Source organism: Sycon ciliatum, chromosome 4 (genome assembly GCF_964019385.1).
Source record: "Sycon ciliatum chromosome 4, ocSycCili1.1, whole genome shotgun sequence".
Classification (NCBI taxonomy): domain Eukaryota; kingdom Metazoa; phylum Porifera; class Calcarea; order Leucosolenida; family Sycettidae; genus Sycon; species Sycon ciliatum.
In genome coordinates, this window is record NC_088646.1 from 24194284 (window position 1) to 24264633 (window position 70350).

The 70350-nt window shown below is 46.2% G+C and overlaps 5 protein-coding genes and 1 long non-coding RNA gene across 6 annotated transcripts; 4 read left to right on the forward strand and 2 right to left on the reverse strand.

Moving 5' to 3' along the window:
- Positions 1 to 948: 948 nt before the first annotated feature.
- Positions 949 to 15855, forward strand: LOC135815177 (eukaryotic translation initiation factor 3 subunit C-like). Its single transcript, XM_065328435.1, has 24 exons — positions 949 to 1144; positions 1233 to 1295; positions 2989 to 3065; positions 3229 to 3341; positions 4009 to 4050; positions 5380 to 5500; positions 5646 to 5865; positions 6259 to 6370; positions 6539 to 6625; positions 7103 to 7172; positions 7428 to 7618; positions 8344 to 8459; positions 8722 to 8848; positions 9079 to 9306; positions 9461 to 9586; positions 10167 to 10232; positions 11832 to 11919; positions 12181 to 12264; positions 12519 to 12616; positions 12948 to 12997; positions 14064 to 14129; positions 14413 to 14666; positions 15157 to 15192; positions 15419 to 15855. Exons 1-24 carry the CDS (start codon positions 1053 to 1055, stop codon positions 15670 to 15672), a joined length of 2781 nt encoding a protein of 926 aa, XP_065184507.1. The 5' UTR covers positions 949 to 1052; the 3' UTR covers positions 15673 to 15855.
- A 786-nt stretch (positions 15856 to 16641) lies between these two features.
- LOC135815178 (uncharacterized) lies at positions 16642 to 24111 on the forward strand. Its single transcript, XM_065328436.1, has 5 exons — positions 16642 to 16854; positions 18919 to 19076; positions 19618 to 19777; positions 23016 to 23297; positions 23758 to 24111. Exons 1-5 carry the CDS (start codon positions 16747 to 16749, stop codon positions 23989 to 23991), a joined length of 942 nt encoding a protein of 313 aa, XP_065184508.1. The 5' UTR covers positions 16642 to 16746; the 3' UTR covers positions 23992 to 24111.
- Positions 24112 to 26686: 2575 nt separating this feature from the next.
- LOC135815181 (dr1-associated corepressor-like) lies at positions 26687 to 30922 on the reverse strand. Its single transcript, XM_065328441.1, has 6 exons — positions 30614 to 30922; positions 30456 to 30528; positions 29810 to 29903; positions 28418 to 28592; positions 27863 to 27906; positions 26687 to 27653 (listed from the first exon to the last, which is right to left on the reverse strand). Exons 1-6 carry the CDS (start codon positions 30653 to 30655, stop codon positions 27332 to 27334), a joined length of 750 nt encoding a protein of 249 aa, XP_065184513.1. The 5' UTR covers positions 30656 to 30922; the 3' UTR covers positions 26687 to 27331.
- Positions 30923 to 31040: 118 nt separating this feature from the next.
- Positions 31041 to 34948, forward strand: LOC135815182 (iron-sulfur cluster assembly 2 homolog, mitochondrial-like). Its single transcript, XM_065328442.1, has 3 exons — positions 31041 to 31408; positions 33479 to 33594; positions 34405 to 34948. Exons 1-3 carry the CDS (start codon positions 31289 to 31291, stop codon positions 34577 to 34579), a joined length of 411 nt encoding a protein of 136 aa, XP_065184514.1. The 5' UTR covers positions 31041 to 31288; the 3' UTR covers positions 34580 to 34948.
- An 85-nt stretch (positions 34949 to 35033) lies between these two features.
- LOC135815180 (uncharacterized) lies at positions 35034 to 44212 on the reverse strand. Its single transcript, XM_065328440.1, has 6 exons — positions 43909 to 44212; positions 41852 to 41915; positions 40828 to 41022; positions 40219 to 40410; positions 39270 to 39461; positions 35034 to 37750 (listed from the first exon to the last, which is right to left on the reverse strand). The coding sequence occupies exons 1-6, from the start codon at positions 43915 to 43917 to the stop codon at positions 36117 to 36119; spliced, it is 2286 nt and encodes a 761-aa protein (XP_065184512.1). The 5' UTR covers positions 43918 to 44212; the 3' UTR covers positions 35034 to 36116.
- Positions 44213 to 67336: 23124 nt separating this feature from the next.
- On the forward strand, positions 67337 to 69054 carry LOC135813667 (uncharacterized). Its single transcript, XR_010553078.1, has 3 exons — positions 67337 to 67697; positions 67790 to 67955; positions 68492 to 69054. It is a non-coding gene; the product is annotated as an uncharacterized LOC135813667 (long non-coding RNA).
- The last annotated feature ends 1296 nt before the right edge of the window (positions 69055 to 70350 follow it).

Genomic DNA, 70350 nt, shown 5'->3' on the forward strand with positions numbered 1-70350 from the left:
GGGTGACTGCGCCCTACTAGATGGGGATTTGTATGCAAAATGTCACTAAAAGCGCCATTTCGTTCTTATAAAAGCACGGATGAGCGCCATTGGCCCATATGTTGTAGTCTTTTGGACGCTGAGTCGACTGGTTTTGGTCCGAAAAGGCTGCGATGCAGCGTTCCTCCTTTATTCCCAATCGAACATGGTTGAACAAGCGGTCACGTGCTCCTGCGTACACCAGTCACCTGGTCACCGTGCCTGCAGGGTACAACTACTTACTACTAGCCTGTTTGACCTTTTTTGGGTGCAGTCCTGTCACTCGAGTTGAACTCGAGTTGAACCTTGGTGTGAAAGTTGTCGCCTGCTGGCGCGGTGACCTGGTGATTTGGGCAACCAGGAGCACGTGACCGCTTCTTCAACCATGTTCGATTGGGAATAAAGGAGGAACGCTGCGTCGCAGCCTTTTCGGACCAAAACCAGTCGACTCAGCGTCCAAAAGACTACAACACATGGGCCAATCGCGGTCATCCGTGCTTTTATAAGAACGAAATGGCGCTTTTAGTGACATTTTGCATACAAATCCCCATCTAGTAGGGCGCAGTCACCCAGTTTCGGTGGAAGTGCGCGAGTTCGATTGGGATTCAAGTAGGAAGGGAGCGTCGCAGCTTCCTCGGACCAAGACCATTCGACTCAGCACCCCGAAGACTACAACTGGTGAAAATTTGATTTTAGGGTATACTTCCCCTTTAAAAAAAGCCAAAATAATCACCTCGTACTTGTACTCTCAAGACAAGAGTCAAGTGCACAATGCACATCATAGCATGATCGATCACATGATCAGTCGCTAAATCAGATCAAATAAATCAGGGTTTCCTCATCATCATTACAACGTGACGTCAGGAACAAAAATGGCGAGCAAAATGAGGCCTTCGCAGATCATTTTCATGTTGCTTTCGCTGAGCGTTTGTGCTTGCTGATTGTTTTGCTGAGGTGAAGGAGCCGACGTAAAGGATTTTCCTTCGTGCGGGACAGACTGGTGTTGCTCTTTTAGAGCTGAGTAGGCCGTCATCATGTCTCGATTCTTTGCTGGAGACAGCGACTCAGATACTGAGACTGATGTCTCGGAGCCAGAGACGCAGCCCACCGCGGCCTCTGCTGCGAGGTATGTTTGAAAGAGCTCAGTGGAGAATTTTTTCGTAGAAAAATTGGTTTGGGAGCGTGACCGTCTTCTCGTGTGGCCATGCGTGCAGGTACGTTCTCTCTGATGATGAAGATGAAGTCAAACGAGTGGTTCGTAGTGAGAAGGACAAGAGGTGAGGAGTGCTCATCACGTACCCATTTTTGTTTTCGTTTTCTGTTCACATTACTTATGTTACGAATCTCACGATAATTCTGAATTCTAGTTGGAGAGGAAGCGTTCAAATGCTATTCTACACTTACAACGTTGTGCGTTTCAACTAAAAGTACCGTAATACTAGTAACGCATTCATAAGTTTAGGGAATAGAACACATGGTGTAATTTATGATGTTGACACTCAATAATTGAATTCACGCTATTAGATGTGTGGCAATTAACACGTACAGTGCGGATACGTTCAGGTGATGCGTTCAGGAGTGCATGAATCTTTGTACTGGGGATTTCACATGATGTGACTACGATGAAAGATCACCTCTGACATTATAAGCACATAATGGCTTGAAACCAAACACAATTCGTCATTGTTGACACTCAGGTATACTGCCAAATACACTTGGGATTTACCATTGAAGTACAACAAAAATAAGGGTGATCACTTGTGCGTGGAAAATTCCTACTTTTTGAGTGGCAAAAGTTCCAAACATGTATGTAAGCACACTGGACTTTTTCGGCAGTACATGTGCTCGAGTCGCTGAGTATGGTACCAAGAGACTTGTTGCAACTGGATTACAGCATTAATTTCAGTACCCTGGCAAGGTGCAAAGTATCTGTCCACAGCATGACTACTATTATGGAGATTTATATCCTGTAAAGTGGCATAGAAAAACTACATAAGCCAATGGAGCTATTGCATATCTGTCTCATGATCATACGGGACAGCCATGTTGGTCCAACTCTAGTCAATCCCTGCATTAACCCTTTCCGTGCTGACCCCTTTTACTCCAGCAAACTGCCTTTCCAGCGCACTGACTCTCCTGGTGTCGTTTTCGCGCCCAGGTCTGAACGAATTTGTCTCTCAATTCAGTTCACCTTGATGGATTTTCGTCATCCTGGGCTTGTTGGAAAAATCAGGACCAAGCAAATCCATCCTGGTAGCTCCCCTCTCAATATGCACGGCGGTGCAACTTCTATGTCCTCTCGAAACTACTTCACGATGCCTCGGAAAGGCACAGCAACTCGATCTCACATTCTTTTTCGATTTCTTGTTCCAGTTCAGCCGATTTTCACGATTCAAACTGCGGTGCAAAGCTGAGATCCACGTGTTTCCGCTGTGGTCCATTACGCATGCGCTGCGCCAAAGGGAAATCCCCTGGCATGCAACAGAAAACTGCGAATGCATGAACAAAAAAATTCACGATCGCTCAGTGCCGTGAATTCCGTGTTCACACCGTCGCCGCTCCGTCAATCTTTCTCCTATCGCGAAGAACTTTATATTGCTAGAAAGCTGAGCTCAATACCTTTCTAACGGTGTATCAATTATCGCGATAGACTTATTTTTGACGGAGTTACAAAAGAGCTCAACTAGATGCTCTGGCAAAGCTGCATCCCACTGGAGTTGTAAAAACAAAAAAACGACAGAAAAAAGGCAAACAGAATCCCAATAAGGTAAGGTCAAAAGAATAACTGTCAAAGTACACAAACCAATGACGCACAGTGATTGTCACCTTGCCGATTGCTACAACTCCATAACACGGTCATGTTTTTATACAACACTGTATGACAGATATCTAGCATCATTTCCTCCTGGGTGTCTCCACTAGCGGTAACTTCTCGCTGTTTTTTTCTTCTTTTGTGTGGTGTCCTTACAGGTTTGATGAAATCACTGAATGCGTGAAGGTATTGCGTAATTCAAAGAAAATCAAGGATGTCTCCAAAGTGCAAACAGGTTTGTCGACTTTTGTTGTGAATGTATTGACTAATGTATCTCTTTGTATATATTTGAACTTGCCTTTGTACGAAAAGCTCTATATATCATTCCTTTTTCATGTGACTTTATATGCATTTGCACAGCTCATTCTGCCATCTCTTTGTATTCTATGTTGCTGTAGATTTTGAAACACTTGTGCGTTTGTTCGGTAAGGCAAAGGCGGTGGTGGAGAAAAATGGCATTCCCCGAATTTACATCCGTACTCTTGCTGATTTGGAAGACTTTGTGAAAGAGGTCAGTCGCAATCTCTCTCTCTCTCTCTCTCTCTCTCTCTCTCTCTCTCTCTCTCTCTCTCTCTCTCTCTCTCTCTCTCTCTCTCTCTCTCTCTCTCTCTCTCTCTCTCTCTCTCTCTCTCTCTCTCTCTCTCTCTCTCTCTCTCTCTCTCTCTCTCTCTCTCTGTCCGTGTCCTTTTTTGTTTTCTGCTCTGTGTATGATGGAACGTATGTTGATGATGTGTACGTATTAGGGGTCGTCCCAAAAGTTTTCTGTCGTCCCTGAAACGAACATCGTTCATTTCGTACTTGGACCCCCTCCCCTCCCTCTGAAACGAACACAGCTTGCTATGCTGGACGAAGAAAATCGCATGCATGTACATGTCATATGTACAGTGTCGGTCGACTTGCGATTTTGGCTCGCACCCCTCCCCCCCCCCCAAATGAATCATGTTCGTTTCAGGGACGACAAAAAACTTTTGCGACGACCCCTTAATAGTTCAACTTTCTGCATGGAAGAGTGTTTTTTTTCTTCAGGTGTCCTCCTGAATGCCTTTTCATACTGTCCAATAGATGTACATCCGTGTGTATGCTATTCTGTACAAGAAAACGTGCACCACTGTAGGTGTGGATATGCATCTTGTCAAAGTCCTCACTCTGTTGGTTATATTTTACCTGATCTTATGCAGCTCTGGGAAGACAAGAAGAAGTTGAACAAGTTGAATGCCAAGGTAAGTAGTCCAGCAGGTGGTGACTATACGGTTGTCTAGAACAACAAAAACTGTAGTGATACGGATAATGCCGGAATGTATACGTCCATGTGGACATAGTAAGAGTTTGAATGGTGTAAAGATGCAAATGGGTGCAACTGTTGGGTTAAGGTATCCAGTAATGTTACTGAAAAAGTGGTGACATCTCCCATCTGCACGCGTAGATCAGGGTTGCTCGTGCGGATGTAGGTTGTTTCTAACACTTTCAATTGAAGTTAGTAGCTTGTACTTTCCTGGCATTTTTGTATCAGTGCACCTTTCGCTGTTCATCTCACATGCTGTTACAGTCAACTTCGCCAATAACGACATTCGGCGGGGCATCAGAAAAGTGTCCTTATTCGCGAAGTGTCCTTATAACCGAAGTCCCATTTGAATGTATGTGAACCCATATTTTGTATAGTATGACATGCATATCAAAATCAAGATCTTTTCTTGCTCTATGTCAATGTGTACTCTATTTTCATATTGCAGTTGAAAGGAACTAAAAATTCGATATGCAAGGGAAATCAATTGAAAAATATGCCTTTTTGGGCCATCTACAGGACCAGAGACATGTACATGTACGATGATGTAAATGTATTAGGATTACTGTACAATCATGTACAACTACATGTACATTGTATACATATAGCCCATTATAGGTGTGCTGGTAAATCCAACAATTTTGAAGCCAACATAAAAAAGGAAGAAAAAGCCCCCCCCCCCCCCCCCCCCGGCCCCCTTGGCTGCATTTTCTTGCATGTGCATGTGTGCCTATAATAATATACATCACCATAGGTTCCGGTACTTCTGCACGATAGGTACATTGTACTTGACTGACAGGTACTTGAAATAGCTGTCAAAAGCCCAGAAAGTCGTTATTCAAGCAGTGAATATGACCTCGGGGCACTAAAAGCATGTCGCTATACGCGAATTGTCGTTATTCAGATAGTCGTTATATCCGAAGTTAAATGTATACAGTTAGATGGGACTTTGCTCTGGGCATGGAAATTCGGTCGTTATTCGCGAATTGTCGTTATATCCGCAGTCGTTATTAGCGAAGTTGACTGTACATCTATTTTGTTCACCTTTGGTGTTAGAATCTTGCTTTCTCCTACGATATTACTGTGTGTTTGGTCGAGAAATTCTTTTAGTGACGACCTTTCTGCTGATGGAGGTCACTTGAAAACGTTTGTTATAGAATTAAGGCCGGAGCCCGAAACAATTGTGATGTAGTGTGTCATGAATGCACAGATTGCATTTGTTCTTTAATTCTGATAATTTAAATTTGATTTTTACATTCTCCTTCAGGCACTTAGCACATTGCGTCAGCGTGTCCGCAAGTACAATAAGGACTTTGAGGATGACATCACAGCTTATCGGGAGAACCCAGATGAGGGTGATGATGACGTCAAGCAGACGGTTGATCAGCGTAAGTGCTGTTTGTGGTATTCTCGTGAACTTCATGAAACTGTCATGTGACTCAGATAAGATAGTGAGAATTCCTGGCCGTGCCATAGGTGATGAGAGTGTGCTGTTGTGGCCATTGGCGCTTGCGTGTGTGTGTGTTCCTGTAGCTTCTGATAGCGACGACGATTCCGACAGCGAAGATGAGGTCAAGCAGCCGGTAAAGCCACCTAAGCAACCAAAGGTGAAGAAGGTGCGCGAGACTACTGGCAGCGGGAGTGACTCCGACTCCATGTGGGACATGTCCAGTGATGAGGATGACTCTTCTTCCGATGATGAGAAGGCCAAGGGTATCATTTCTTACACTGTTGAGTACTTCTTGAAGAAGAGGTGAGCACAGTTCCCTGTTAATAGAGTGGTTGGCTTGCAGCACGGCTGAGGATTGGCAGTACCATAGTCAGAAATTGAAACTTCAGCGTCCGAGCAGTTTCAGTTTATGGGGCTGAGTCGCATGGTCTTGTTATCTGATGTTCCCAATTGAACTCGCACTCACAGTGTACCGCATTCTTTTGATGCAGTAAAAATAGCCAGTGATCCAACATGCAGTGTGAGTGCAAAAATCCTGATTTTGGAACCCGTTCGTTTGGTTTATGATGTGCCGCAGTGCTCGCAGACTTAGATCGCTGAACTTTATATCCTGAAGACTGCATGATGTGAAACGTATAGGTCGGAGGAGGCGGTGCCATTGAGGTGTGTGTGTGTAACTCTTCATCTGTCCCCTAGACCCACTGAAGGTGCATCAGGCGGGAAGGTCCGCAAGCAGAGGACGAATGTGCCGAGAAAGCAGAAGGCTGATGATGATGATGCCGACTGGGAGACCCAGAGGCAGAAGAAGGTATGTGTGCACGTGGATCAGCTGAGCGAAGGTCTGGATGTGTATTTGTGTGTGTGTGTGTGTCGGTGTCGGTGAATCGCAATGAGTGTGACTTGTTCATGACCTGATGTCTTTGTCACTGGTCGCTGCACTTTACTGACTAGCATGTGCCTTCCTTTGTGTGAGCAGAAGTCCATGTTCAAGGACAAGGAAGAGATTACACCTGCTGCTGTCATCAACAAGTTCAATGAAATCATGTCAAGCCGTGGAAAGAAGGTAGGTTGGACTAGGCATTACTTGCCGTTGATAAAGCATACGTGAACGGGATCCAGATGCTCATCTGCACTCAGAAATCGCAGATTTGATGAGTAGAAGCAATTTTTTTTTTATGGAACCTGCATTTGTCAAACCAGTTTTGGTAAAATGAGTAATTTTCAAGAGATCTGTAGTGAATTTTTCCCATTTCCTCAAACTGGTGAATACTTCAATTGAGCCAAACCAGATTTTTCCCTAGCAAATTTTAGCAACCAGAGTTCGAATCAAATGGTACAAGTTAATGCCGAGCTGAGGAATTCAAAGTCTTTACTGCCGAGAGTGTACTTTGGCGAAGCTCTCCATTTGCTAAATTCCTTATTATATTCATCAGTTTAAAGGAATGAAAATTTACTTTAAGCTTGCGGTCTCAAAGCTGGTAAGGCTTTCTCCTAACTCAACGTATTTTCTCTTTCCCCCAATGCTTTTGTTCCATCACAGGGTGTAGACAAAAACGAGCAGACAGACCTTCTCAGGACGCTCTTCCAGCACACCGAGGGTGCCGACCTAAGTAAGAGAGAGAGCGTTACTGGTACTATGCTGTGTCTTTCACATAGTCCTTTGCCAGAATTTAGTAGACTGCATTGCCGGAGCGCGGCAGCCTTCTATGTATGAAGTGAAAAAGCCAAACATTTGACTGACATTTTTGTCTCTCTCGAGCAGATGAATTTGAATTACTCCCTCATATATTGCCGTAGAACACTTGTGGTTGTTTTAGGTGACAGCTGAGACTGTATGCATGTGTGTACGTGTGTGTGTTTTACAGGCGGTGCTCTTTTGATCAAGATTGGTCTTGGTATTGTCACATCCATGTTGGATTACAACACTAAGCTGTCCAACTCCATGAAGATAGAACTTTGGCTGGACTGCATGCAGTACATCAACAGTCTGCTGGACCGCATGGCCACTTGCACCGTGGTTGTCAGTGAATTGATCGCTGAGGATGAGGAGAGCTTCGTAAGTCGCCAGCACCCTGTCTGTGGTACCTTCTCCTTGCCGCCAAGAATGCCTTTCTCCCAAGGGTGTGCAACGCTGCATATGTTTCCGTCATACTCCTTTTCAGAACTACGTCACTTTCGGCTGTAACCATCACTTTGTAACGTTATGCACGCAAGATGTACTTTCCATGACCCCACGGATTAATATATAGTGTGGTCTGAATATGAATTGAGGTGGCTGGGGCGGTACAACTTTTTTGGGAAATTTTTGACTGCATTTTGGAGTTTATCGGCAAGGCAGAGATGAAATTTGAAAATGTTTTCTGGTGAATCTCTGGAGAATAGCTTTCTCTAGCTTTCTATAGTTTTATTTTTACTTTTGGACAAAATTTGAAAACGTTTTATGAAAGGTTCGTGTTATTTTTTCACGGACCTTTCATAAAACTTTTTCAAATTTTGTCCAAAAGTAAAAATAAAACTATAGGAAGCTAGAGAAGGCTCTTCTGCAGAGATTCACCAGAAAACATTTTCAAATTTCATCTCCACCTTGCCGATAAACTCAAAAATGCAGTCAAAATGTAATCAAAATGACCCCTAAAAAGTTGTACCGCCCCAGCCACCTTAATCCGGTATATGGTACCTAGTACCTGAACTTGTGAGCCATTAACAGTTCTGTTTGAGGCCCGTGCCTTTCGTGTTTGTAAATGTATTGATCAATCCTTTCCTTTCTTATTCCCTTTTCAGGAGGGTGATGAATTGAAGGTGCGTGGCAGTTTCCTGACTATTACAGAGAGACTCGATGAGGAATTCGTCAAGGTGTTGCAAAACACTGATGCCCATTCAACTGACTATGTTGAGAGGTATGTGCCTTTTTTTCTTGTCCGTGGTTGTGTGTGTGTGTGGGGGGGGGGGGGGGGGGGGAAGGGGGGGTGAGGCTCGAAGGGCTGCCAGTACTTGCTTACTGAGTTTGGACTAAATTTGGCAACGCAAATCATCACAGTCATGTCTAGGTTAGTGACTAAATGTGACTGGTCTTCTTAGTTGTATTTTCCTGGTTTCATCTCCGTATCTGTAGACTCACTCTGTGTGTGCGTGTTTTCCTGTTTTCTTGTGCTTCCCTAGACTCGGTGCCGAGCGTTCCCTCTGCACCCTGATCGAGCGTGTCCACCAGCACTTGCTGGACACTGATGCTACGTCGGCCGAGCTGTGTAGCATCTGCATGCGCCAAATCGATCATCTCTACTATAAGGTAGGTACTGTACTAACTTAGGGTGGAGAGACTTGTTTGTCGTACCGGGCTACTGTAAACGTAGAACAGGAGGGGGTCTAGCCATCTTTTTTTACTCCTGGTTCTCTACTGTCCCCTAAGCAGATCACATGACTGTTTCTGTTTCTAGTAGTGACCCGGACCGGACTTGAAAAATGTGTTTGCTTGTTTTTGTGCGTGTGCGTGCTTGTCTGTATGTGTTTGGTGTACAGTTTGACCCTACCGCCAGCGCCACACGCGCCGACAAGTCTGTCAAGACCAAACTGGAAGACATGTGCAGCTTCATTTACTCGAACGAAGTGCCCGACCGTACGCGCACCAGGACCGTCCTGTCACATGTCTACTACTATGCGCTGCATGACCGCTTCTTCGAGGCACGTGACTACCTGCTCATGTCTCATCTGCAGGAGAACATCAGCCATAGCGATGTCCCAACACAGGTGAGGCAACATTTTCATCTTGACGTGACTCTTTTTTTTCCTTCAGTAGCAGTAAATGCATTGTCACTGCTTTTTTACTACCCTTGTCCTGTGTACTTGGTGTGATGTCTGGTCATGGTGCATTCTTTTGTTCTAATTCCCACCATTTGCCCAGATTCTGTACAACCGTACTCTCGCCCAGCTTGGTCTATGTGCTTTCCGCCATGGCATGATCCGTGATGCCCATACCGCTCTGAATGATCTGCAAAGCAGTGGTCGAGCAAAGGAACTGCTTGCACAGGTAAGATGCGTCTTTCTTGACGCTGCTGTTTTTCAAGTGTTTCTTAGTTGTGTTTCTTTGATCTATTCCCTTGTGCAGTACGTGTGAGTGTGTGTTTGTGGTATCAACAACGTACTGGTACATACGTGGTATATGTAAGCCTTGCTTGATAGTTTACCAGGTATGATAATAACAGCACAACCCCATACGGTTCATATGGTCTCAAGACCCGGGCTCTCCCAACCGGTCTCTGGCTGCAGTCAGGAACATTGTTTTCTATACAGTGTGTCCTCTGCCTTGCTGTGTTCTCATCATCATACCTGGTGCATTCATGTACAGTGCTGGCAACAGAAATCCGACCCCTTAACAGTTAGCTGTGCGTCCAAATTCTAGCGGTCTCTGTTTCGTAGTTTTGCCATCCCGTGTTGGGTCTTTGCGTTGTGAGCGCACCGCTCCGGGGTCGGATTTCAGTTGCCAGTACTGTAGTAGTAGGCGTTTTCTGGTCCGAGTCTGCTGTTTGGTGTATTCCATTCCACCCCGGTCGTGTTGTTACTCTGCTACTGCTGCATTCTCTGATCTCTATGTTTTATCATCTTTCCAGGGACTTCTGACACAACGACACAATGAGCGCTCACCGGAACAGGAGAAGATTGAGAAGATGCGTCTTGTAAGTGCTGAGTATGGCATACCATTTCGTTGGTTTGTTTGATCAACCCCATGAGAAACATTTATCATGCACACACCCTACACCACGGCTGTTAGCTGCACTTGGATCGCGGCAACTTAGTTTTCTGCACGTGAACCATGAAAAATCAATGCATGCTCATGCATGTTCATGCATAACCAGTCAGCTGGCCTGCTCGCCCACGCATTTGACAGGTAACAATTCCATCAAATTTGAGATATCGCTTCGTTCTAAGTCTCAAAACAGTTCTAAAGTCACCAAACCACGCTGGTATTCGATGGCTATTCAATGTTAACATCTTCAGGAAGACTTCAGACGTTTCCCGAGAGTTTGGGCATCGTTGTCGTTATTTTTCACGGTGTTCTTCTTCCTCCTGTCTGGAGCTGCAATTGCATCCTGGAATTATTTGAAAGGTATTTCGTGCGGGCTGTGGGGGGTTCCAACAGGCATAAACTGACATCGCTATAGGATAACTGGTAACTTTCACCCTTCAAGGAGGTAGAGCAATGAGAATTTTTTTGTGGCGGTCGTCCAATTTTTGTGGCGGTCGTGGCTGTATTTGTGCACTTCCAAGGCTTTCATTCTGCCTGATACTACTCTCTACTGTATGGGAATCGTTGTTTAGGCACATGTAGCTGTCTTATTTGGTAGATTTGCTGTTTTCAATCACTTGGGACACTTTGTCTGGCCTATTTGTCTTTCGTTCGTGCCATCTATCAGTTTTGTGGGGTGCCTTGACCTGTATTTGTGAAGTTCTCGAGTAAAGACCCTAATTCTTGACTGGAGTCACGTCTTGAATTGAATTTGCTGTTTGAGCCCTCGTTCACGCAGTTGTACTTATCGTAATAGTCAATATCTGCTTTCTGGACGGACTAGCGGCTAGAATAGGGATGACCAAATGGTCCAAGTGTGTACTAGTACACGATTATTGTTTCCATCATCGTGAAATGAGCGTTGTGGAATTGCAGTCGTCTGCCTTTGGCACTGAGGACATGAGGAGAGTTGATTGTTACTTCTGCTCAGCAATGAAGCGATCATCAGCTCTCTTTGTTCTAATTATTGAGAGGACATACCGGCATCGCAATCAAGTAAAGATTAGGCAAACCTCGCCAACCTCCAAAGAGAGTCGAAGATATTTTCTCCAAATGCAAAGACGATCTTTGTGAGTTTGTGACTTGCATTTGCGTGCATACATGAGCAAGTCACGGACCACGGCACGTGCGCGGTTACCATGCCATCTCGAACCGACGCCATCTTTCTAAGTTGCCGCTTCTTGACAGCCGTGTACACATGGAAGCCCCTTAATATGTTTGCCCTTTTCCAAATAGCGAAAATGTAGGTGCCTTTTCATGCAGTGTAGCAGCAAAATATAGGTTTTTTTTACCAAGTCCACTATGCTCCCGAATGAATGCGGAAAGTGGTGGCGGGGTGCTCACGTGAATATGGATTGGCTCTACTAGGACTGGAGATGATTTCAATGTGATCTTAGTTGAATGCACTGTCACTTCTTGTCTCGTAGGTGTTTCGCACTCTGTGCATTGTAACTCCTGCATAATCCTCTCATTTCTCTTTCTGTTCCAGATCCCCTTCCACATGCACATCAACCTTGAGCTGCTGGAGTGTGTCTACCTTTCGTCCTCCATGCTTTTGGAAATTCCATACATGGCAGGTAAGAGAGTGCTCTATCATGGTATCCTTGTGTAAGATAGATGGATGCAAAATATTATCCTTGCTGCACGGCAATGAGTGTAAATTGCGTGACATACTATGTGGGTGTAAGTGTGTGTGGGTGTGCCTTGCTTTTACATCACATGCTTATCTGAGATCACATGAAGTAACGGCGCATCTGGTTCCACAACTTGTGCCTCTGGCATAATTATATAGAAGGTGTTCTAATATGTTGCGTGTGTTGTGAATTTGCTGTGTGTAGCAAATGAACACAATCTGAAGAAGCGTATTCAGAGCAAATCGTTCCATCATCAGCTCCGTCAGTCTGAACGCCAGCCACTCGTCGGTGAGTGTGTAGCTTCATAATGCTTTTTGCACCCGTTCTTTTCGATCACTGCCCACTTCAAGGTTCTATTTTGCTTGATACGTGCCCGGGTATACGGCTGTACCAGTTTTGTCGCTGGATGTATCTTGTCAGTTCCTATGTCACCAATTCTCCTCTTCAAATTTGGACTAGATGTGGCATCTATGCACCAGTGCCCTTCTTGTAGGGTTCTTTATTTTCTGTTTGGAATGATTGTTGGCTTTCCTTGCACACAGGTCCACCGGAGACCATGCGTGAGCATGTAGTGGCTGCATCTCACGCAATGAAGATCGGTGACTGGAGAGCCTGCAAAGACTTCATGCTAGCCATCAAGGTTCGGGACCTGTCTTTTCCTCTCTTCTTTTTCACTTTGCCATCAATGTGTTTTGGAATTCCAGTTGATATTGCGTTGGGCCTGATGCCTTTGTCACGAAAATTCATTTATTTGATCTGTTAATGCTGATTTCTCTGTATGAATTTTCGTACCACTAAATCCTAAGCGTAGAAAATTGAATTGGAGTGTTTCTGGATTTCCTAGTTGTACCTTACGACAAGATTTGTGGCATTGCTTATGTTCTAATCTGGCTGGTGATTTCAATCGTGACTGGTGAACTAATTTACTTGCATTTCGTTCTCTGTGTTCTGTCCTCTCTGCCCCATTGCAGTCTTGGGACCTTTTCAGGGATGTGACTGATGTCAAGGACATGCTTGTCAAGTAAGTTCCCCTGTTGCACGCATTATCCTGGTGCATTTGTTAGCATGCTACACCTGGTTGTCTCAATGACTGCTCGTATCTCTAATGGCTATTGCTGTGTTAAATGTAAGGTATTATGATAACGTTCCATTGCAGTGCCTCCCGCCTTGGGACCTTTTGCTCATGCTCATAGTGCTACTTATCTGTACTGCCTAGTTGAAGTGGAAGTGCGTCCTTTCTCTATACTGTACCCCTGTCTTTGAGAACGCTGTCCTCAGCTACCACACACCTTGAGCAGCCATAAACACCCGGTCTTTGAGAACGCTGTCCTCAGCTACCACACACCTTGTGCAGCCATAAACAATTCAACCAACTGTGATTAGGCAGTACACACTTGTTCTGGGGGCTGGTGTGTAAATTCGAAAGTATGGATATGTCTTTGAAGGTGAAGTTTGAGAGCTGAATTCAAGTTTAAATCTCACAAGGGTTGCTGTTGCAAGTAAGATGCAGGAGAGTTGATTTTTTCTGACAGCAAGTTTACATGACCAGGAGTTTGCAACTCGAGCCTCCTCCAGCCCATGGTTTTTCTTGACCTCAGTGTTTCGCGGGTGTTTGACTCACTGATGCCATCATGCGTAGCCAGAGTTCACCCATTACGGCTCAAGATAGGAGTTGCGCACTCTTGGTTATTTTCTTTTGTTAGCAGGTTATCTTATTGGCAGAAGAGAGTCCTCTGAGTCAATCATGCCGGAACTTGCTGTACAGGCAGAACATTTCGTCGGTCAATAATTTGTCCAACTCCAAAGAAAGGGAGTTCGTTCGGTTGTAAATTTCGTCCGAGGATCATACGAGTGTAAAAGCTGGAAAATTGACATTAGGCCGGCATTTGATTTAGTCCAAAAAGCTCCTTCGACGAAAAAGACTAAATGAAATTCCAGACGAATATTTCTGCTTACTAGTATACAGTATGAGAGTTCATTGTTGTAGGCAGTATATTCTTTTACACGACCACACTATAACCGATGCGCACTGTACATGTATTGCAATCTAACGTTGTCTGGATTCTTTCTTTGTGGTTTCTCATCAGGAAAATCAAGGAGGAGACACTGCGCACATACCTGTTCTCCTACAGCAATGTCTTCGACTCTCTCGGGTAAATGAACCAGCTGTCAACGATTTATGTTTCTATTCTTCGTCTCTATAGTCCATGTTTTGGGAATCCTTTCCGTGCCTTCAACTTCATGAGATGAGCCTTTTGTATTGTAACGTTAATGCTTCTACGATGTACTCACCCAACAAATTCATAGCTTGAGGAATCATTGTGATTCCATTGTGTTGCTATTTGCAGATCAGGCTATGGTTTCCCAGCAGTCTATTCAACTTGCATATACAGTGTATCGCAGATATTCAGATATGTCGTGTTGTTTGTGTTGCAGCCTGGTCACTCTGCGCGAGATGTTTGAGCTGTCGCAAAGCACCGTGCACAGTGTTGTCAGCAAGATGATTATGAATGAGGACCTGCACGCCGTCCTGGACGAGCCCAGCTCCGTCATTGTCACGCAGCGTGCCGAACCTACGCGCCAGCAGAGCCTCGCTCTCCAGCTGGCCGAGAAGATTGGAGTGCTGTTTGATAACAACGACAAGCTGTACAACGCCCGTACTGGTGATATGTACTGGGGACGTCAGCAAGGTATGCGTGGTGTGTGTGTGTGTGTGTGTGTGTGTGTGTGTGTGTGTGTGTGTGTGTGTGTGTTGGTAACCACCCAGGAGAATGAAAGAAAAGTTGCTATGTCTAACATAGCTGTTCGCTATCATCGCTTCCGCGATGGGCATGCCTGAGGTGTGTGTGTGTGGTGTGTGTTGTGACTAGGCTCTGGGGATACCAATCACGTGCCATGGCAATCGTGGGTCTAATGATCTTCTGTCTACACATAACATAGCGTGCACTGTTTTAGATAGCACAGTCCATCAGAGTCGCACAACATGGTGGATGAGAGGTTCACCACTTCTGATGAATACGGCAACTTGCAGTTGTTGCAGTGCAACCCTCTGGAGACAATCTCTGTATGCATGGTTAAACATCTGTGCAGCCTGAGAAACTGATGTATATGGGTACATGTATGTTGCCGAAATCAGAGAAATGTGGTCTCAGTCGGTTTTATTGTATGTCTGTTGTGTAGGTGGCAAGTGGCAGCGTAATGAAGGTGAATGGGGAGGTGAGTGGTTTGGCTGTGTTGCCGGTGGTGTGTTTGTTGTGTACGCAGATTTGCTCCTCAGTTTTTTGTCCAGTGCGTGTTGGGATGGGGGGGGGGCACATTGGTTACTGAAATGGCTAAACTGTAATCGTTTCGCCCCTAACGTTACTTTTCCATAACGGTAACTGCTTTGTGTGACCTTTGTGCTTGATGGATTGGTCTACCCTGTGTTGTTTGTCTTATCCAGGTCATCGTGGCAGACGAGGAGGTCACAACCGAGGAGGTCACCATGGTGGCGACCGCCACCATGGTGATCGCCACCACAATGATCGTCATCACGGAGATCGCCACCACAATGATCGCCATCATGGAGACCGTCATCACCACGGGGACCGCCATCACCATGGAGATCGCCACGGAGACCGACACGGAGACCGACACAATCGTCAGGGTGACAGGCAGAGTGACCGTCGCAACGATCGCCGAAATGACCGCAACTGATTTCTCATCCTCTGTGGATGTCCTCTTATGTTGGATCACACCATCAGATCTGTTTGCAGAGCAATTCTACTTTTTTTACGCTTACCATTTAAGATCATCTGGCGTCATCACTGGTGCTGTCTTTGCGAGCAATACTAGTAACTGAAAACTCTGTGTACCCACGTGCCAGTGTGTGCAACACTACGACATTTGTGTTTGTGCGGGTGGCATGTGCATGTGTCTGATTGTGTGCCTGTACGAGTATCTCTTTGTCTGTCAAATCCTATATATAGGATTTTCCCAATTTTTGGGAAAGGGTAGATCACACCTTTAATACAAAGTATAGTTCTTTCTTCAAAACCTGTTGGAGTCTGCATTCCATGTTTATCAGAGATGATGTCTACCAAGTTTCACCAGCACAAGGGCTTTACTTTTTCTGTAACAGGCCCTCTCGTGCAAAGGTGTCCAGAATTTTCAAAATCCTATAATTAGATAGGATTTAGCCTCTTCAAAAAATGGTTTTGTATTTCCCAGTTTCCCCTGCTAATAAAAACCCTAGCAATATCCAAGCCTAGATATGGCCCATATGGAGCTAACGAAACAATTCTATGCACCTGTGACTAGAAGAAGCACCTCCTAGCCCTAGGCTAGTACCCCAAGAGTAGGCACCTTGTCACCGCGCCGTCTACCTGCATGCTGCAACAGAGTACACAAAGCACCAGAGTCTACCTGCTCTTGGTCTTGATAGCATAAAATGCTGCTCTGGATCATGGATATACTACCGGTAATTATTATAATTATGGCCATAAAAAAATAACTATACAAAAAAAGGTTTGATAAAAGGAGTCGTAAAAATATGTACGACTTGTGCAAGTGACATCATCCTTGTCGTCATTACAGTATTTTGATGTCTGCGTGCGTGCATCCTGCACATGGTTTTTTTGAATTTTACATAATCATTACACTAATGACGTTGTACATTCATAGTAAAAGTAGGAATTGTTTCAGTGCAACTAGTGAGTTCAGGCAGTGATTTGTTCGTCAAACCCTCGCCAGTGGTGTGTTGGAGGAGGTGTACGGGCGCCTCGCTTCAAGATGAAGCATCCCGTTGAACTCAAGCGGTACAAAGAATGTGCCAAGCTCCTGAGAGGCGCTTTGGATATGGGCCCCAGGTTGCTATTTGACTTCGATGGAAGGTTCAAAGTAAGGGCATCATAATTGTATGCTCATACGCCATAATTCCTTCCAAGTTCCATGTCCATATTGTTGACATTAGTTAGAATGATAGTTTCATGCTCGGTGCAAAATGCAAATGTTTTCAAATTTGGCTAACGCGAGTTGAGTATAGTGAAGTTTCATTTCTTTGAAATTCTTTTACATCTATTTCAAGTTTTTCAACAGAAGTAGTCGCAATGAGTGCACAAATGTACCCCTCACAACATTCACTATGGCACATGTCACGTTGATGGAGAGAGTCTGTGTACATCGGCTATCCCTCGTGAATTGCGCCGACAAAACTGTCACATGGTGTGCATAAATCACCGCAAAATCGTGTATCATGCAAGAATCATGCGTTATTACGCACGAAATGCATTGCGCGGGACTTATCCATAGCATGCGCATACACGAGAACTCATTTCTTCAGACCAGGGAGTAGCGATATCCCACGACTCGCTGCTGCTGATAGTCTATTCCACGCATAGTCTTGTCTTGGCACATCATCTACCATGTAGTCCTGGACATTACCATGGTTACAATACTGCTAGCATGCCTGTAGCTCTACGTGCATGCTGGTGCAAGCTGTTACATGGTATTAGATAAACCCTGTTTTGTTGAAAACATGTTGTTGGGTGACAGCATGTTACAGGCGGAGGACCACTGTGTTCGGAAACAGTGACCTTACTACAACATACCTGCCAAGTACTGAGAGTGCTTTTTCTGGATCGCCATGGCAAAATCCCGGGATTTGCCTTGGTTTTTCGGGATATGTCGTATTTTTTCCAAAACAAATCCTTTTTCAACTTTTGATGGCACCAACATTTCGATAATAGATGATTAATGGTGATCGTTGGATCACACTTACGCATGTTCAAGACTCAAAAATGGAGGTTTTTCAGGGACTGTCTATGGAAGGAGCACTGGTACTGCAGGCTATGGTGGTCCGGAGTCAATAAGGACAACTACTGGCCTGTGACAAGTCATGTGAAGTGCTCCAAGTACAATATCAAGCTTGCTTCTTGCGCAGTGAATTTCGGGATAATCGACAGGAATTTCGGGATCGCGGGGGTTCATCCAAAATTGCGGGATAATCCCGAAAAATCTGGATACTTGGCAGGTATGCTACAACCATCCACGGTTGGCAGAGCCCCGGTCTTTTATAATGAGGGCCAGAACCAGGGCTAACACCCATACGGTTTGGATGGTCGCAAGACCGGGGCTCTACTAATTGTGGATGATTGTAGTAAGGTCACTGTTTCCGAACACGGTGGTCCTGTAGCATGCTGTCAACCAACAAGCTGTTACATGTACATGTAGTCGATCTGCACTGTACATCGCACAATCATGTAGCCTTGAACCCGACCTACATGTATGTACGAGTAGTCTGCATACCGGTACACCACTGTACACACCGCATGTCGATCAGTTCTATGCACGGACTGCAACCGGAAATACGCACGCTGGTGATTGTGCAGACTTTCCTCACTGTGATGTCCGCTGAAAAATCAAGGATTATGCGCCGCCAGCGCAGAAGTTGTTAAGATAAAATTCAAGTTTAATTGTGCAAGATAAATTGCGTGGCCGCATAATCGCGCAATCCATGGGAACATATAGTATACAGGCTGGTCGTGCAGCATTAGACGTGTACGCTTTAGTGCTTCTCAAGTAGTATAATCTACTATTATTTCATCATTTCCCTGTGTGTATTGGGGGGGGGGGGGGGATGTGCAATGTATAACAGGTATAATGTGGTGATGCGCAGCTATTGACGGAAAAGGCAATACGACTTACCCCCCCCCCCCCCACACATACACACACAAACACACACCACTTGGAATCGGGCTCCAGGCCTTTCTTTGCATGATTGGAAGTTGAGAACAGAAAAAATAACTTACCCTTCAAAAGTCATTCAAGTACACGACTACAGTACTACAAGTAAACTTGCAATTGAGGAACTTCTTCTATTGTACAAAGCTAAGAGCCTCATGCGAATGGATCGTGTTGAGTTTTGTGGTGTGCATATTTTTCTTACCTTTCTGCTCTGCTTAGAAAATCGTCCGAGGCCGAGGGCCTGGTAGTCGTGGAAACAGTTGTGGCCGAGGAATGTCGGGCTCTCAAAAACATAAGAGTTACCAGATTCGTCACATGACACATGGTGGACAAGTGCCCTTCTATCGGGTGTTCCGAAAGCACAAGTTATCCAATGTGTGAGTGTTTCTTGTGTTCCTACTTCGATATCATACTAGTGTTGATGGGGTGGGGGCAAGAGCTGCATGCAGTGGCCTTGGTTTAAAGGTTGGTTTCGAATGGACATGCAGTAAAACCTATCCTTCCCTATTTAGCAGACAGGACACTGAGATCTTGACCTTGTCAAGCCCACCGCATCCTTGACAAGGAAACTGAAAAAGGAATCACACGCACTAACAAAGTACCGTTTCCCAAGAGGCATGCTGTCCTCAACTTTCAGTTGATTCGCTTCATTTTCTGAAACTGAATAGTCCCTTACAGAGCGAGAATCTTTTTAGCAAACTGCCTCTTCTTGGAAGTGATAATGAGGTCAGAAAAGATGATGTCATCATGCTGGGGTTCATAATTTCTCTTCAAAGTGCTGCAGGAGTTGTATCTGAGCCCATTCCCGACACCGTGTGTGTGTGTGGGGGGGGGGGGGGGGTTGTTGTATGTACAGTTACATGCTGTGTAGCTCGTCTTAGATCCCCTTCTGCTTTGTGATCGTTCTGGCTGATACAGAAATCTGCTTGAACCACTGCCATCAGAAGTTACACTTGATCACATTCAGAAGTGGATTGAAAATGGATCCTTGGATCCTGACAGGCCAATTGATATGTCACTGCTTGTGCGAGCCAAGTTGATAGAGTCCTGTGAGGATGGTGTCAAGCTGGTTGCATCTGTAAGTATGCTATATGCACTCTCTCTCTCTCTCTCTCTCTCTCTCTCTCTCTCTCTCTCTCTCTCTCTCTCTCTCTCTTTCTCTTTCACTCTCTCTTTTTCACTCACTCTCTCTCTCTCTCTCTCTCTCTCTCTCTCTCTCTCTCTCTCAGACTGATGGCTGGTGTCAGAAGTCAGTCAGCACTCGTAGTGCTTCTACTAATAATATAACCCTGCTGAGCGATGTGCAGGGTGCCTCACCCTATAGCCAACTGGGTCCCAATAACCCATAAATAAAGCATTGACTCTTTTTCAATGCGTTGGCACAGTCATCAAAATACCACACAGGCCTGAATGTAAAGCGGCGCCCCCTCTAGGCCAGAATTCCGAGAGTGGCTTTTAAGTTCGTAGCATGCCTTGACAGGGTTATTGCCAAAGCAACATAGCTTGACGCTGCGCCCTCTTCAAGTTTGGGCCGCCCATTTCACAATTAAGGGCGCCACTGTAGAAATGCATGGTTCAACTCACCAGCACCCTTGTTCCCCCTGTCCAAGAAGCATGCATTACGTGCACATAGGTACTAAAGTAGTAGACTGCTATGCTGGTTCATTGTGAGAGTTAACCCTTTATTACCGGATTACTTGCACAGCATGCACCAGGATTACGAATTTCAGCACAATTTCCAACTTCACCAGGTCATAACTTTGGTCTCCTTCACTTGATTTTCACAATCTAGGGCTCGTTGGAAAGCTCTTGGCGAGAGCAACGCCAGGGTACCAAGCTCCATTTTCCAGTCGCCACAGATCAGGCGCGGTAACATAGCAAAGTCGTCTCCAAGCCCGATATGCAAGCAAATTCGTCCCATCAACGCCATTCCACTCTCCTTCATCGCAGAACGCTCAAATTTTTTTGAGACGATTCAAACTTCAGCTGACTACGTCATTATCATGTGCTTAGTCGCGCAAAGAGCGCACGAAAAGGGATTTTCCCAAAAAATGGCGAAGTGATCGATCAAAAAATTGAATTTGCCGAGGTGAGAATACGGCACGCGATAACTCTGGTGTCCGACATCGTAACTCTTCGGCGATTGTTGCATTGGATAGCTTGGAGTTTCCGCTACCAAATAGACCTTTCGATTGTTGAATTCGCACAAGAAATGATCGAGTTATGAAGATATTACTGCCCTGCAGACTTTCGATCATATATGATCGAAAGTCTGCAGGCCGGTAATAAAAGGGTTAACCCTTTACCATCCGACCAAATTTCCCCAGCAGTCCCAAATGCAATAATTCTCACCTTATTCTGAGAATATCTTCGGTTCTAATCAACCATTTTTCACAATCTTGGGCATTCTGGAAAGCTCTCCACGAGCTGCGGACATTGAGCTCAAACAGGACACTGCTGAGATCACATATCCAGCGCCAGGGAGCTTCGAATACACCCCATCGCTGTATATACGAGGAAATTCTCTCCTCGCCAGCCATTTCTCGCTCCTTCATCGTAAACATTCCAAATTTTTTGCTTGAGTTTCTTTTTATGCTGCCCACGTGCTCGAAGCATGCCAAAGACAAAGTGACTCAGCATGTCAGCAGAGGGGAAAATCCCCGCTCAAGGTCAGTCACTCGGAAAGAAATTCGACTTTTGCCGTAGCTGAAATGTCGAGCGAAATATCTTTGGAATGCGACATCGCAGCTCTTTACCGATTGATGCAATGGAAAGCTGGGCTCTTCGGCTTCTTCCTAGATACTTAGTTCTTTAAATTCCGACTAGAATCGATCGAGTTACGAATGTTTTAGTGTATGCATGTCCATCGATCTCTAGAGATCGATTCAAGTACGCACGGATGGTAAAGGGTTAAAGGGGAACTGTCACCAAAAATTTTCTTTGTCTTATCTTGTAGTTCTTTGGCTCCTGATCACGATGGTGTTATTCGTTTTTCTCTGCGATGACTGGAAGTGGGTGAAAACTTGAAAAGAAGGTCCCCAAAATTGTCCCGAAGTACCGAGTGACGTCACGCCGGACTTGACCTCCACGCGTACATTCATCGTCAAAAACGAAGTCCAGCCCGTGTGCTGGTCGATCGAGCCAACTGTTCGATGTACGGTGCACGCTTGCCTTCTGAACTCGGACACTGATGTGTACGTTGTACACAATGAGAACGCCAAAAAAGGACAAAACAAACAAAAGTCGACAGAAGTTTGTCTCACTGGTACTTCCTCCACGAAGCTCCAGCTCTTTGTTTTATTTGTGATTACGAAGGAGTGGAAGGATGTTTGTTTGCTGTTAGTGTGAAACACATACCTCGTACTTGAAAATTATGCCGTTGTATCGAAGGTGGTGGTGTTGCCCACTCGGCTCTGAAATGAAAGACGTCGGAGTTTGTCATCTGCATCTTGAGCAACTTCGCCAGATGAATCGCCTTGACGTAGCTACATTGCGTTCCTTTGGGGCTCGGGTTGGTGGTGTTATCGCCGGCCGGAGGAGTACTGTTTTCTGCATACGCGCTCATCATCGTGTTGTTCCTCACACGAAAAGTTCAAAACAACGACGTACTTCCGTGCTCACAAAATAAAACTTAGATCCTCGCGGAAGAAGTCAAAAATGTGAAAGCTCAGCTGCTTTTTATTTTGATTTGGCTGTGTAGCTGCACGTGGGTCTCTGCCTCTTTGGCATTCTCATTGTGTACAACGTACACATCAGTGTCCGAGTTCAGAAGGCAAGCGTGCACCGTACACTGCAATATTGAACAGTTGGCTCGATCGATCAGAACATGTTAACACGGGCTGAACTTCGTTTTTGACGACGAATGTACGCGTGGAGGTCAAGTCCGGCGTGACGTCACTCGGTACTTGGGGACAATTTTGGGCACGTTCTTTTCAAGTTTTCACCCACTTCCAGCCATCGCAGAGAAAAACGGATAACACCATCGTGATCAGGAGCCAAGGAACTACAAGATAAGACAAAGAATTTTTTTGGTGACAGTTCCCCTTTAAGCAAACATGACATTTGGCTTAGGCTGTGATTGTCTGGTCTGATCCAGATCCAGATCCATTGGCTCCCCTAGAATCAAACGATCACTTTTGTTCGCATCGCTGCCGTTACCTTCTTGGCCTAGAAAAAATGGCGATTGAAAAGTAACTCCAGGGTGCGTACCTATCTGACATAAATGGCGTGGTGCAACTCACTCGTGCCCACTGAATGTGCAGTACTGGTTGTGTGTGTTTATATCCTTCTGTATTTTTGCTCGTCTTGTCTCTCAGGAAAAGCCTCATTTCTGCTCAAAGATCAACATTGTTGTGACTGAAGCTGACCTGGAGGTAATCAAACTGGTGGAACAGTACGGTGGAAAGATCCAGTGTCGATATTATACCAGGGAAGAGCTGTCTTATATGTCTACACCAAGAGAGTTTGTGCACAAACAAACAGCAGAGCCCGCTTTACCGAAGCATCGTGACGTAGTGGAGTACTATTGCAACCCAATGTACCGTGGCTATTTGGTGGATGAAGACAATGTCCCGCAACCACTGCTGAAAATATATAGGGTTAGTCCAATTGTGATCTATGGTTTCTCTCTTTCTCTCTCTCTCTCTCTCTCTTTCTCTCTCTCTTTCTCTCTCTCTCTCTCTCCCTCTCTCTCCCTGGAGGGCTTGACAGCAAAAAAGGACTGAAATAGGCTGCTACATGCATCATGCAAGCATTGCCAGATGAAACAAAACATATTCAAGTGCACAGAAACCTGTAGATCACATACGATGCAACATGCATTTGATTTAGCAGGGGAACAGTGCTGGTCCACGGTGGAGACTTGCAGACTGCCCGAGCGGAATCATTATCAAAGATGCGCAAACAAATATACAATATTGCATGCAGTGAAAACCCATTATGTGCCACCCTTACGGCCTTCGTGATTCGTACGGTAGGTTTCACGATTGATGCAAGATATTTCTTGCAGTTTTATCACTGACTGTCTTTGCTTATTTGTGTACATCTATTTGTTATCAGGATGCACATGAGCAGAACCAGGAGCACCGACCCTTGCCAGAAAACCTATCACAGGAGCGAATCACCAAGCCAGACGAGGTCTCGTTTGCCAAGGACCCGCGTGTTCACCGCTTTGATTACATATCGCAGTGGCATGAGAAGAGGCGCCTGGCATTCATCAACCATCGAGGCACTGACCAATTTGCCAAGAAGCTGCTTCGCGCTGATGCCGTCAAGGTCGAAACAGCCCTGTAGGAGAATACTGCTGCTGTCTGTATTCCAGCCCGCATTTTGTACATAGGAGTTGAATAGATTATAATGAGTTTTACTTATGACTCTTCGTGTGTAAATACAATTAGTGAGATTTTGCCTCAAGGCTTTTGTAGCTGTTTGATTGCGACATGTGTGTACATGGACGTGTACATGATTGTACTGTCGTGGACATGGAAATCCAGTCGATTGACCGGGGCCGGCGCCCTCAGCGCGTACAGAACGCTGCATGCAGTGCACAAAGTCATGTTGATCCCATGCGGCCAGCGCGATGCATGTTCCGCTTTATCCACGGCTGCATGGCCAGCGCCCTGGAGCCGCTAGACATGCGACCGGATTTCCATGTCCACGACAGTACGTGGCTGTGTATATGGCTGTGTATATGGCTGTCTACAACTAGTACAAGTGCCTTCTAAGGGCGCGTTCCGACTACCGATAAAAAGTGACGGAATGGGAAAGTGTCCATGGTGATCATGTGACGTTACTGGCACGTTACCGCCGGAAAGGTTTCACTGCCGCGGCTGCTGCGGCGGGAACAGCATTCCGGTAGTAAAAAAGGTGTTCAGTTTTGGAGTAAGGGAAAATCCCTTCTCAGTGCCGCGGCGAGAGCTGCACAACTTACGTAACGGCAACGTTAGTTTATCGGTAGTGCGAATGTCCTTCACGGTTTATCGCCATTCACGGTTTGAACGGGTTCTCGGTAGTCTGAACGTGCCCTAAGCATCATAATGCTGGCTGCCAGCTCTGACAACCTGGTGGAGGAATTGTGAGCCATCAGTCTGGCCACGGAAGACTGTTGGAAATTGCGAAAACAGTGTGTCTATGTTGTCGAAGTGCGCGGCTCATGGGTGATGAAACATAGAACTGTACAGAAAGATTCCCGCCTCCCCAAATTATAGATGTAAGGCCAAGTAAAAAAAAAAGCTAGATGATCGTCCCCGTCCGCCCCAGTTTTTGTCAGCGCCCCAAGAAATATTTTATTTTTTAAATCGTGAGTTTTTGCCGAAATCGTTGGTTTTTTACCGATCGCGGATGCAGGAAACATGTGCACGCTTTGTTTAATACTTTCTTTACTATATGGACCACATACTACTAGTATATCACAACGTCAGTATCGATCTGCTGAAGAAAGAAAAAGAAAAAAAGAAAAAAAAAGAAAAAAAGAGAAAAAAAACCTTGATGTTGTTGTGTACACTGTGTGCATGAGAGGGTAAAAAGTAAAAAAATAAAAATAAAATCCTCCCGCCCTCCCCGATTTTTCCAAAAAAAAGGACGATCATCTAGTAATTTTTTTTACTCGGCCTAATGGGATTATCTCCGAATGTAGGGGCTATGACCAGGCGTTGTGAGTTATAGCTCATGATAATAATACACGCGTTGTTGCCTGATGATTGCGAGAGCATGAAACTTGAAGTGGCAGCAAACAAGCCTTGATTGTCCTTGTTGTTCAGTAATACATATGTACATGTGTCTCGCTCCTAGGTTGGTTACACACTACGTACAAATCCGCGTTACAAGTGCAATTTCCCGTACAAAATCATCCCCTTGGTAGTGACGTGATGCTAGTCAGAAACAGCAAATCTGAGTACAATGAGAACCGCAAGTCTAACATCCCTATACATGGGGTGTCTGACGTTCTCCGTTGGAAAGGATGCGTACCACGGCAAACTTATCAAGGAAAGCATGGAAACGGCGGTGAATGCAATCATCATTAATTTTATTTATAATAATTATAGTGATATTACGCAGTGTGAACATGAGGAATGTCCAAAAATACAGTTTTAAAACTGACGGTGCTGGTTGGAGTCAACATTTCGCTAAAATCTGTTCACCTGCAGAAAGGATGGATGGGGTTGAAAAATACTGAATATTTTCGTTTTGAAAAAGTGCAAAACAATTGGTAGCCTATCTCTTATCTCTGGGCTTCAGAATCACGAGCAGCTCAGTCTGCCTGGGCAGCATTTTGGTCTCAGTGGGATTGTGTGCTGTGCCCAAATGCTGGTCGAAAGCACTCACCCTGCTGCACTCACCCTGCTGCACATGCCTAAATATGACTGTATGGTGTATAATAATGGTACATGTTCCAAGTAATTTGTTACTAGGCAAATGTTTACAGACTACTCCGAGCAATGGACACTCTGAACTACATTGTACGAAGTAGTTGGCCTGGATAGGAAAGATGTAGATTGACCAGAGTACATAGTACAGAGTATACTCAAATCTGTGGACAGCAACTGTTTTGCTCTCAGTGTTAGAGCTCAGCACAGCTCAGAGGACCGAAGCGCAGAGTTTATGTACTCTTGATATTGAGCATTTATGTGATTGCTCTTGTTAGTCTGGTGACTACCGGTATGTACGGTACAAGTAGATGATGTGTGCATGTGTGTGTGGAAGAACTCCACTTTGAGAAGTGAACTACTCAAAGCAAGAGTCCGCAGAGTCCGCATCCCTCTGGGTGTTCTCTTGATCACAGTGTACCATGGTGTACTTCACAAATTAGAAGTACCGGCATGTCATGTCCAGAAGGGGATTGCCGATTTTGTCAATAGTTGGTAACTGCCGTCCCCGCAGAGTGCCGTGACTGCTCTCGTTAGCCTGATCCTTCCCTTGCTTGCCGTTTGAAAGGCTGGACTGCCACCACATACTAGTAGCACAAGCATTCAAAAACTGTGACAGGCAGTTTATAGTTATTAGTTTTTCTGTTTTTTTTTCTTCTTCTTTTTTTCGAAGTACATGGATGTGGCGGAATCAAAAATAGGATTTTAATGTACTGCTGCGTATTCAACCATGGATCATGACAAAATACAGAAGAAACAACCATTTTAACCTAGCAGACCTAGACGAGAAGCCGGATACTTACATGACATTGTAGTATGTACAGAAGAGTTGGAGAGAACAGAAGGAAAGTAAAATATACAACCTAAATGAGCAGTATTAGCAAGTTGTTTCTCTATGCCTAAGAGGACTACGTTCGTATGTACAACTGTGCACAGCAACTACCTTGGCGCTGCGTTCTATAGGCGGACAATCTTCGTGGAAATATAAAAAAAAGAGCGACAGGGAAGAGATCTAAAAATAGAGGAAATCACCACACTCTAAACAAGACAGCGCATGCACAGACGCACACATGCACACACCGAGGGCAGGATCAGGACGAATGGAGGGGACTGGCAGGGCGGAGGCAATGCAGCAATGCAGCCCAATATTGGATAAATCTAGTAGCGGGATGGGTATCTGTAGTAACTCATGGGTGGGCTTGGCCAAACAAAGGGAGAGACTGGGAAGGATGCAGGGCGTGGGCACTGGCGCAATCTCAGACACCAGATCAGGCATCGTAATCGTCATCATCATCCGCATCAGGCCTGGCAGCGCCAAACTGTGATATGCCAAGAAGAGGAGTTGCATACTCGGGCAGGGTCGCTGGCGGTACAAATGCTGCCGCTGTCGCAAGACCGGCCCTAGCTGGTGACATTGTCGATGACACATCCGCAGCCGAAGGGGCCGCCATAGGTAATGCAGGCGCAGCACCATCTGCATTACCTATGTCTGGCTGCTTGGCCGGCGGAGAAAGGTTAGGACTGAGTGGTGCCGCTCGGCTCTTGCCACGCTTTTTAGGCGTGCTCGATTCAGCCTGCGCTTGTACTGACCTACACAGACACACAAACACACATAAAGGCAAGCTAACATCAATACAGATCTGGCCAAAAGCAGCAGAAGCATTAAAAGTCATGGTAAGACCACAACCACACTCTAGTATATAAAACCCCTGTATTGTGTGGAGGTCTGTGAAACTGAAGCACCCCCTCCCCCTTGAACAAACACTCAACATCTTCTTTGCAGGAAACTGCTTACTAACCAGGTGCCAGAGTGTGTATCTTCGGCGGCAGATGGATCTCCGGACTAAACATAGGACACACGGGAGAACAAAGGAAATGTACACAATCAGTCGTAATCACACAGGCACACGTCGCACTTCCAGTACACTACACGGTTCCAGTACACGGTACCGTCATCAAAATTACCAAGTACGCAGCCCACTACACAACTGAATCTCTGCAAGAACAATCTATAGTGAGCGCCTGCATTGTCCTGTACTGCACACACTATTCCACACCATGCAGAAACACTCTGACACTGAAACACTGTGAAACACTTCGCAGTGCTACAAGAAATCACACCATGCTACAGTGCCAGCCAGTGAAATCCCAAGCAGAGCAGGTCACCACGAGCTGCGCAGCAGCTGGGCAACCCAGTTTACTAGTCTACACCTCCACAATGCAGCTCGTTGCACGAAAATGAGCGACTGATCAGATTCCACTGTCCACTCCGGCACTGTAGTATTCGGACCAAAGCTTCTGGACAAGCGGTGCACACACTAAACACAGCCCCTGTTGATGGGATCCAAGCATACCGATTGTGTAGCCGAGGAACGTGAAGTGCTCGAGCTGGCTTTTCTTTTCCGAACGGGCGCCGTGGTTGCACCGGACGAACTGTGGTTCTCACCATCTTCCGCGGCAACATCAGACACATTGGCGACGAGGTCTTTCAAGAAGTCGAACTGTCGCTCCGACTCAATGCACATCTTCCTGCACGGTACAAACAATTGGGTAAAAGCTTGAGATGGCCCTTACACTGGATAAAGATCACTGTGCAAGGGCCGGGGCAACTCATTCCTTGAAGAATGGAGTAAATTAAAATAGAAAGGAAAAGGACATATGGAAACGAGTTAAGAGTAACTCTCCACCACTGTAACTAGATACTATATACAGTCAGAAAGTGCAACAACTAGGCACAAAACTGACAGTGTACTGAGGCCTCGTTTACACGACAACGATTGAAAAACGTTTTTGTCAAAAACGTTTTCAAAAGAATACGCTTCCACAGATTTAGATAAGAGCGTTTACACGACAACGCTGAAAAACGTTTCAAAAACGTTTCAAACGAAAAACGGCCTCAAAGTGTTTTTCAATCGTTTTCGTTCCGTTTCGTTCTCGTGTAAACGGCAAAAACGTTTTACTACCGTACTGGCAATATATGTTGCCGCGTAACGCGTAACGCAGGGGGGTGCGGCGTAACGCGCGACCAGGCTAGTGCGACAAATTTTCGTTGTGTTCGTAACGCGCGTCAGGCGGGGTGCGGCGATCTTTTCATTGCAGTTTGCACTGCAAAGGCTGAAAACTGTGAAAGCACGTGTACCGCGTGGCAAAAAAAAAGGACTGCGGCAATATAGAAACCTGTGTAACGGCTCCTGTGCGACTTTGCATGTAACGCCCTGCGTGCGGCAAACATGTACCAATGTAACGCTTCATGGCCTCACTGCGGCAACATATATTGCCAGTACGGTAGTACGAGCCTTGTACTCAAAACATGCCGCCGCCAGCCTGCGCCAGGCCAACTTTTTGCACGTGACCATTGCGCGCCGAAAAAAGTGTTGCAGTGTACACGATTATCGTTTTCGTGTAAACAGCAAAAACGTTTTGAAAACGATTGAAAAACGTTTTTCAATCGTCGTGTAAATGAGGCCTGAGACATTCGACGTCCTGACGTCCACGTTACAGTGGTGGAGAGTTACTCTTAACTCGTTTCCATATGTCCTTTTCCTTTCTACTTTTATTATTGGCTCAATACCCGAGTTTTAAATTAAAATAGATATACATTCTAGGGTAACACCATAACATAGAGAGAGAGAGAGAGAGAGAGAGAGAGAGAGAGAGAGAGAGAGAGAGAGAGAGACCACTGAATACGTTTAGAAGCACTGATAGGGGTGATGTCATCTAAGACTTCAACGACACATCACACTTACATGTGCACAGCACTCATAGTCTTGACTTTCTTACTGGACGCCTGCTCACTTGCTGCACTCAATAAAGACTGCATAAACATCTCCACTGCTTTGGCTACAAGCCAGTGAGAATCAAGTCAAGGCAAAAACATTGTCATTGTACGTGTGATAGCTGCATTGACGCACAGCTGGTTTACAGAGCTAGAGTAGCTCAAAGGCAGAGATTCAGAGACCACGATTGAATGTCCCCCATTTTCGGATCAGAGCCAACCTACTTTACGAATATTTTGGCCAAATCACCACTTCGGCTCCCAACCATCCATTTGCATAAATCAAGTTCAAACTGGAACATGACATTTTGCCCCCTCAGGTGCAGCTACGGGCCCAGAAAACACGGTATATGTTCCAAATTTCTTGGCAGCTTACTGGTACAGCATCTACACATTCAACTCTCAACGTGCGCGCGCGTGTGTGTGCGTGTGTGTGTGCGGGCACGCGTGTGTGTGTATGTATGCATGTTGTATACTAGTACAGTAGTAGTTGAATAGCTCAGCTCTATTGTGATTTTTAAAGAGATTGTAATCAGCATCAGCAGAGTACTATCTCAGAGAGCTCTCCACTGAAGTACATGCCAGAACGTTTCCATCTGCTTCTTCAAGGAGGATACATACAAGAATGGGCACTGACGCTGCTACTTTCCCCACTTCTTCGTCAGTTTGCATAATCTTTTTCACTCTAGCCTGCAGCACAACAGACACAAATCCACGCAACTCGAAGGGCTTCCAGCCAGGCAGTGGCACAAGCATATCCAGCGCGAGTCCATACCGGAGGAAAGCGAGAGTTGAACTTCTTCCGTTTGGGTGGCATCGCTGTTGAAAACCACTGCTTGCAGTGATTACTGGCTCGTCAGTACTGAGAATGACGAATTGTCAGAAACAAGAATCAATTGTTTTCCACCTCACTAGGTAAAGTCGACAGTGATAGTTTCACTGATACGTTGTATTCGAGTCAGATCCAAACTAAATTCCCTGAAAAAAGCCCCATCCAATATCATTTCATTCGTTGGACTTGATATTGATCTTCATCGACCTGTCTCTGTTTCAAGCCACAATCAGAGCCAGTTTGTCCTCCTTTGTACTTGTTTTGTAGCGCCATTTCTCCGTTTGCTTTGAAACGGGGAAATCCCCGCCTCGTGACGTTTGAACATGTCAACCGTGAATCAAATGATGCAATACCATCTGTAGCTGTATGACTGTACCAATAATAATGCTCATGTAGAGAGAGAGAATCAATCACAGTCTGTCCATCCATCGTCGTCTTGTTGAGCTTCATTGCCTTTCCAACTTCTTACCTAATTAGTCCTGGGCCTTGGGCCTGGAAAACAGGCTTATTTGTCGAACTCTGGCCTAGTAGCGCTGGGCATTTTATTGTTGCCTGGTAAATGGTTGTGGAGAAATAGTGTGATGATTTTGAACAAGTAACTATGTGAGCTGAGCTGTTATGAACACAATGGCTCTGGCGTTTTCCTCAGTCCTGCGTCGCTCACTTGTCAGTGGGCTTCGCATTCGTCAGCTTTGCTCCAATTCTTCACCCGTAGCTTTGACAGAACAGTGTGTGGCGGTAAGCAACCCCAAAATAAGGCGAAATACTGTAACTTAAAAAATATTCAGCACACTCCCATACAATGTTATACCAAAACATGTGCGTGTACTGCATGCAGCCTTTCCCACTCATGTCATTTTGGAAATTTAGAGTTTCTTTTATACCTGGACCGTGTAGAACTTTGAGGCAGAAACATCTTGATTTCATCCGAGTCCTTTCTGTTTCAGATAACAAATCATGCACTGTGCACATTTATCAAAAGCGCTAGCTGCCTTTTCGGTGAAACTGGTTGCCGAAATCAGATCAGACAAGTTGAACGAGTGACATGACATACCGGCACTTGTGCTCAAGAGACCTTGGCCTCTGTATGCATTTTCTGCTGGATAAACAAGGGTTCTGGATTTCAAATCCAGCACTTCAACCCGGCCCCACCCAATTACATCCTACTTAGCATCAGTTCGGTCCCTTGATGCTGCGACATTTTTACAGAATTTGAGGCCACACACTTTTATTTCTATGCTTCTCGTCACCCAAAAATCTAAAATCATAATGCGAGAGGTGGAAAAAACAAAAAATGGCCGAAAAATAAAAATAAAAGTTTGCTAGACCTTTGGTCATGTACTAAAATCGACCAATGCACTGTGTAAAATAGCATCCAAAGTTAGCAACTACATTGTAATAAGTAGTAGACCTACGTGTACGTGGTAGGAGCTTCTGTGCACGTGCAGCTAGATTGCACAACAAAACCTGCCGACCTCGCATCATGTGTCGCGCAGGCCAGGCCAGGGTGCACATGTGCATATTATGCTGGTCCCCACAGTGCAGCACAGTTTGTTTTCTTTTTTTCTTCCAAACTCATGAATCGTATGCGCGTGGACGACGAGAAACATAGAAATAAAACGTGTTGCCTAAACTAGAAACTGATGACAGACAGGACGAACTCACGGTTTGGAAAAGTGCTGAACTAGCCAACTTTCCCAAAGTAATGCGTTTCCTGCTTACAAAACGCTGTACTGTACTATCATGCATGCGACACTTGCACTACTGGAAGATTTACCAGCACTGTATGCGTTAGAAATTTTTGTTGATCTAAATTGTGTACGTGTGAAGCTTTAAAATATGGTATTTGAAAAACTAGAATGCTCTACTACGGCTGTTCCGAGTGCGACTATCATCACTATGGCGGCGTACCGTAGCAACTCGCATCTCATGTGTATAGTACAGTCAAACCTCGTTAGGACGAACACTGATAAGGCGAACTTTCCATTAGTACGAACTAAGGCCAATCCTATGGTTGGCCAGGCATCAATTCAAGTCAAAATTATTCGTTTACGACGAACTTCTGTACAGCGAACTTTCGCGAAGACGAACTATTTTCAAGTGTGATTTGAACAAAGTCAGTGTGGTCATATGTACATCGTCATGTAGTACGAACTTTCGGTCCACGAGCGTGCGCGTGCGCTGGCTGCCTGTTTTCTTCTTCTTTTCAATAGTGGAGGTCATATTGTAGGTACAGTGCAAATTGTTTTCAAGCGTGTTTTGAACAAAATAATCAGTGCGTTGTACGAACTTTCGACACAGTCGTGATTCATTGTCTTTGTCATTGTACTTACATGTACCTGTTTCTGGCTTATGCTAAGAATAACATGCTTCCCATGTACCACAGCATGCACCTTCACGTAAATACAATCCATCTGATATGCATATCGATTTTTTGTCAGATCTGGATAAGAAGAACTCCCGATAAGACAAACAAATTTGTTCAGTTCCTTGAAGTTCGTCCTAACGAGGTTTGACTGTATGTGGCTTTGGATGCTGATAGGCTGCATCGAACAGCCCCCTACTGTGAAGCAAGCGCTGGGTAAACTAATAACACTCAATCTCCAGAGAGCTTGCTATTTCGACCTTGTTAGGTCACATCTCGTCAGCAGAGCTCAGGGAGCAAACTAATGATAACGTACATGTACATGTAGGTGCACATTGACAGTCTAAGCGAGATGTGCCAAGTTATTGTGCGAATGACACTTTGTATGGCTCGGGCATGCATGGTTTACACGTCGTATTGTGTCTGCTTCTTCTGACTGATAGCAACTGAAGAAGATCTCTGGTGACAACGAGCACTTGCGCGTTTCTGTTGACGGCGGTGGTTGCTCCGGCTGGCAGTACAAATTCACATTGGATTCTACTGTCAATGAGGATGATCTGTACGTTGCGATTGCTTGTGTTGAGAAAGCGTTAAAAGTTCTAAACCATATCCTGTGAAACATTATACATTAATAATTCCTGCTGCCGAAATCCTCTACAGTCGTACCTTGCTTATCCAGGCATTTAGGCAGCTAGCCTGGGAGGTGCATGTCTGAAGAAGTTTGATTTGTTCAGTTCATTTCCACAAACAGTATCCAATGTCTATCTGTACGTCGTTAATGATAGTCGGTCCTGCGTTAAGTGAGATAGAGCTCTACATAAACAGCAGTGTACGGTACCGGACCTATGCACTGTACCTGTAGCTGTACCCGGTTGTTTAGACTATGTAGTACATACAGCCGGGCAGTTATAACCAGGCTGCTTCACACATGAAGATCATGTGAGCAGACAAGAGGTGTACCGGTAAGTCACGTTTCAGCAGCGCAGAATCTCGGGTTTCCTACATCCATGGTCCCGTACATGTTCCGTAGCATCAAAGGCATCCTGAGTTCTGTTCCACACATCAGGAATCATTCAAGACACATTAAATTTGTCTTTCAAATACATGTTATGTCCATTGCCAGGAAGCTTTGATCAGATCTGCTGCTGCCTGTACAGTACTTTCGGGTGCCGAAGAACTGGGGAGGGGGGTCAGCCTCATAGCCTGGGCTGTTCTTATATTTCACATACAGTCTATGTACAGTTGAGTCACCGCATATATATATTATCAGTATGCTGTGCTTGGTCAAACCCAAGCCTGTTTGTTCTTTGGCGCCCAACAGTATTGTATCGATTTGTGTCTTCGAACTGTGTGTGTTTGCCATTTGCAGGGTTATTGAAGAGCAAGGGGTGAAGGTGCTTGTGGACACTGTGTCGCTCGATGTAATGAAAGGCAGCAAAATTGACTACCAACAAGAGCTCATCAGATCAGCATTTGTTGTCATTGATAACCCCCAAGCGGAACAAGGATGTTCGTGTGGTGTCTCCTTTTCACTGAAAATTTGAGCAGCCTGTTTTGGCCGCGGTTCGCTCAAAAGTTGAATCTGCCCGTGCTATTGTTGTGTGTGTGCCAATCTTTGCACTTAGCAGCCATGATCTGATTCCCGTCCCCTGCTAAAAATCCATCTCGGAAGTGACGCAGGATGAGGCGTGGATCAACAGTATTTTACGGTACTATCCTTGAAGAGAAGGCAATGAAACTGTCCGGTATCTTATGAGAAGTAGTAAGATACTGGTATTTTACTACATGTACTACCCATGCTGTTCTTTTTGTCTTCTCTTTGTATCGGATTTACAATGCTGTCGATCCGATGCAAAGAGACATCATAGTGTTATCTAACTTTTTGGACTGAATCAATTATGTGTGTACCCAGAGTTCAGGGACCGCGTCATGACTTGAGTGAATCTATCAAGGCAGGCTGGTACGAGAGATCACAGACGGACAGAGAGGGAGACGGACAGAGAGGAGAGAGAGAGAGAGAGAGAGAGAGAGAGAGAGAGAGAGAGAGAGAGAGAGAGAGAGAGAGAGAGAGAGAGAGAGAGAGAGAGAGGAACCAATAGGAAATATCTCATCAGAAAAAGAGACAAAATCCTCAATTCAGAGAGCCTGAGACAGACAGACTGAGACAGAGAGAAAGTGATTTTTCGTTGATGCACCAGCATAAGAATATGAGACCAGGGGAATTGGAAAGATGATGCATGAGTTTCATTTAAAAGTGCGTTGAAAATAGTCACGATGTGCAGCTGCTGATACAAATAGTACTGTTCAACAAATAGGTGCTTGAAAGAAATAGGGTTTGTTGAAGAACTGTTTCTGTTGTGCCAGATGTATACTGCAAGATCGTTGGTGTTTTCGCTAGTGACAGTATTTGTGTAGTAAGGATAATTTCAGAAGCTGGATTGAAACGTTCAAGATCTTGTTTTGGGTGCCGGGGCCATGGTGAAAAGAAGTTTGTGAGAGAGATGAGGGTTGGGGTGGTGATCACACCATTCAGGCATGTAAGTGTTAGATCCTTTCCTGTCTATTGCAACAAAAACAAAAAAATATCTCTGCTGTTGAGTGCATTGCATTTGCCAGTCGTAATTGTGCCCGTGCCCTACTGCAACAGGTAACGTTACTGCTAATTAATACAATGCTCTTTGCAGGCATCTGGTAACAGCGGTCAAACATGAATGCACTGCTCACAGTTTACTGCTGCACCTCTAGCTTGTATTATCCCCCCATTTGCATGCATAGTCGACACGCACAGCCTGTCAATGCGCTGCTGATCAGTCTATACAGCACCCGTGGAGCAGTTTGAACTGCAGATGTTGCGGCATGCTGAAGGAACCCATGCCATGGCCTTCAGCGACATAAGGCTATGACGTAAGCCTGTCTAGGGTGACAGTACGATTGCTGCACGGTGCTGTTGACGTCTGCACCACGGCGCAAAGGCATATGAGACTACCAGCTATGACAGGTCACTAGCGACTTATCAGCACTGTGCCGTTCGAGACGGCTCAAAACACTGCACCCGAATGACCAGGGCTGGTGGTCAACTCCTCAAACCCATGCATTGCTGGAGTCACGGGCATCGCTGTCGTCAAACAGACTACTGCACTGAGAGGGGGAGTTGTGCAGTTGACCGACTGGCAGCATTTCATCTTGACTGGTTTGAAACTGAGTTTGTGCCGTAGGCCGGCATCGTGAGATGCATGCTCCATTGTCTGTGGTTTCTGTGTTCATATCTTCAGTTCGTTCATTTAAGATATTCACGTCTGGGTCGGCCGTGTGCTGGATTGTTGGGACTTGTGGCAAGACAGTGGATTGGAACTGCACCGCTCCATGTGATCTGCCACTGGCCGTCCTTGATCTGGTCCTAGCGTCCACAACTATACCATCAATGTTGCGGCAAAGGTCCTGTTCTAAGACGGCGTATTTCGGATGGAACACTTCAGCTGGAAGTTGTTGGCTCCGCACGTCTGATGAACCATCGCCTCTGGCGTTCTTCTGCTCAGCTGTATTGCAGCGACTGAACTCTAGCATCTGGGCACAGGTGTCCTGAGTTTCTTCAAACGAGTCGCCTGACTGCGTCACAGTGAGTATCTTCTTCTCCACGTCGCCGTTATTGCACGGGTGGCCCGGGCCTGCTCTTCCTCCATCGACAGTAGCGCCATTCTTTTGCGGTGCAGGAGTCCACTTCTGACCTCTCTTCAAGCCAAACTCGGATGGAAAGACATGCCGCAGTGGATTCTTACCAGATCTGACCAGTGCCTTGAACGTGGCTTGAATGCTATTGGCTGGTGCTGCATGTTTCAAGTTATCGGACAAGTGCAGAGGTGGCAAATAGCTTCTATTGGCAATGCCTTTCTCCGTGCCACTGTCAGCTGCATTGGCTGATTTCATTTCCAGATCTAGAGCTACATTGGCTGATTTCATTTCCGCGTCCACAGGCATCAGGTACGCATCGGCATCAAGGCTCTGCAAAGGCGAGAAATTATCCTCTGGTGTGTGCGCTGTGCCGCCATACACTTCTCCGCGTGGCTCCGTGCACTGTCTACACAGGCCCGACGATGTGCCAGGTATTGATATAGCGCGCATACCGCCGCCACTCACTTCTCTAGTTTGTGCCCCAGTGTTGACCGCACAGCCACTAGAGATGGGCGGCTTCTCATCCGGAGACTGCGCAAGCGCAGCACCTGTGATGGCATCTGCGCATGCGTCCATGTTAGCAGTGTACCCATTAGGACCAGTTGTGTTGACATATTGAACCGAGGTAGGATCAGGCCAGTACACAGACCAGCCTCTGATTTGCTTCACTGAATCTGCCCTGGAAGCCACTGGTGCAGTCGGCCCGTAACTCAAGCCGGATGCCACCGCAGGAATGGAGCTCTTGCGACCAAGGTCGTCGCATTCATATGCCTTTGCATGCAGCACCTGGGAGAGTGCTACCTGACTTAGCTGGATGCTGATGCCGGATGTGGATGCTGGGAACGGCACCATGTCGTCAGGGTCCAGCGGTAACTCGGCTTTGCCAGACTTGCGTCGTGTGCCGCCGCTCGTGTAGGTGCGCACTAGCATGATCAAGCAGACGAAAAACACGACGCCGGCCATGGACCCTGCAGCTGCTATGATTGCCAACCACACCTTGCCGAGGTGGAGGTGTCTTGTGAGGCGGAGCGATGTTTTTCTGCCATCTGGATGCAAGGAACACAGAGAAAAGAGAGAAACATGCCCGCCAGTTGCGCACACACATACACACGTTTGTCAGCAGTTGCATTATTCAAAATAGCCTACATGGCTTGTTTTTAATTGACACTAAAGTGGGATTCACAGGAGCTTTTTGCGATGCGATGGGCGACGCGATCTGCGACGGAGGCGTGCGATGCAAGCTCGTGAAATACCATTCACAGAAGAAGTCAGCGATGCGACGACGCTTGCTGATTTGGTGCGAAGTTCAATGCGCGTGGGTACGTCACCATGGTATTCCCGTGGCTTGGTACAACTTTGCTGCAGAAAAGGTCAAAATTGTACGCTACATCGCTTGTAGCATCGCGAAAGTTGAGCCAAGCTCAACTTCTGCAATGGCCCAGTTGCGTAGGCTGCGAGATGCCTACGATTCGGGGATTTCCCGGTCTCGCGGCCGTCGCATCACGCATCACATCGCAAAAGTATGTTTCCTATTACCGTAAAGTACCGCCAGAGCGCCCCACCAATCGTCCTTTCGTGGTCGCTCTGGGGAGGCAGGGTGACCGGGAGTGTGTGAGGTGGTCTGTACTGGGGTCATACACCCACCTACACAGCGACTGTCACAGTGAAGCAACAGTGGCTTGGTGAAGGTAAATTCCATGTTGTTCGTGCTGGCTGCACTGCAGTTCACATGGCTCACCGTACAAGTAAAATGCGACGCACCCCAATGTTGCAAAAACAGAGTGAACCCCGTACGACTTCAGTCGCACCAGACCATACGGCGTTCACTTCTATGGCCGGAAACAAGAGTCCTCTTTCCGTAATTCAGGGTGGGGCGCTCTGGCGGTACTTTACGGTATAAGCGCTTTTACTTTTTTTCAACCACTTCTATACAGAACAAGAAGAAATACGTGCTAGATATTATGCACTGAGACTGTAGCAAATTGGTAATGTTTCGAAAGGCGCTCACAGTGCGCTAGTATTAGAGACTGAGCTAGTAATGGAGACCTGTGCTTATATTATAGAGAATACATGTATACAATAATTGTTCTCGTTATCAGTGTGACATTCAAGACCACTCTTCCACGAGGTATTGTTGAAACTGTTTGCCATGCACACTCACAAATTATGCTGAATTGAAAGATCTGATTCTTAGAGAGCCACCAAAGAGATTTATACTCATAGCCTTGAAGGCGCATGCGTGCACGTGTACCTGTCTATGTGACGTGTGTAGCCATTGCACTGTCAGCGTGAACAATGAACAGGTCTCCGTCCGTGCTCCAACAAGTTAAGGAGCACAGATACAGCGCAGTGTAGTTCAAACCCCTCCTAATGACCAGCCCGTTGACAGTGTGTGCGTTTATCGTACGGGTCATACCGGTAAGCGGATATCCGACACATGCAGAGCTGTGAACACATGATTACGCTTCAGCAAGGCTGAAGTAGCCTCAGAGGACAGTATCAGGTCTTTGCACCAGCAGCGGCAGTAGCAGCAGCAGCACAGATCACAGGCGATGAATGGCTTACCTATACATGTCCTTGTTCCGTACCATTGCCCGTGGGTGGCATTGTGCTGTAAGCACTGGTGGGGTTCACCCAACGAGAGCTCGAAACCGTCATTGCAGGTTACTACTCCTTCACTTAATATGCGGCAGCCATTGCTATACTCCACCGTTCCATTGTCCACGGTAAGGTCAGCGCTGCAGTAGTTGTCAACAACTGTCATGGGGAAAAGAGAAGAAAAAACCCAGACATCAATGGTTGCTACTAGTCTTGACTTCATTGCATGCCTGGAAACTTGGCAAGCGACAGTAGCACACTTACAGATACAGGTAAAACCTGTTCAAGAGACCACCTGTGCTCAGAGGCTGTGATATGCCGATCCCATGGTTGGCCACTAAACCTGTATTTCACCACTTGAATGGCCATCCTGGGCACTACTCTGGCAAAGCAACCACGTATCTTAGCAGAGGGTCATTACCTGTCATCTCCAGGACCAAGACCTTCGATAAGGTGACCGCCTGCACCTAAGGACCCAGCTAGCAAGCTCTACGAGAGTAAGCAGTCAGTCGGCCAGAGCAGGCTATGTACCAAGGAAAAATTCAATGAAGCTGCAGTTAGCCAGAATTATCCGTCCAATATCCATGAAGCCACATATAGCTGTAATCACCTGCCCAACATTCAGGAAGCTACACCAGCCATATCAAGAGTATTATAACCTGCAAGAGTGTTAAGCTGCCTGTGCAACCTTTATCCAGTGCTGCGATGGCAGAACTTCCCATCACGTGACATGGTGGCAAACAGTGCAAAGTGATCACCAGAGAGTTGAAACCCAAGGCCACAACCCTGTATCTTTCATGCACAGGATGCAAAAATGGTGTTTTAGCGACCAGTCAACTGTCCCCTGACAACCCTATTATATCGACAGGTGGCATATCTAAGGTCGTGTGATTGCATGATAGAACGTCTTGCTTACCCTTGCAGAACTGCCTGCCGGACCACAGTCCATGCGTGGCGCTATGCTCCAGGCAATGGAAATTCATGTCGCCCGTTAGCGCGTATCCTGGCGCACAGCTAAATGTGGCTATGCTCCCCAGGGAGAGGCCGCGACTGTAGGTGGTGCTATCCCCATTCTCCACTATCAGATGTCTGCAGTAGGTAGGGATTGCTGTACAGTACAAGAAAAAAAACACACAGTAGGATCGCAGTCGTTTGGTCTATACAGTGTAGTACTGTACGTTTTAACTACGTGTTTTCAAGTACGTACGGGTATGATGTATGCAATGAAGATGGAATGCATCGTATTGTGATCGTACATATTGAGAATATGCGCTTTCCTGGGAGAAATCCATGCCATGAAAAAGACTACATGTACTAAGCAGGGTGTGTCTTGCCCAGGTAAGCTCCATGTGAGCTCCACTGCTAACAGACATGTATTAGTATTAAATACACACTTTCTTGCACCCCACAGACTCCTGCACCTACTCTGACACACGCACACATATGCACATACACGCATACCTGTACAAACCCCACCAAATACAGATGCACGCATCCATGAAATGCAGTGTTTGCCCAGACTTACGGACGCAATACTGATCCCCAATCCAGCGGCCATTGTTTCTCAGCAGGGAACACGTGTAGTGCTGAGTTCCATCGATGCGGTAGCCCCGATCACAGACCAGAGTTGCATTCATTCCGATCAAGCTACCCTGTTGGGTCACAGCACCATTGGGGATGCTAAACTGCGGACAGATTCCGTTCGAGTCGGCATTGCAAGCTAAAGCAACATAAGAGAAGAGATGCCGGCAGACATCATGTGAGCAGTGCCGCCTGAGCTGCCCCATGCACTGTCACAACACCACATTAATGATCACTACACCGTATACTCGGCCGTGCCGGCGTATCCAACATACCATGGGATGTTACACAGGTTGTGCATGCAAGCAAGCCGCATGCACTGCGTTCGAAAGACTCCGTATGTGTAAATGGTACATTATAACCTGCTTGCTATGCTGTTCCACCTTCCAGCGGTGACCATAATTGGATGAAATGTTAAGTTTGTTCAGGCTTGTTTTTCGATCCAGGGTGGAATGATCTTCCGCTCCTGACTGTTTTTCATTTTCATGTTACATTTCTTGATGCCTACCATTAGCCCACATCCCACATGCACATGCAGGTGCTGGACCGCTGTACAGCACACCAACGCACAGAGCACACAGTTTGGAGGTACCGGTATGTGGCTGCAGGCGGCGTTGCGTTCCTGTAGTATGTATCATGTGCCTGCGTGGATACAGGCGGCTTTTAGTCAGTCATCTACGTTGTAGTAGAAGTGCCCAAGTCCAGCATCAGTACAGTCTCCAATAGCAGGGCAGGTCGGACCCTTTGAAAACTGGTAACAAATTTGTTCGCTTGTGTATCGTATGGCATAACGGCTCTTTAGAATGAAGATTGCTGAAGATCGTCACATAAACACGTCTGGACCATTCAAGATCATAACCTTGACCCAGGACAGCGTTTGGTGGGCTTGACGGCTCTGCAGAGGATCCGTTCAATCAACTTGGATCCGGATTGTAATTTCTAGTGACTATACGTATAGGTATACTTACAACAGATAATGGTGGTGATCAGCAGAATAACCCATGGCAGTGTGGTTGAAACTCTATTGTTCACCTGGAGAACAAGTGCATCGAAGAAAAGGAAGAAAGATACACGGATCCTCTATGTGGCAAGCCCGTGTTCAGTCTGGGCTTATCTACAGCCGGCTGGTGCCAAGCTACGAGCTCGTACTACTATCAAGAGTACATGTACAGGGATGAATTTTCTGTTATTTTTTTGCATAGCAGTTTTTGTTACTTGACGGCGCAAGCTAGGCATGGATAGCCTGTATGTATCGCAGTTTTCTGCTAGTCGCGGTGATTTTTGAGCAGCAGTAGATCGATTTTGCATAGCAAACTGCGATGCGATACCGGATAAATTCATCCCTGATGTACATAAACCAGAGTGACAGTGTGCAACTCAGGGTGGTTCCTGTGGGAGCATAATCCGTGTCAGTGCGTCATTTCTGACGGCATGGTAAGTCACGTGTACGTGTACGGTGAAAAGTTGCGTAACCAGTCGCTGTCGTGCAGGTCACTAAGTTGCAGATTTCGGTCTTTTCAATACGGACAGCCTGGTGAATTTACTTGACAGCGGATGTACGGAGTGTACGCAGGCACCAAAAACACAAAAGCAGGACGTCTAAAACCATGCAAATTGGGTCGGTTTCCGGGCTGTGAAACACACAGATTTGAGCTGTAGGCTCGGGTGACCTCATCAGGGTGATGTAGTGCACAAACTGAGTTGTTTCAGATCTGATGTGCACAGTTGTGCACTCTGGTTATGTACAGTAGCCACACTGTGACAATGTCAGAACTTCAACTTGAACCGTGAACTCTGCCTTTACCTGTGTACTGATCTGGGAATCATTTGTTTCACTCAAGCTCAAGGTACTTGGGAAGCGATTGGCATACACACACACAAGGTTTAGCTTAGAACATTATGCAGGTAGAGGGCAGCAACTCGAGATCACACCCGGACAGTGAAAGCTCGACAGATGCACAGTTGCAGCACGGAAAGCCACTGCCTGGATGTCCCACGTGCTCTCTCTGGCATACATACTTTGAGATCATCACTGAACTCGTTTGCAGGTGTGAAAGACTGTGAAAGTGCACAGCGGTCACGTTGACTTTCGTTTGCCACAACTGTACATGTATCCACTAGTAGACCACTTGCACTACAGTGAACAAATTGCTGCAATCCCCCCCGCCACATGTACATTTTGCACCTCTGTACCGTTGTCAACTTGTGATAAACACTGGTAAATGGTGACAACAAAGATGCCCCCTTTGACTGCCACTGCCATATCTTGCCACTACCCATCAGCGGTTGGTTCAAAGGTCAGCAGTCCATCACCATTTCATCGTGTTGGGGTTGCCTATGCGCCATGGGTATGGCGGAGGGTTACATAGTCCTTGGTGCCACAGTATGGAAGTGTCATGCCCCAGCCCCCATGCAGTAGATCTAAGTTCTAACGTTACCGGCCGACTCTTTCACTGTCCCTCCAGGAAATCGCGATTCCACGGATGCAACAAATTTCGCGATTTTGGCCCGCAAATTCCCGCAGGGACAGCTTTGACAGCATTACAACCAGGGAGTAGTAAAACACATGGTATTTTACTACTCCCTGGTTACAAGGTACATCACTGTTGCTACATTTTCAAGCCAGAACTGATGAGGTTCACATGGTTCAGGTGATTTCAAATGTTGTGAGCTTTTCGGCTATTGAGTATTGTACACTTCTGTGTGAAGCTGTGGCAATTGCGGATATACCACACGTGGTACTCAACAGGATGTACGTGGCAAGAATGTGCACGGGGCTCCGGACGTGACTTTACTATGGCTCGCGCTCGTGTTTTCAGCGGGCAGACTTCGAAATCCAATGCGACGAGCAACCGCAAGGTGAAAACAATCCAGCTCGCTCACAATCTCTGGTCTGGGTCAACCCTGTACCATGTAAGTTCTTGAATTATTTAGTCCGTATATGGCATGTGTCAACGACGACAAATTTGGACTAAATTGCTCAGCAAAGGAATCAATGCATGTGCTCGAAATAACTGGATCTTACCTGGGACATTCTCAGAAGCCCAAAGGAGTTGATTTACAGGAAATCCTTTGATAAATATCCCTGTTCCTTCTTCTACTGTTCTACAAGTTCAACTGTTATCTTCGCACATCACATCGGTACCAATATCACCGAACACATTCCGAAAACGTCAGGACCTGCGTAGATCTGCAATTTACTTGAACTGGAATCTGCACACAGGACTTCAAGCTGTTCTCCCTCCTGTAGACTAATGGAGTCCTTACTGAAGGAGATGATATCTGTGACAGAAGAATGTTCAAATTTCCCACATCAACAACATGCAAAAAGCGAGCCGAAAAGTGTGCAGAAAACTTCAAAAGAATGCACATCCTGTACGATATCCCGTACCATTTCCATGCACCCAGGCCAGCAGTACTCGTACAGCTAGCTAGCAATGATGTCAAGCTAGGGGTTCACAGGTCATGCACCCATGATCTATTGTATCAAAAGTACATAACCCCTGGGGCGGGGGTTATGTAGTACTCTTGATTGTATCAAGAGTAGGGCTGAAACGTTAAAGGGGAAGTTAAGGCAAAAATTAAAATTTCACCAGTTGTAGTCTTCGGGGTGCTGAGTCGAATGGTCTTGGTCCGAGGAAGCTGAGACGCTCCCTTCCTACTTGAATTATTATTATTATTATTATTATTATTATTATAGACAACACCTCATGGCATGAGAAGAAAATCAGCCAGTACGGGAGATGTGGGTGTTAACCAACCATGGTGAATCCCAATCGAACTCGCGCACTTCCACCGAAACTGGGTGACTGCGCCCTACTAGATGGGGATTTGTATGCAAAATGTCACTAAAAGCGCCATTTCGTTCTTATAAAAGCACGGATGACCGCGATTGGCCCATATGTTGTAGTCTTTTGGACGCTGAGTCGACTGGTTTTGGTCCGAAAAGGCTGCGATGTAGCGTTCCTCCTTTATTCCCAATCGAACATGGTTGAAGAAGTGGTCACGTGCTCCTGCGTACACCAGTCACCTGGTCACCGTGCCTGCAGGGTACAACTTACTAGCCTGTTTGACCTTTTTTGGATGCACTCCTGTCACTCGAGTTGAACCTTGGTGTGAAATTTGTCGCCTGCTGGCGTGGTGACCAGGTGATTTGGGCACCCAGGAGCACGTGACCGCTTGTTCAACCATGTTCGATTGGGAATAAAGGAGGAACGCTGCATCGCAGCCTTTTCGGACCAAAACCAGTCGACTCAGCGTCCAAAAGACTACAACATATGCGCCAATCGCGGTCATCCGTGCTTTTATAAGAACGAAATGGCGCTTTTAGTGACATTTTGCATACAAATCCCCATCTAGTAGGGCGCAGTCACCCAGTTTCGGTGGAAGTGCGCGAGTTCGATTGGGATTCAAGTAGGAAGGGAGCGTCTCAGCTTCCTCGGACCAAGACCATTCGACTCAGCACCCCGAAGACTACAACTGGTGAAATTTTAATTTTTGCCTTAACTTCCCCTTTAACGATCGAGTAATCGATTATAATCGTTAGCAAATAGAGTCATAATTCTGTGCAAACATTACTCTGTTTCCACAAACTATGCCTTCATAATATCAACAAATCTGCATTAGTGAAAGGGTAGCTCCGAAACATGGCAGTTTTGAAGTCAATTTAACCTCAGAACATGAACCATACCCCTGGCAACTGCATACTCCCAGCGGAAACTGATTCAAACTTCACAAAACGAGGGTTTACAGTACTTTCTACAGTCCATTCAGAAAAAGATGGACTTCTAGCTTTTGGCCATAAATGGGTCAAACTTTGAGTTTTTTTAGAATTTTTTTCTGCAATCCCCTATGGATTCCTCTTCCAATTATGTTTCTGAAGTCTATTTGTCCAAAAAGCAAGCCATAACAAGAATAGGATATCGGCCAGGTTTTGCCCCAGAAGCATTGAATTGGAAAAAAACCATAAAAATCCAGGCCGTTTGACCCTGCCTGCAACAGTGCATTGTGGGGTTCGAACCCCAGTTCAGGTACCCTTTTTGGACTCTTTTTCAAAGTTCAAATTTCGCAGCACTGCACTGTGTACATGAAATCACGAAAAATCGCCAAATACGGGAGCTCGCCAGAGCCAGGGCCCATCTTTTTCTGAATGGACTGTAGACACAAATTTAAAAAACGCAAAATAATCGTAATCGGTATTCTAAATGATTGCTCGATCGTCAGAGTTATCAAACGAGTACTCGATTATTCGGTATAATCGTTTCAGCCCCAATCAAGAGTACATGAAAACCTTTTTCATGTAGAACTACGAGGGACTGTTGAATTGATTGTATCAAGCAGGGTGTAGTACAATTTCCATTGGGAGTAGTACAATACCGTTTATATTGTACTACTCCCTGGTTCAAGGGTCCAGAAGTTACCTCGGCGGAAGGCACCGGCGGATTATGCTCGCGAAATCAAGGAATTATGCTTTCATGGATTCTCGCATTATGCTCGTAAAATCCTCATATTATGCTTTGGCACCCGGGGATATACATGTATATTCACTTTGTTGTACTTATGGAGCCTCAAAGTTCGGGAAATTGTGCCTTTTTTCGTACTTGGAAGTTGCAAGTGGCCATAAGTACAAGAAAATACATGTACATGCACATGAGTATCCCCATACCAAGGGCAAGGTGTCCATGCATGTAAGAGGTCAACATGGAAAAGAGAAAACAATACTTCTTCTATTCATTACTTGATTTCTTTTGTACTTCAGTAAAAATATTATTTCATTGCCAAATTAGCTTTGAAAATTATCATGTTCAACTGTCTTCGTAATCATCATACTCGTCCATCCGATGTTGCCCTGGGCCTCACCCTGAGAATAATCAGCTCATCTCTCCCTAGCTCCACGTCTTCTTCCATCATGACCGAACATCAACTATACATCAATTTAGAGCAATATCCATAGCCTGCAGTCATATCATGGCTGCTAAAATCCAGACTGGTCATGACTTCGTAACATGCATAATGTACAAATGTAATGTACATGACATGTACACGGAGTTTTGCGGACTACCCGCCACTACATGTATCTCGTCCGCCCCCGGGATACCTGATGAAGGTTGATTCACTCGCATCTTCTGCTACATGTACTGTGTCAGTGTGGGAAAGAACTTTGAAGAAGACGAGTTCGAGCATACAATAATGTATGGCCATGATTTCTACCCTGCTTTTCATTGAAAACACTATCTGCATGACCTCAGAACCCTTTGCCATGCAGACCACCAGCACTGATCAGGTGCATTGTACACAATTGTATAGCCTATGTACATAGTCACATTTGTGCTCTCATACTTCCGGTAGCGAATGGTTGTTGGTGGCCATTGAATAATAATTTTTTAATTGTCTTGACTGACCCAGGCCCTTGTTGTATTTAATTTTTGTATTTACTTATGGATTCTCCACAGGCCTTAGCCCTTAAATCGAGGGAGTCTCCGTCAACAGCTTTAATAAGTTATGAAGAAGAAGAAGCTGAGGAGAGAAATTGCTACTCTACGTGGAATGAAACCAGAGGGCTCATAACGGGTGATAGCAAAGTGGGTGCGGACAAGAGCGATAACACATTTTGGGCTGGATACAGTACGAATGGCAACCAGGAGGGAGTTCCATGTGGCAGTGCTGACAAAGAGAAAGGTGGAGATCTACCCTTTGAGGTTTTCCTCCACGGTCACATGTGGCGCGCGCAGTACACGGTAGATTTACACAATGCTCCTGTTCATTTTTTTTCTATTTTCGTATTTTTCAGTTTGGCGCGCATGAGCAGTGATGAAACCGAAACCCTTGGTCGATTTAGGCTAGTTTTTAGCTACTCTTGCCCCGCCTCCACTGCTTTTTGCTGCCATCGCTATGTGTATCTCTGTGCGTTTTTGCCAGCGTTTGCACAATGATGGTTGGTGGTTATCTTGTAAAATAATGCTCGATGCCGCGGTAACAACTAACTTCCGCCAAGGAGCTCTGCGGCTATACTGCCTGGTACAGTACTTAGTAGTCTGCGTTATACACTGCGGTAGATCTACACCGCGCATAGTTATTCTTGTTTGTGTCCTGTTATGACCAGTGCTAGGGCCTAGGGGTCGTATAAACCCAAAGACTTTTATTAAGATGAAGAAAGGAAAAGGACAACTGTTACGAGTTATGACAAACTGTCTTTGTTGCCGTGATGCGTAGCTCATGCTCTTCTTCGCTGCGCTTTCCTCTTCCCCTCTTCAGTGGACCTTTCCGAACCTGAGCCTTCCAAGTTGGAAGGTTGTTGGTTTGCGCCTTGGAGAAGTGTTGGAGCTAGGTGTCAGGTCGCCGAATGTCTCATTACTCCTTGTCAGTTTTGTGCCACTTTGTCGCACTCGCTGACTGTATAAGATCTGGTTACGTTGGTGGACAGTTTGTCATAACTCGTAACATTTTGTCTTTGTCCTTTCTTCATCATAACTTTTATTTAGTTAGTTGAATCCCTGGTTGTGTCTGAGGAAGACTGGAAGAGAACAGGATTTGCCAAAAAAAGAGGCATGCAGGATCTAGGAGACTTGTCCTGAGACAAGCATGGTAGCCTCTTCAACTACACACACATGTACATCAAGCCCGGCCTGACTCCTGACTATTCGGTGACTACGTAGACCTACAGTAATAACTAATATGTACCAGATGTACCGGCCGATGGTCACAATGATCAGCAGAGGTTATGTAGACAATCATATTCATAAATACAGTTTCAAAGAATGCCAGTGAAAACATGACCATGACTCCGATGAGCGTACTCGTAGACTGTATATAAGCGCGATACATGTACCACCTAGGGGTGGAGGTCCGGGACGTGGTGGCCAGATCTCTTGCCATTTTTCCCTTGGCCTTGAAGAAGAAGAATGGTTTGAATTGTTTTCAGGTTGTAGCTGTTTAGTTTTGTCACTCCTTCTCTTGCCATTTTTTTCTTGCCATTTTTTCCAATTATTTACTCCTCAGGTTAAGTCGTCCTTTGATGCTCGTACTCGTAGACTATATAAGCGCGATACCACCTAGGGGTGGAGGTCGGGGACGTGGTGGCCAGATCTCTTGCCATTTTTCCCTTGGCCTTGAAGAAGAAGAATGTTTTGAATTGTTTTCAGGTTGTAGCTGTTTAGTTTTGTCACTCCTTCTCTTGCCATTTTTTTCGTACTTGTTCTTGAGCATTGAGCAAAGAAGAAAGGCAACAGGTCTGATCGATGAGCGTACGGCCAGGCCCGGACGCTGGCCAAGGCACGTAGCACAGTAGATCTTCTACATCAAGGCCACCGCGGGAACGTCGCTCATTGGCTACAACCATAGAAACGGCACTGTAAAAACCTGAACACAATATCAGAGACTGAGACAGGTGACAAAAACAGACCTACATGATTGCACATTGACGGTCATTGTAGCATGGGGATACATGTTACAATAGTTGTTAGATTGACGGCATGAAACAAGGTGGAGGGTCTGGCAGATAGCCCTTTCCCAAAGATGCTCGCCTCTTTTTTCGCAACTTTTTGTTGTTTTGGAAGAAATCGCAACTTTCGCAACTTTCTTCATTTTCACAAACTACTTCGCAACTTTTCCACAACTGTGTGCAGAGAAGTGCCCAGGAGGAGACCAATGAAGAGTCCGTGATGCTCCGCTTCAACAAGAAGTGTTAAAACATTCCATCAAATCATCATGACAACTTGACAAGTGTACTTCGAGAAGTACAGTAAGATCGGGCGCCGATTCCGGCGCCGAAGAACCCAGGGGCTCAAGGCATAGCCTAGCATCGTTCTACCATGTTGAACGGTGTTGGTCGGTTTGCTCTTATTCCACGATCACGGGGAGCACCATACGATGCGATCACACCACGTGGAAAACATGTAGAAAACGGTACATAGCTTCTTTTAAAAATCTGCAAATCTAGCCTGAATTTGCCCATTTTCCAGCCTACAATTGTGTCTTCTGCGCCCGGTCGTACTGTACAAGTCCATGTATATGTATGTGGCAGCCCTGAGCATGCCGCTAGCGCTATGTCATGTGTGCGAAGGTTCAACAAAAAGGACATTGACCTATAAGTATAACTCATTCCAAGTCTGTTCATTTTTCCTATCTCAGGCAGTTGTGCTGCACCACAATGTTGTCTATTTCCGCTCCATTTTTGGTTGCTTTTGGCATCATTATGCACAAGAACTCGCTCATTTTGAGTTGCGATATTAGCAACTTCTGAGCTTTTTCTGAAATACGGATGCGATTTCAGCAACTTTCACTTGTTTTGGCACGGTTGCGAAAAGCATAAGTTGCGAACATTTTTGGCATCTTTGGGAAAGGGCTATTGCCATAGTATTGGCAGAGCCCCGGTCCATTAGGACCATCCTGGGCTCTGCCAACCGTGGAAGGTTGTAGTAATGTTTCCGAACACAGTGTCCTCCACCTTGTTTCATGCTGTCAATCTAACACTATTTGTGAACTATAACAAGGTTTATCTAATACTAGTCTTGAACTAGTAGAAGTATTGGGTTATAATTATAATATGCTACAATAGGTATGAGAGATCCCTGTACAATGTACCTGCATTCATTTTCTCTACGTTTGCATGCATTGCAGTTATACTACTAGTTATACCTTGTATACTGATCATGATGATGTAGGCCTGCCGACTCAGTGCCGAGTTTTACTGTATTATCTCTAACATAAGCACAGTCTCCAATAGCACGTCTCCAAAAATAGAACACCTTGGGGCGGCATTCAAAAAAGAAAGTGCTCAGCCTTCATTATAAGCACCCTGTGTAAATTCATTATCTGTACCGGCGAAAAAACCCTGAAATGTGTGTGTCTGGCCATGGCAACATGCCTCTGAAATGAGGTCTCAAACAGGGAGTCGTATAGACCCGGGAGGCGACACGCGCATCACTTGTGCACAACCATGATCGACTCAACGATTCAAAATATTACGACCTGCTCGGTGTGGGACAAGTCCGTACATAGGCCATAGCGCGCGGGAAATCCGTACATAGCGTCGTCTTCGTCCTTTCGCTGAACAATTGTGGTCAGACTTTCGATCTCCATTGCCGAAATACAGCCATCTGTGGCCATCGCTGAGGAGTTCACTAATAAAGGGTCTTGTTCACTGGCTTACTCACCGGCTTTGCACTGCCACTCGAACTCTGAGGCACTTTGACCACCTAAGATGAGGTAATCCTTTCTTTACAAATTGCCTCAATATTTTCTCACCTTTAGGGAAATGAAGTAATTTTTTTCCTCTTGACTAACTTCGACCGACCAAGTTGCCCTGTCCCAGTGATCTACAATACTTATATTGCACATTTGTGAAATATTGGACCTATCCAGATAAACGAAATGACTTATATTCGAAATTACATTTTCCAAAGTTTTCCTTCACAAATAGTCCCAATTTGTTCTCACCTTTAGGGCAATGAAGTAATTTTTTTCCTCGTGACTAACTTCGACAGACCAAGTTGCCCTGTCCCAGTGATCTACAATACTTATATTGCACATTTGTGAAATTTTGGACCTATCCAGATAAACGAAATGACTTTTATTCGAAATTACATTTTCCAAAGTTTTCCTTCACAAATAGTCCCAATTTCTTCTCACCTTTAGGGCAATGAAGTCAATTTTTCTTCAGGACTAAGGGTGCGTTCTTAAATCCTCTCGGGAAAGTTGGAGACTCTCCGAAAAGTTCGAGAGCTGTTCTTATATCCTCTCCGACTTTTAGGAGGCTCTCCAAAGCTCTCCGAGCTCTCCAAGCTTCAGAGGTGGTTGAAACTTGGAGATTCCCGCGGTTTGGGATCAGCGCATGCGAACTACGACTAAAAGCCACGTGTTCATCATGAGTGTACGCATTTCCCTTTTCGCATACGCACATACATTCATCACTCAAGATCGCGGCCCCTTTGACGCTTTATTTTGCTTGACATGTGCAAAATATCTCCGAATTCTTCGAGACCCGTTCTTGAGTAATCCCAGTTTCTTCGACTTCTCTTTTCTTCTTCTTCTAGAAGCTAGAGAATATAAGAACGCACCCTAACATCGGCTAACAAAGTGGCGCTGTCCCAGTGATCTACAATACTTATAATCATTGCACATGTGAAATATTGGGAGTCACAGAGTGAGGAAATGGCCTAAATTGAAACTTGAACTGTTCTGCCAAGTTTTATGCAGTGAACGCAGGGCTGAGAGCCCGCAAGAGCCATCCCGGAAGATCTTGTGCGCCACCAACCGAACCTTCGGTGAATGTTCACAAGGTTAGAAGCTCGCACAGATAACACACATTGGATGCTAGTAGTAATACAATGTACTCAGGAATGTGTGCAAATACGACAGAATTAATTCCAAATAAAGTCAACAATAGCTGCCTCAACACAGTGCTATCAACCTTCCGTATTTTCCATATTTGTACGGAAAATCACTACTTCGTCCGCGCTATGGATTTTGAGAAAAATGTACGGAAAATTGAACGGGATTGATCAGTATGTATAAGCATTGCAAGTGCAAGCTGAGCGATGAAAAGAAGAGAACCGAGTGGAAAGAAAACGCTGCAGTGGAGAGTCCTTAGAAAAGACTTAAAAAATATCAATAATATCGCTGCACGAGATCATCCTTATAAGTTATAACGTCAGCTGATCGTACTGTGGTTGATTCATACGGCGGTAAATACACACCTGCCTACACACGCTTTCTAAACTGAAAAGTTATTCTGGCACAGAGCTCTCCTTCCCGCCACCACCACCATCATCAGTTCGCGTCTGGCGCCTAGTCGATGCAGGGTGAGTGGTGTCCGACATAGCAGGCTGGTACATCAGGTAGCGTATGGCGCATAGCAGATGACACAGCAACAACATAGCTTGATTGCGACGTACCTTTCGTCCCGGCTGGACTCATCAGGCAATCTTCTTCTTAGATGTCTTCACAAGGAGCTTGACTCGGGAGAATGAAGTTGAAGACTCCACTGCAACTGCACTTATGGTTGGTTCATATGGTGGTAAATACACACCTGGCAATATGGGGGTAAATACACGCCTGCCCAGACAAGCTCTCTAAACTGCAAAGTTATTCTGGCACAGAGCTCTCCTTCTCACCACCACCACCACCATCAGTTCGCGCCTGGCGCCTAGTCGGTGCATGGTTAGCAGTATCCGACATAGCAGGCTGGCACATCAGGTAACGCATGGCACATAGAAGATGGCAACGACCTACATTTCGTTCTCTTGGTTGTACTGTAGCCTGAAAAAGGAAATAAGACAATGCATCCACATGACACAGACAAGTAATTACTGTTACAAATAATGCATACTGCTTGATAACAGAGAAAGAAAGTCAGTGGTCACACAAGTTTTTGGTCGTCCCTGAAACGAAGATCGTTCCAGGGGGGGGGGGGGGGGGGGGGAGCTAAAATCTCAGTCGACTGACGCTATGCATACACATGTACATGCATGCGATTTTCGTCGTCCATTCATTTTGGAGGGTGGAGAGGAGGTCCGAGTACGAAATGAATGTTTTTTTCAGGGATGACTAATCACTTTCGCGATGACCCCTTATTGCATCAATTTATCGTCTGACCTGCGCAAATGAGTCCCACTTTTATTATGTTGGGTCCAGATTTCAAGACTCGTGAAGTTCGAGGCGAAAAGCAGGCCGATGAAGGGACGCCAGTAATTCAGTCTAGTCCGGTGTCATGGAGAGGGGCCGATGAACCGGCAACAAGAGAATTCAATACGCATGCTACTCTTCAGTTCATTGCTGGGGAAGACTACTAAGCCCACGTCACTCCGGCAATTCAACGTACAAATCAGCAGCAACACTTGCAAACGTATTCCTACCAGCTGACCAGCAAGTTACCAGCCATCAGCTCTTCAAATAATTTCAACTTAACAAAGAGAGGAGATGAACAGATCGGAAAGTATCGTGGCAAGCTCAGGACAACACACTTCCGGCCCTATGTAACAACAGTGGAAAGTGCGTGCCATGGTATATTTTCGAAGGCATATCAAGAACCAGCTAATGTGGACAGGGAGTCCATTTGCATCGTCCGATCAGCTGCTACAAGTGCCGTGAGCCAATGGCAAACACGTTTGACAGAGACTACTACCTCTACTGAATGCAACTTTGGCATGGCAGAGATCTACAAGCACGTTATCTTATCTATCAATAGAGTTGTATCCTCGTATGACTATGTGAAGTGTGAGGTCGTACTGTACTGCAGACGCGTCTACGACCTGGTTGGAAATGTACGCAACAGTTCCCACCCTCTTGACCAGAGATCGCACACACCCAAGGGTTTTGATGGGTTTGTACGACTCCCAGCTCTTGACTTTTGTTGGGTGTACGAGACGCACGCACAGTTTTCTTAGGGTTAGTACTTTTTCATGTAGTACTGAATGCGGCAAGCAGGATTCGCCCATCCGCCCCTCCCCAAATGGATCTACTCGAATGGTTCCGGAGGTAGGGGTGCTCTGGCGGCATTTAACGACATACACAAGCGCGCACACACGCACACAATATACACACGCACGCACACACATACACACGAACGCACGCTATGTCGCACGTCTTGGGCATGGCTTCGTGAATACAAATAATAATTTAATGTTATAATTTATAGGATCCAAATGTTAGAGCAGCTTTACAAAACCTACCGCTCAATACCGGATCATCTTGTGATAGCTTCCTTGCAACACCCATGACTTGACCCCACTTCGTCTTGACGTCGGGAAATCGTTCACACCGGAGTTGGGACACGACTCATTGAAATCCAGGCCTATCTGCAGCTGGGAGCAGGACAGAGCTGAAGGACGTCAGCAGCGGCTGTAGAACAACCATAAACGAGTCTTCTTTCTCCGCAGTCAGGCGGGACAGCAGCTTTGCAACGCAAGCTTCTTGCATACTGTGGGTTTTTAGCGGCTGGGATTCGGAACGCTCTGTAGAAACCATTGAACAAGTACTGCACTCTATCAACCCACAAGTATTTCTTCCAATTCATGATTATTCGCAACTTTTTATGCAGTACGCGCACCAGATCAGAAGCCGCTAAGTAGCAAGGTTGAAAGTTTCAAGACAAATTGAAAAATATAATAACATAGAAAATTAGAATTCAAACCATACCTGTGGCCCAAGCCAATACAGACTGAGCGTTCACGCGAAGAGAACGTAGATCTACGTCAGCTGAGGTTTCCTTAGGATCAGGAGGTGATTCTTGACCCGGATCTGGATCGCGATCAGCAGCACTCTCTGCCTCAATCACGATCATCAGATGCAACTAATTACTTGGAAAAGTAGTTCATTCTTCTTCTTCTTTTCGAGCTACGATTTCCCACGATCCTATCGATCCTGCACGAGTCCGTTCCCCATGCACTCCCAAAGTCCCATGGCATAAGTACGCGGAGTAGTTGGTTTATAACTCAGGGCATGCACCGGGGATATCTGAGGGAAAAGTGGGAGAAAGTGCCGCGAGTCAATCAAAGTCGGCCCGGAAGGCCTCGTGTCGCCTCCCGGGTCTATACGACTCCCTGGTCTCAAATAAAGGACCGTGCTTATATTATAATAAAAGAGATAATACGGTAGTTTGAATGGGCTTGACCACCGTTAACGCGTTGTGTGTGTTTGTATGTGTGTAACATTTCCAAGTCGTTGACACTCTCGAAGATTTTGTCTCGCTACTTGTAGCCGTGGATTTGAAGTCTTTGCTTAGCCTCCGAGTCTGAGATACCGTATAGAATAGGCAGTGCACGTCGAGATCTTCTTGTTTATGTGTTTCGTTGATACCAGCAGCATGGCAACCATGGCAAGCCGCTGGTGCTTGTGTATGTTCGTTGCACTCCCTTTCCTAGCGTGTCTTCTTGCTGAGCACGGTGCGAGAGCGGCTGTGTTTCGAAAGCAAGATCAAGAAGCCCTTCACCATGTTCACCAGCTAGCCCAGCCATCGCCTCGCACTGTGGTTACGTTCGATTACGGCTGGCGATTTCGTCACGGACACGCACCGGATGGAGCGCCCGGCCCCGGCGAGGCCGGCTTCGCCGACATCAGCAACTACACGGCCTGCACGAACATGGAGCACAATCCGAACCGCTTCACAGCTGGAGACTGCATGACGGGCTGTGCATACAGCAGAGGTTGTTTCGTTTGGCAGCAGGATGGGCAGAAGCATTGCTTCCATGGCGGACAAGACGCTGTGTGCAGCAAACAGAAGGGTAGCGCCGCCGGGAATGGAGCAGCACCGGTATTCCCCGACGGAGGTCAGCGCAAGAGCATTCCAGCAATTCGAAACAGCTACGACTTTGCCCAGCGTGCATTGGACGATGCAAAATGGCAGGTGGTCGATGTGCCACATGATTTTGTTGTGTCTGGGGACTTCGAAGACATGGATGACACTCATCATGGCTATTTGCCTCGGAATGTGTCGTGGTACCGGAAGCACTTCCACTTGCCAGCCGACTGGGAAGGCTCGCACATTGCCGTGCACTTCGAGGGCGTTTTTCACGCAGCGCAAACCTGGGTCAATGGTCAGTATGTGCAGATTCACACGGATGGCTACACAGGGTTCACAGTGCGACTCGACAACATCACCAGTCTGCAGTACGGCAACAGTGAAAGCAACGTTATCGCAGTCCGCGTGGACGCCACGTTCGGGAGCGGCCATTGGTACGAGGGCGGCGGCATATATCGGCGAACGCACTTGACCCGCACTGGTCATACGCACTTCACGCACGATGGAGTGTTTGTCTCGCCGCAGGTGAGCAGTGCTGGCAGTACACCCAGTGTAATCCAGGCCTCTGCAGAACTAGAAACAACTGGTGGTGAGTCAGCAGTGTCCACTGTACGTGTGCTGTTTAATCTTCTGGACTCTGCTGGTAAAGTGCTTGCATCCAATACCAGCGCGAGCGTAAGAGTGGCCGGGAATGCTACGACTTTAGTTAGTGCTACACTGCATGCTACTGGTATTTCACTCTGGTCAGTTCAGACGCCGACTCTGTACGTGGTACGCGTACAAGCACTGGATGGGGCATCAACAGTCATCGACAACGTCAACATCAGCACGGGTTTTCGCAACTCCGTCTGGAGCTCGGCCGGCCTGGAGCTCAACTCTGAAAGTTTCAAACTACGCGGCTTCTCTCATCACAACAGTTTCACGGGTGTTGGCGTTGCCATACCTGATCGCATCCACCTCTTCCGTGCACAGGCATCGCGTGCCGTTGGCGGCAGCTTCTGGAGAATGTCGCACAACCCATACCTGCCCGCTCTGTATGACTTTCTGGACATTCTAGGTGTGCTGACTTGGGATGAGAACAGAGACTATGGTCCCGAGTATGTCGGTGCAATGCACGACATGGTGAAGCGAGATCGCAGCCATCCTAGCATACTGATGTGGAGCTTCTGCAACGAGTACGAATGTCTGCAGAGCACAAACAACACTGGTCTAGCATTCCGTGCCGCAGCCAAAGGCCTCGATCCGCAGCGTCCCACAGCCGCCAACGGGAAAACATCCGGTCTGGACATACAGGGAATGTCACATGCGGGCAATTCCTCATTCGAGAAGTTTCACCAAGCGGAGCCAAGCACGCCCCTTGTTCTATCTGAATGTTGCAGCTGCCAGACTCAGAGATTGCATCGGCTTGACACCACAACATGTATGCATGACCAGAACTCACCCGGACTGCTACCGTATGTTGCTGGTAGCCTCGGTGTGTGGACCCTGTTCGATTACTATGGCGAGAGTCACGCATGGCCCTCCGTGACGTCATCGTTTGGCAATTTCGATCTGGCAGGCTTTCCTAAGCCTCATGCCTACTGGTATGTGTTGAACTGGCTTGTCATGGTTGACAGTAGTGACCATGGGAGACCACCAGTCTCCACCGAATCCCTGACCAGGATACTGGATCTGCCCGAGTCAATCGTTGGGTCTGTTGCTGTCCTGACCTCAGGAACACAGGTTGAAGTGTATCTTGATGGCAAGTCGGGTGGCAGACAGCCCTCGCCTGGAACCGGAGAACCTGTTGTAGTGGCAGTCAGTGGTGACTGCCACTTCCCTCAGAACCTGTCCAATGTTCAATGCCACGGACTGCACTACCAGGCTGCAGTGTCTGCTGAAGAATGCCAGGCTGCTTGTTGTGCGGATGAAACATGTTTAATCTGGCAGTTCACAAAGAACGAGCAGAAAAACTGCTTCATAGGATCTTCAACTAAAGACAAGTGCAAGGAATCTACTCGGTGGGTCGGCGGGGGTCGCTCAAGTGCTCCGACTATTAGCTTTAACAATATCACTGCTGTTAGCTATGATGCCAGCTCTAGCATTGTCGGTACACACACCGTGCTCAAAGGCAAGACTGCGGTAGCCATCAAGCTGGAGCTCGATGTTCCTTCACCGACAACAGGCACAGGTTCTAAGCTAGTCCTGGATGGTCATGACGCGGCTCTGGTGCGTGCTAGTGTTGTTGATGACAACGGAGTACTCATGTCAAACTCGTCGCATAATGTGACGTTCAAGGTGCTGCAGGGAGAAGCTCTGCTGATCGGCGTAGGCAACGGCGACAACAACTGCCACCAGAATGCTAAGAGCGATCATGTGCCAGTGTACGGTGGCATGGCACGTGCCATCTTTCAGGTTGCCGTGGACTGCGTCAGCGACCATCGTGACCTCATCGGTAGCATAGATATCGATCAGGGGCCCACGCGAGTGCAGTCCAGTGCGTGCGAAAGCCAGCCGGAGAGCATTGTAGTCGTCGCAACCAGTGACGGTCTGTCCTCAGCACAGCTGACCATTCCGGTGTCATCATCTCCGGCCGATCTACCAAGGTCTGTTGCCAAGGAAAACATCAACCTGGAGAGCTACCCGTACCTTACTGACTTTGTTGGCTGACCCACAGTGACCTGCAGTGACCTACAGTGACCTACAGTGACCTACAGTGACCTGCAGTGACCTGCAGTGACCTGCAGTGATCCACAGTGACCTGCAGTGACCTGCAGTGACCTGCAGTGACCTGCAGTGACCTACAGTGACCTGTAGTGACCTGCAGTGATCCACAGTGACCTGCAGTGACCTGCAGTGACCTGCAGTGACCTACAGTGACCTGCAGTGACCTACAGTGACCTACAGTGACCTGCAGTGATCTGCAGTGATCTACAGTGACCTGCAGTGACCTACAGTGTACATGCGCACAAAGTTGACGGTTATTCCTTTGTTCACAATTTAATACGGTGCTCAATAGCACAAATGGCAGAGGGCATGTGTACGTATACCGCTATTTGCAATACATATGTGATGCCTTTATCTACGTCAACCTAATGAAAAACTTCCTTTTTTTCAATTCACAATTATTTGATGGGCAGTTTTCTGAGATTGTTAGCAGTACATTGCATATACATTGTATGTAGTGTGTGTACTGTTGTAAGAAAGCCTAAGTCGAGTGGGATACTAGTACATGTACATGACAGTAGTACTGCAGTAAGATATTGACAATTCCTATACGTGCAGGAATGATCAAAGCCCGGGGCCTGTGCTGGTGTACTGTGCATGCAGAAGGATCTATGGGCAACACTTGTGGCAAATCTTTTGGAAATTCGGCTTGTTTGCTGGCAGGGCGAAAGGCCAAGCGACCTTGCGCCGCACGCGAGGTACTAGTGATCAAAGCCGGTTAGCGTTCAAGCACATCAGTCCAGATTTCATTTTCACTACGAATAGTGTTTTACAGAATTATGTGCCGACCAATGATAAGTTCCATCATGGAATGTTTGGCTTAGCTGGAATGGCTCATGTGATACACAATCATCATGAGTATCACATCTCCTGGGTACATGCACATGTTCTGGTATCCCTGTATGTACGGTCAACTTCGCTAACAACGACTGCGGATATAACGACAATTCGCGAATAACGACAGAATTTCCTTGCCCAGAGCAAAGTCCCATCTAACTGTAATACATAATAGTGAGACTTTTCGGGTATACTGTACATGTAAGAACGCTTCGCGAATAAGGGCACTTTTCTGATGCCCCGCCGAGTGACGTTATACGCGAAGTTGACTGTAATGGGATTACACTGGGGTGGGGCTCCTCCTGCAGTACAATCATTAGTTTTTTTTAATGGAGAGCGAATAGGGGGGGGGGGGGGGGGGGGGTGTACATGTACATGTACATCATGTACCATATTTGTTGGATCCTCAAAGTCAAACAACCCCAGGATCCGAAGCTGCATTCAGATCTAGTGTGCGTTGTGAGCCTTGTTTTATGTTGGCCGCTACTACGCGCTAGCGCTGCTGTCTGGCCTGTGTTACGGCTGGGCCGTTGCAGGGGGCAATGGATTCATTCATCGGTTGGATCCGGGATTCTACTACATGTACAGTGTAGTATGTTCAACCGTTATCACAGAACGTTTCCTTGCAACACTGCGCTCGACCGGCTTTCGGCAGCCCTGGTTTCTTTACTATTTAGGCTATGATCCAGGCAGTCGCATAACTAATAATTACTTATAAACCCCCTGCTATGAACCATTGGTTCTTGTTGAAAAGTCGTGATGTATCTACTGGTAATGATAGTGCTGTCGGCCATAGCGGGTGGCGAAACCTTCTCGCCTAAGGTCACCCTTTCCAGCGAAGCTGTTGTTGTTTACAACTATACAACCGACCATTGTCCGAATGGATTGGAACGTCTCAGCTACGATGTGGCCGACGGACCACCGCGAACTTTCCGCTCTCCCAAGAACCGCCTGTATTTGCAGTTCGCCTCAGTAGGCACTGGGTCCAGAGGTCAGCAAGGTGCAGAATTGGATAGTTTGAAGCACTCGTGCCATGTGTACTGCAACTCTACCCGGTCTATGAACACAAGCTTGTTCTCCAGTCACGAAATGCCGTTCAGTCCGTGGGTGTCGGAAAAGGATGGTGTGGTGTATGCGTTGACTGACATGGAGTTCCACAACACCACTGCAGGGTTTGGGGGCATATGCTTGTACGTGGCTACCACGCTGTTCAAGAGCACCGACGGCGGACTGACGTTTCAGCACGCTGCACCAGCTCCAGCACATGTAGTGGCAGCCATGCCGTACCCACCGGCCAATGAGTCAAGCGTCCGACGGAAGCCGCCATACATGCCGGCATTCCGAGCTCCCGGAAACATTGTGCAATACCAAGGTTATCTGTATGCTACGATATCGGCCCTCTGGGGTCCTGAGCCATATGGTCCGCAGCAGCAAGGTGTCTGCATCATGCGAACAGCGGACATCACCGACCCGGCATCATGGAGGGGCTGGAATGGCAAAGACTTCTCGGCAAGGATGCAAGCATTCTGGTGGGAGAACCCGAACCCCGCAGAACATTCCTGCAAGCCAGTTCTACCGTCGGTCATGACTCATTCCACAATATTTTTCAGCTCAGTCTACAAGCGCTACGTAATCCTGGGCACTAATCATCAGATGTATTTCTCATTTGACTTGGTGAATTGGAGCAACGCAACACACGTACAAGGTGAAACAGAAGCTGCTGGTCTGTACAGCTTTGTGATTGATCCCAGCCAAACTGGGCCAAACTTCCAGGAGGTGGGTGACAGTGCCGATTTCTACTATGTGGCATCCCTTGGTGCATGGCCGGCTGGTCGAAATGTTTTGAGGCGATCAGTGCACTTCGCATAATGCCAGTTACCATGGGGTGCTCTTATGTCCCATGAGCCTCTGCAGAAAAGTACTGCATTGTTACTACTCAAAGTACCTATAGGCTATAAGTTATAGCCATGTGCTCTCGGTACTTCATTCATGATTGTAAGTATATAATAAATACGTGCCAGAAGTCCGTCAATCTGAACTCCGCTGATGAGACCTGGCAAGATGGAAACAGCTAGCTGTCCAGAGATTGGGTATGTACCAGAGTGCACGATTGTTTACCGTTTATTCTATTATTTTATTTATTCCACGCCACTATTTACGAGAGCTTTACCTTTACTGTCAGGAATGTCGGAAGATACTTTAGGGTGGTATGGCCAGACACCTAGTGCAATTTACTGGGGCTGAAATATTTCGAAACTCGGAGACCGAATAAGTGCATTTTTATTGAGTCACGGTGTGTAAAGTGTGGTACGGCCAGTACCGTAGTGACCATAGCGTGTCCAACGCCCCCTGAATCGTAGTCACCAGTGAATGCAACCAACACTTATCAGGTGTGGGCCCATTATTTCATGTTCTCACATGCATGTACAGTGTACTAGTACATGTATGTTCAGTAGTGCACTTTCCTTTCCCTTAGTGTTATACTACAAGTAATTTTATATTTCGTTCAGAAAGTGGTGGACATCACGCAACTGCATTGTAAATAAAAGGGGGGTTGTCAACTGACAACCGCTCTATTTAGTTGCTATTCACTCTTGGCGCATGCGCTGGATGAAAATTCTTTTATTAGTGATGTTTAAAATATGCAAATAATCGACGTGGAGACAACAATTTTATAATAGCAATAAAGAGAACAAATTCTGCAGTCATCGCCACACTACAACGAAGTCATGAAAGTTTACCAGAATTAATTTTCTTGTCACATTCATCAGTGGAAAGTCGTGACTGAAGAGTAACCATGCTGAACAATGATTAAATATACATTCAATGATGCGAGAACAAAATACAGTGCCAAAATGGAATGAGGGAAGGTGAGACAATAGAAGTGAAGTGAGAGCTAAGTGCAACGGCGGGTGAGAAACTAATAATTATAACGCTAAAACTGTGTAGTGAGACAAACAATCATGCTGTGCACCTACGAAAACAATTTTGACGCAACTACATGTTTCTTCTGCTTACAAAGATAAACTTTCATGACTTCGTTGTAGTGTGGCGATGACTGCAGAATTTGTTCTCTTTATTGCTATTACAGTATAAAATTAGTGATGTCGGAAATTTTTTTCAATGAGACAAGATTTTAGTTCTTGCTGAGCTCCACCACAACTCGATCCTTCTTCTTACAAAAACAACTCGTTTAAACATCTCTGTGTGCTCGAGTTATGCATACGGTACGTGTGAGTGAAAGGACACGGTTTTTGCCAAAAGCACAGCCGGCAATACTGTCACTGTTAGCGGTGTCACCAGGCTAGGTTATGGTCGTGTCATTACTTGAGCCGTTTCAATAGTATTGAGTTGCACAACACATGCACTGTGTTGCCACTCAGTAGAATACTATACGAGTATTTAGCATACAATTGTGCAAGAAACTCGGAGTTACAACGAACTCCATTAAAACCTTCTTTGTGCCTTTTGTGTGTAATGGTGCTCCACGTTTTTGTGTTGAGCCCTCTCCGCTGGCTGAAGGAAACTTTCCTCCTTGTTTAGCATACACATACTTCGAAGCATGTTTTAGAATGATTTCATTGAATTCATTGGCATACCTGTAAGAGTGCATACCTGGCTATGTACTCTTCAGTCTTCACACTGGTTCGCTCCCATCATTTTAGACCACATCAGTACTTCTGATAAATAAAGAAAAGTTTTCATTGCATAAAGATGCAACCCACTACAGTGTACTGCGCAACATCTTGGTACACAACTGATATTGCAGGCAGCGCAGGCCCAGGGCCAGGCCCAGGGGACATGGGGAGAGCTAGGGCTATGACTGTACTCCTGGTTGAAGTATAAATGTAATGATTGTTTTGATGGAGTTAGGGTAGATCTACTCAGCAGACTACTGACTGTGTATGTACTTAGTACCACCGCGTGACCGAGAGTATGTGCTTCTGGTTACGTGTGCTATCTGGATACTACTCCGCACACTTCTATTAGTGGTACTATTTTATTTCCGAAAGTGGGTTGTCTTTTTGCTTTGACTCTTACTTCATGGTGTTGTGCCGTTCTCAACTAGTATTACCAAGAACTCTTGCTATTACTAGTATTACCAAGAGTACAGGTGAACATTGGAAATAACAGAGGAGACGAGACACATTGTACACGAGGCGTTCCGCAAGGGTCGGTGCTAGGGCCTCTGTTATTCTCTTTGTACGTGCGACATGTCCCTGGAGTACGGTACTTCGCCACGCAGAGTCCCAACAGTATGCTGACGATATCGCCTTTTATATACACTGTCAGTCTACTGGAGAACTTCAGCACAAGTTGACAAGTGAGTTGAACAGACTAAATACGTACCTTGGAAGCATTGGTCTCATCTTGAATGCCCAGAAAACGAAGTTCATGGTGCTTCGGAAGAAGGCTCTGCCTCTTCCGCCGGATCTTACCATTGCATGCGGTGGTGTCGATATTCGACCTTCTGCCACAGCGCGTTATCTTGGCCTCATTATTGACCAACACCTCACCTTTGAGGATCAAGTCAACCATGTATGTACATCTGTTTATAAGAAGATAGGAGCATTCCGCCGCTGCCGCCGTACAGTAGATCACACAACTAAGCGAATATTTTATTTATCCCTCATCCAATCCACTATTGAATACGCCAGCAACTCGTCGTATGCTCACTGTCTTACACCATCTTTATACTCTCGCCTTGTTACTTTAAGTCATATCAGCATGAAACAGGTTTTTGGTCTCCCTCGCCGTACCCCGACTGTCTTTGTTTTGCGGCACGCTAAGTTATACTCCCTCGAATCTCGTCTCAACTTGAGGCTTTTTATTTTTGTTTTCCGCTGTATTCATCAGCTTACAAGTCCTCTTCTTTCCTCAATGTTCACCCTCCAGTCGGCTGCTACTTGCACCGAGAGGCGCACTAGAGGGCAATCATTCTCTTCACTTTCTTTGCCCGCTGCTACCACTAGATATGGCATGTTCTCCATTTCTTTCCTTGGCGCTGATAGGTGGAATTCTCTGCCTGTCTCGTGTCGTCAGGTTGAGCATCTATCCGTTTTTGTTTCGCTCTGTAAAGAGCACTTAGGGTTCCCTGTAACAAGACGGCAACGTCTGTAGGGCCTTCCCTATCAAAATAATAAATTCTACTACTACTACTACTACATAACCCCCAGTAAGGGTTACGTACTCTTGCTATTACCATGATTACATGTACTGGTAGATCTACACTGCACTGACTGTAGATCTACTGTGCTGGCAACGGAAATCCGACCCCCCTAGCGGTGCGCTAGCCGCGTTAGCGATTCGTAGATCTACGAGACGCTAAGGGGGTCGGATTTCAGTTGCCAGCACTAGAGAGGTTCTGCTATACGTGAAACGTAGAGAAATCACGTAGAGAGCAGGTGTGTACGTGTCTTTTTTTTCTTTTTTTTCGAGGTGTACGTACACCTCGAAAGAAAAGAAAAAAAGACACGTACACCATGCTCTCTACGTGATTTCTCTATGTTTCACGTATAGCAGAACCTCTCTAGTGCTGGCAACTGAAATCCGACCCCCCTAGCGTCTCGTAGATCTACGTACGTGTCTGGGTTAGAGTCTACGGCTTCACGTGTTTTGGCTCCAGATTTCTACGCGGAGATGCAGCTGGGGTTCTCTACGTTGTGGCACACGCAGAGCAAATGCGTACGGATTTGCTGGGTATCGATCAACTGCATGCAGAAAACTGCCAAATATGGAAGGGGAAATACCAAGTACACATTCCACGTGACTTCTCTAGATATGGCATGTTCTCCATTTCTTTCCTTGGCGCTGATAGGTGGAATTCTCTGCCTGTCTCGTGTCGTCAGGTTGAGCATCTATCCGTTTTTGTTTCGCTCTGTAAAGAGCACTTAGGGTTCCCTGTAACAAGACGGCAACGTCTGTAGGGCCTTCCCTATCAAAATAATAAATTCTACTACTACTATTCTACTCTAGGTGAAACGTAGACAGCAGCATTTCTTTTAATGGGGCTGTTAAGTGATGACGTCACAGTTCCTTCGATACGCATAACAACGATCCTATGGTGTTTTACGTCAACCATGACGGCTACAATGGCCAACCAGACCACAACGAAGTTGGGGCCAAAGAGAAAGTTTATTTCTTTCACGAGAAAATATATACAGGGGCCATTTTTACGAAAAATGATTTATGTATACAAAAATGCATGTACGAAGTCACTACATTACACCCCCACCAGAGATGAAGCCGAGAGCAGTTGCTGAAGAACGCCAAACGGAAAAAAAGATCTTGGAAAGGAAAGGAAAGAGTGAGCGAAGCGTACAAAGCGGAAAGACGGGAAAGAAAAATACACTGTACAAAGAGAAAGACTGTACAAAGAGCAAAAATATGCGCTGCATGTGGAATACCGTTGTATGACACGTGGACACAAGGTCCGAAACAAGGTAGAAAATGCAGGAAAGGGAAAGAGGAAACATGCGTGACAGAGGTGGAAGAGAGTGTCAGAGGCAGTCCAGAGAAAGAAAGTAGAGAAAAGAACAAGGGAAAACGTACGCGTGACAGAGGAGGACGGATCTTGATCTTGTCAGAGGCGGCTGCGGGCTAGGAGATCGTGGCGGTTGATCGGCGGATCGGTGGATCGGCGGACCGGCGGATGGTGGGCTGGTGAGGTCGTGGGCTTGGGCGCCTGCTCAATCTGGGCCGCGGAGGTCGAAGGCGCGATGGCCTGCTCCATGCCATCCATACAGCAACTCCGACTCAGCGCAGTGTCAGGGGTCACCAATTATGGTGTTTTACGTCAACCATGACGGCTACAATGGCCAACCAGACCACAACGAAGTTGGGGCCAAAGAGAAAGTTTATTTCTTTCACGTGAAAATATATACAGGGGCCATTTTTACGAAAAATGATTTATGTATACAAAAATGCATGTACGAAGTCACTACATTACACCCCCACCAGAGATGAAGCCGAGAGCAGTTGCTGAAGAACGCCAAACGGAAAAAAAATCTTGGAAAGGAAAGGAAAGAGTGAGCGAAGAGTATAAAGCGGAAAGACGGGAAAGAAAAATACACTGTACAAAGAGAAAGACTGTACAAAGAGAAAAAATATGCGCTGCATGTGGAATACCGTTGTATGACACGTGGACACAAGGTCCGAAACAAGGTAGAAAATGCAGGAAAGGGAAAGAGGAAACATGCGTGACAGAGGTGGAAGAACGTGTCAGAGGCAGTCCAGAGAAAGAAAATAGAGAAAAGAACAAGGAAAAACGTACGCGTGACAGAGGAGGACGGATCTTGATCTTGTCAGAGGCGGCTGCGGGCTAGGAGATCTTGGCGGTTGATCGGCGGATCGGCGGATCGGCGGACCGGCGGATGGTGGGCTGGTGAGGTCGTGGGCTTCGGCGCCTGCTCAATCTGGGCCGCGGAGGTCGAAGGCGCGATGGCCTGCTCCATGCCATCCATACAGCAATTCCGACTCAGCGCAGTGTCAGGGGTCACCAATTATGGTGTTTTACGTCAACCATGACGGCTACAATGGCCAACCAGACCACAACGAAGTTGGGGCCAAAGAGAATGTTTATTTCTTTCACGAGAAAATATATACAGGGGCCATTTTTACGAAAAATGATTTATGTATACAAAAATGCATGTACGAAGTCACTACAATCCCACTGGGGACAAACAAAAGTAGCGTCGTCTCCACCGACCCAGTTGTCAGTGGCAACATATAGGAATCGTGTACATTTCTTCGTTTCTTCTTTGCTGTTTTCAGTGAGTGTTTTGTTTTCTCTTTGTCCTTGATCTCGACGATGTTGTCGTGCTCATTACCTTACTGAGACGTCTCTTGTGACTGTAGCAAGTGTCACGGAGGATTTTATTGGCGTGACAAGGTAGTTCGCCGAGATCGAGCGTGAAAAACGCTCTGCATTAGTAGCTCCTGTAGAATGTTTTCTGGGTTGGCGTATCCATGGTCAACAAAACCAAGGTGCAAGACAGCATGAGAGATCGTGTAAACGATGTGAACTCCAAAAGGTAAGCTCCTGAACAAGTGGAAAGATATGGGTATTTACAAACTCTCTCTTCATCCATCGATTGGCGCTATGCATTGCATTTTGTCTTCACAGATAATCTGGCCAAATTTATTGTAACTAGAGAGTGCAATCGTGCACTGCTTGGGGCCCATCCCAATGTCATCACATGGCTGTGGTGACAAGTGTATATCTGGGAGAATTTTTCCTCGACTGATACGGAGTGCAGGTGGATCGATTATGAGAAATGCGAACATGTGAAGTAAGTAATTAGTTGTGTCGAAGAAATGTGCAATAAAATAAAATTTACTTTACACTCAAACATACACTGTAGACGTACATGTAACATCATGATAATGATTCCATCTTCATTGTCCCGCAACTGGTACACCATACGCACCGAATACATGGTGTGTGTGTGTGCGCGCGCGCGCAAGCGCGCGCATGTACATGCACACACTCTCATGCGTGGCCGAGTCGGCCAGATGAACAGACCATGCATTTACACGAGGTGTCCGTAATGTCATTGGAACGCTGTACTTTATGACTTTATTCCAAAAGAGTATGTCTTGCCCCTGACGAATGGAGTTGTGTCTGTGCTCAGCGGGTATCGGGCTACGACGCAACACTGCAATCAGCGCTGCAATTAAAAGAGCACTGCATGGATTATTTTGACTAACTTCCTTTGCGTTTACTTGGTTGAGCCCGTGGTTTCATTTCTGTGTTCTGTCATGATTGGCCTCTGGAAATAATCAGAGTGGATGTCATTTTGCCATATATGTGTGCCTTGTGCGACAGGTTCAAGGCTAGACGAACTTCACATTCGGCGTGCGATCTCAGCGTCTGGGACCTGATGAAGTCTTGGTTGGATGATTATTCAAGCCTGATACTACTCGACACACCAATGTTCATGTCAATGTAATTTTTTCAGAGCTGCACTATTTACGTGTTGATGCTTACTTCGGTGTTAGCGTGTTTCCCCCGGATTGTTTCTATCATCATGATCGTGTGTTCTTGGGCTGAGCGAGCACATGCACAAGTGTGCAGCTATAACCCTGTGTATCTTTGGTTACACTTTGTTCTGCAATGCATGTACCTTGTAACATTATGTGCTTGCACTGCTTTGTCTGGCCTGCGTATTTCAGGACTATTCAGTGCATTAGACCCAGGTTTGTTTGGTTGCCGGATGACCTCTTGTTGCGTCGCTCAGTATTTGTATTCATCAATTTTTGGGCTTGAGAATTGAGCTGTTGTATGGTTCCCAATATGAAAACATCATGCTGGTGCTCTGTGTTTCGATTATCGACTGTCGGAGCAGTCATGCATTTATTAGCAGAACGGTCAATACTGTAGTCTTTTCACGTGTTTGTCTTTTTTGTGTTTTCGCCGGGGGTATTAGCGGTAACGTTGCACACAGAACGGCAGTGTTGCATCACTGGACGACCCTGCCTCTGCATCTGACTTAATTTCCCCAGGATCTGGTGCAGTTACACCAGACAGCCACTTCCTGTAAACACGCAAACAGCAAAAGAAGAGATCCCGCAAATCAGGAAAAGCCATTATGGAAAATATAGAGTAGATCATACAACATTCAATAATCTGGAGTAATTACAGTGAGACAAACGCTTCAAACAGTGCTCTCTCTCTCTCTGTCTCCATCCTTCCAAAAATACCCTATGACAATTCCCTAGAATTATTTTATTTTATATTCTTAGGACATCATTCTGAACATAATAAATTCTTCCATGGGTCTTCAATCACCACGGAGGGCGAAAATATATCTAAGTCATGCAGTTTACGGGAGGTACGAGCTGTCATGGATATAGAGGCTGATATTGTGCCAGCGTGAGGGCAGAGACAGAAAGAAGACACTGATTTCTTGAACAACTCACCTATATATAATCGAATCCACAAGGAGCGCTCATACTTTGATCCATCAGGACGCGAAACATCTTCAAAGCACTCTCAAACACGGAGTTTTACTGTGGGCAGCCAATTTCACAGCCATCATGAAGGCACTCGACGACTACAGGAGTTTTGTAGAGGAAAAAACAATGAGTAAAGAGCGACAACAATCGCTTGAAGAAAAAGCAAAGAAAAACAACTGTCTCTCCAGTCATTTAGATGCTGTTGCCCTTGACATCTGGTTCCATCCAGAGGACGCGACTTTTGTTTGTCCCCAGTGCTCTCCGTTGCTATGCGTATCGAAGGAGCCGTGACGTCACACTTAACAGCCCCATACGTTACGGGAACGCGAAGAAAGTTCGCGTGATTCTTTGCGTCGCGTTCCCAACACGTAGAGCAGAACCTCCCTACTAAATATACCGCGATATACTGGCTCGTACGAGACTCGTACCTCGCATTCCTAGACCAACACTCGAGTACTACAGGGTTTTGTCACAACAGCCTCTTTTACGGGCAAAATAAACACAATGAATATTTTTTCCCAAGTGTTCCAAAAACTACACTGCACTGTGTACTAGTACTCGCGATCCGGGCGATGCTTTTGAACACGCGTGCAGGGTGTGGTGATTTGGAAACCGCAAACGTTACGTCGTTGTTGAATCTCACAGAAACTCTGCATGACTTCGATACGACCGTAGAGTTACGCAAGATTTCGAGCGCAAAGCCAAAGGTTTGGTGCGGCAAAGTCTGAA

Coding starts and splice junctions, on each gene's coding strand:
- LOC135815177 (XM_065328435.1), top strand. CDS start 1,053: ATGTCTCGATTCTTTGCTGGAGACAGCGACTCAGATACTGAGACTGAT. Junction 5,501..5,645: donor CAAGCAGACGGTTGATCAGC/GTAAGTGCTGTT, acceptor GTGTTCCTGTAG/CTTCTGATAGCGACGACGAT. Junction 14,667..15,156: donor GTACTGGGGACGTCAGCAAG/GTATGCGTGGTG, acceptor TCTGTTGTGTAG/GTGGCAAGTGGCAGCGTAAT.
- LOC135815178 (XM_065328436.1), top strand. CDS start 16,747: ATGAAGCATCCCGTTGAACTCAAGCGGTACAAAGAATGTGCCAAGCTC. Junction 19,778..23,015: donor GTGTCAAGCTGGTTGCATCT/GTAAGTATGCTA, acceptor CTTGTCTCTCAG/GAAAAGCCTCATTTCTGCTC. Junction 23,298..23,757: donor CACTGCTGAAAATATATAGG/GTTAGTCCAATT, acceptor ATTTGTTATCAG/GATGCACATGAGCAGAACCA.
- LOC135815181 (XM_065328441.1), bottom strand. CDS start 30,655: ATGCCACCCAAACGGAAGAAGTTCAACTCTCGCTTTCCTCCG. Junction 27,907..28,417: donor GTTCCTCGGCTACACAATCG/GTATGCTTGGAT, acceptor TCCTATGTTTAG/TCCGGAGATCCATCTGCCGC. Junction 27,654..27,862: donor GATACACACTCTGGCACCTG/GTTAGTAAGCAG, acceptor GTGTCTGTGTAG/GTCAGTACAAGCGCAGGCTG.
- LOC135815182 (XM_065328442.1), top strand. CDS start 31,289: ATGAACACAATGGCTCTGGCGTTTTCCTCAGTCCTGCGTCGCTCACTT. Junction 31,409..33,478: donor TGACAGAACAGTGTGTGGCG/GTAAGCAACCCC, acceptor TCTGACTGATAG/CAACTGAAGAAGATCTCTGG. Junction 33,595..34,404: donor ACTGTCAATGAGGATGATCT/GTACGTTGCGAT, acceptor TGCCATTTGCAG/GGTTATTGAAGAGCAAGGGG.
- LOC135815180 (XM_065328440.1), bottom strand. Junction 40,411..40,827: donor TGGGGATCAGTATTGCGTCC/GTAAGTCTGGGC, acceptor TGTACTGTACAG/CAATCCCTACCTACTGCAGA. Junction 39,462..40,218: donor CGGCAGGCAGTTCTGCAAGG/GTAAGCAAGACG, acceptor TCCCCATGACAG/TTGTTGACAACTACTGCAGC.